Source organism: Ovis canadensis, chromosome 26 (assembly GCF_042477335.2).
Source record: "Ovis canadensis isolate MfBH-ARS-UI-01 breed Bighorn chromosome 26, ARS-UI_OviCan_v2, whole genome shotgun sequence".
NCBI classification, from domain to species: domain Eukaryota; kingdom Metazoa; phylum Chordata; class Mammalia; order Artiodactyla; family Bovidae; genus Ovis; species Ovis canadensis.
Window position 1 is genome coordinate 9463375 of NC_091270.1, and position 69873 is coordinate 9533247.

The window sequence follows — 69873 nt, forward strand, 5'->3', positions numbered from 1 at the left end:
AAGACCTTGTGTGGAGTCGGGGCCGGAACCTGAGGATTCCTCTCCAGTGCTGACATGGATCTTGCGGTACTTCTGGAGTCTCCCTAGGGGAGTCAGTCCACGTCTCGAATGCGGGCATGCACTTGCGTTTTCCTCCAGAGTGGTAGCAGCAGTGTCACGCAGTCCGCCGCTTGGATCAAAGGATCTATGGTTTTCCCTTGAGTCTTTCCCACGAGGCTTTCCCACGAGGCTTTCCCACAAGGCTGTCCCACGTGCACACGTGGTGGGAGTCGATCCTCGGCTTGAACGTCAAGGCAGTGCAGGGAAAACAGGTTCCTCTGGAATGGACTGACACATCTGGGGGACTCGTGGAATGGTGGCACGACCCTGGAGTTCCTCTCGCCTTTCCTGTGGAGAGCGCCTCCTCTTGAGATGCGACGGGAACGCCGGGAATTCTTTCCCTACGAAACAGGGAAAGGATCCCTCATCTCGAGCTAGGAGGCGGAAACGGGGCTCCCCTGGATGTTTGCGGGACCCGACTTGCTTCCTCTCGAGTGGAGACGGGTATGTCGCGGAACTGCTTGAGTTGCAACAAGGGTGTGAAGGACCCTTTGGAAGTTCCAGTGGCTGGATGCGATTAGCCTCGAGAAGCCTCAGCGGAAATGGGCCTCATCTCGCCTGGAGGGCAAAACCTCCTGGATTTTCTCGAGTTGCGTCAGGTGCTCTCGACTTACGACGGGGACCTCAGGGACCCGCTCTGGAGGCCTCGGGAAAGGCCAGTCCCCTTGCGAGTTCCTCGGGGGCCTCTCGGGATTCCTGTCCCATCGATGCCCGGGCCTAAGACCTTGTGTGGAGTCGGGGCCGGAACCTGAGGATTCCTCTCCAGTGCTGACATGGATCTTGGGGTACTTCTGGAGTCTCCCCAGGGGAGTCAGTCCTCGTCTCGAATGCGGGCATGCACTTGCGCTTTCCTCCAGAGCGGTAGCAGCAGTGTCACGCAGTCCGCCGCGTGGATCAAAGGATCTATGGTTTTCCCTCGAGTCTTTCCCACGAGGCTTTCCCATGAGGCTTTCCCACAGGGCTGTCCCACGTGCACACGTGGTGGGAGTCGATCCTCGGCTTGAACGTCAAGGAAGTGCAGGGAAAACAGGTTCCTCTGGAATGGACTGACACATCTGGGGGACTCTTGGAATGGTGGCACGACCCTGGAGTTCCTCTCGCCTTTCCTGTGGAGAGCGCCTCCTCTTGAGATGCGACGGGAACGCCGGGAATTCTTTCCCTACGAAACAGGGAAAGGATCCCTCATCTCGAGCTAGGAGGCGGAAACGGGGCTCCCCTGGATGTGTGCGGGACCCCACGTGTTTCCTCTCGAGTGGAGACGGGTATGTCGGGGAACTTCTTGAGGTGCAGCAAGGGTGTGAAGGACCCTTTGGAAGTTCCAGTGGTTAGATGTGATTAGCCTGGAGAAGCCTCAGCGGAAATGAGCCTCATCTCGCCTGGAGGGCAAAACCTACTGGATTTTCTCGAGTTAGGGCAGGTGCTCTCGACTTATGAGGGGGACCTCAGGGACCCGCTCTGGTGGCCTCAGGAAAGGTCAGTCCCCATGCGAGTTCCTCGGGGGCCTCTCGGGATTCCTCTCCCGTCGATGCCGGGGCCTAAGACCTTGTGTGGAGTCGGGGCCGGAACCTGACGATTCCTCTCCAGTGCTGACATGGATCTTGGGGTCCTTCTGGAGTCTCCCCAGGGGAGTCAGTCCTCCTTTCGAATGCGGGCATGCACTTGGGCTTTCCTCCAGAGCAGTAGCAGCAGTGTCACGCAGTCCGCCGCGTGGATCAAAGGATCTATGGTTTTCCCTCGAGTCTTTCCCACGAGGCTTTCCCACGAGGCTTTCCCACAGGGCTGTCCCACGTGCACACGTGGTGGGAGTCGATCCTCGGCTTGAACGTCAAGGCAGTGCAGGGAAAACAGGTTCCTCTGGAATGGACTGACCCATCTAGGGGACTCTTCGAATGGTGGCACGACCCTGGAGTTCCTCTCGCCTTTCCTGTGGAGAGCGCCTCCTCTTGAGATGCGACGGGAACGCCGGGAATTCTTTCCCTACTAAACAGGGAAAGGATCCATCATCTCGAGCTAGGAGGCGGAAACGGGGCTCCCCTGGATGTGTGCGGACCCCACGTGCTTCCTCTCCAGTGGAGACGGTTATGTCGGGGAACTTCTTGAGTTGCAGCAAGGGTGTGAAGGACCCTTTGGAAGTTCCAGTGGTTAGATGCTATTAGCCTCGAGAAGCCTCAGCGGAAATGGGCCTCATCTCGCCTGGAGGGCAAAACCTCCTGGATTTTCTCGAGTTGCGGCAGGTGCTCTCGACTTACGACGGGGACCTCAGGGACCCGCTCTGGTGGCCTCAGGAAAGGCCAGTCCCCATGCGAGTTCCTCGGGGGCCTCTCGGGATTCCTCTCCCGTCGATGCCGGGGCCTGAGACCTTGTGTGGAGTCGGGGCCGGAACCTGAGGATTCCTCTCCAGTGCTGACATGGATCTTGGGGTCCTTCTGGAGTCTCCCCAGGGGAGTCAGTCCTCGTTTCGAATGCGGGCATGCACTTGCGCTTTCCTCCAGAGCAGTAGCAGCAGTGTCACGCAGTCCGCCGCGAGGATCAAAGGATCTATGGTTTTCCCTCGAGTCTTTCCCACGAGGCTTTCCCACGGGGCTTTCCCAAAGGGCTGTCCCACGTGCACACGTGGTGGGAGTCGATCCTCGGCTTGAACGTCAAGGCAGTGCAGGGAAAACAGGTTCCTCTGGAATGGACTGACCCATCTGGGGGACTCTTGGAATGGTGGCAGGACCCTGGAGTTCCTCTCGCCTTTCCTGTGGAGAGCGCCTCCTCTTGAGGTGCGACGGAAATGCCGGGAATTCTTTCCCTACGAAACAGGGAAAGGATCCCTCATCTCGAGCTAGGAGGCGGAAACGGGGCTCCCCTGGATGTGTGCGGGACCCAACGTGCTTCCTCTCGAGTGGAGACGGGTATGTCGCGGAACTGCTTGAGTTGCAGCAAGGGTGTGAAAGAGCCTTTGGAAGTTCCAGTGGTTAGATGTGATTAGCCTCGAGAAGCCTCAGCGGAAATGGGCCTCATCTCGCCTGGAGGGCAAAACCTCCTGGATTTTCTCGAGTTGCGGCAGGTGCTCTCGACTTACGACGGGGACCTCAGGAACCCGCTCTGGAGGCCTCAGGAAAGGCCAGTCCCCATGCGAGTTCCTCGGGGGCCTCTCGGGATTCCTCTCCCGTCGATGCCGGGGCCTAAGACCTTGTGTGGAGTCGGGGCCGGAACCTGAGGATTCCTCTCCAGTGCTGACATGGATCTTGGGGTACTTCTGGAGTCTCCCCAGGGGAGTCAGTCCTCGTCTCGAATGCGGGCATGCACTTGCGGTTTCCTCGAGAGTGGTAGCAGCAGTGTCACGCAGTCCGCCGCGTGGATCAAAGGATCGATGGTTTTCCCTTGAGTCTTTCCCACGAGGCTTTCCCACAGGGCTGTCCCACGTGCACACGTGGTGGGAGTCGATCCTCGGCTTGAACGTCAAGGCAGTGCAGGGAAAACAGGTTCCTCTGGAATGGACTGACACATCTGGGGGTCTCTTGGAATGCTGGCACGGCCGTGGAGTTCCTCTCCCCTTTCCTGTGGAGAGCGCCTCCTCTTGAGATGCGACGGGATCGCCGGGAATTCTTTCCCTACGAAACAGGGAAAGGATCCCTCATCTCGAGCTAGGAGGCGGTTACCGGGCGCCCCTGGATGTGTGCGGGACCCCACGTGCTTCCTCTCGAGTGGAGACGGGTATGTCGGGAAACTTCTTGAGTTGCAGCAAGGGTGTGAAGGACCCTTTGGAAGTTCCAGTGGTTAGATGTGATTAGCCTCGAGAAGCCTCAGCGGAAATGGGCCTCATCTCGCCTGGAGGGCAAAACCTCCTGGATTTTCTCGAGTTGCGGCAGGTGCTCTCAACTTACGAGGGGGACCTCAGGGACCCGCTCTGGTGGCCTCAGGAAAGGCCAGTCCCCATGCGAGTTCCTCGGGGGCCTCTCGGGATTCCTCTCCCGTCGATGCCGGGGCCTAAGACCTTGTGTGGAGTCGGGGCCGGAACCTGAGGATTCCTCTGCAATGCTGACATGGATCTTGGGGTACTTCTGGAGTCTCCCCAGGGGAGTCAGTCCTCGTCTCGAATGCGGGCATGCACTTGCGCTTTCCTCCAGAGCGGTAGCAGCAGGGTCACGCAGTCCGCCGCGTGGATCAAAGGATCTATGGTTTTCCCTCGAGTCTTTCCCACGAGGCTTTCCCACGAGGCTTTCCCACAGGGCTGTCCCACGTGCACACGTGGTGGGAGTCGATCCTCGGCTTGAACGTCAAGGCAGTGCAGGGAAAACCGGTTCCTCTGGAATGGACTGAAACATCTGGGGGACTCTTGGAATGGTGGCACGACCCTGGAGTTCCTCTCGCCTTTCCTGTGGAGAGCGCCTCCTCTTGAGATGCGACGGGAACGCCGGGAATTCTTTCCCTACGAAACAGGGAAAGGATCCCTCATCTCGAGCTAGGAGGCGGAAACGGGACTCCCCTGGATGTGTGCGGGACCCCACGTGCTTCCTCTCGAGTGGAAACGGGTATATCGGGGAACTTCTTGAGTTGCAGCAAGGGTGTGAAGGACCCTTTGGAAGTTCCAGTGGTTAGATGTGATTAGCCTCGAGAAGCATCAGCGGAAAAGGCCTCATCTCGCCTGGAGGGCAAAACCTCCTGGATTTTCTCGAGTTGTGGCAGGTGCTCTCGACTAACGACGGGGACCTCGGGGACCCGCTCTGGTGGCCTCAGAGAAAGGCCAGTCCCCATGCGAGTTCCTCGGGGGCCTCTCGGGATTCCTCTCCCATCGAGGCTGGGGCCTAAGTCCTTGTGTGGAGTCGGGGCCGAAACCTGAGGATTCCTCTCCAGTGCTGACATGGATCTTGGGGTACTTCTGGAGTCTCCCCAGGGAAGTCAGTCCTCGTCTCGAATGCGGGCATGCACTTGCGCTTTCCTCCAGAGCGGTAGCAGCAGTGTCACGCAGTCCGCCGCGTGGATCAAAGGATCTACGGTTTTCCCTCGAGTATTTCCCACGAGGCTTTCCCACGAGGCTTTCCCACGAGGCTTTCCCACAGGGCTGTCCCACGTGCACACGTGGTGAGAGTCGATCCTCGGCTTGAAATCAAGACAGTGCAGGGAAAACAGGTTCCTCTGGAATGGACTGACCCATCTGGGTGACTCTTGGAATGGTGGCACGACCCTGGAGTTCCTCTCTCCTTTCCTGTGGAGTGCGCCTCCTCTTGAGATGCGACGGGAACGCCGGGAATTCCTCCTTACGAAACAGGGAAAGGATCCCTCATCTCGAGCTAGGAGGCGGAAACGGGGCTCCCCTGGATGTGTGCGGGACCCTCGTGCTTCCTCTCGAGTGGAGACGGGTATGTCGGGGAACTTCTTGAGTTGCAGCAAGGGTGTGAAGGACCCTTTGAAAGTTCCAGTGGTTAGATGTGATTAGCCTCGAGAAGCCTCAGCGGAAATGGGCCTCATCTCGCCTGGAGGGCAAAACCTCCTGGATTTTCTCGAGTTGCGGCAGGTGCTCTCGACTCACGACGGGGACCTCAGGGACCCGCTCTGGTGACCTCAGGAAAGGCCAGTCCCCATGCGAGTTCCTCGGGGGCCTCTCGGGATTCCTCTCCCGTCGATGCCGGGGCCTAAGACCTTGTGTGGATTCGGGGCCGGAACCTGAGGATTCCTCTCCAGTGCTGACATGGATCTTGGGGTACTTCTGGAGTCTCCCCAGGGGAGTCAGTCCTCATCTCGAATGCGGGCATGCACTTGCGCTTTCCTCCAGAGCGGTAGCAGCAGTGTCACGCAGTCCGCCGCGTGGATCAAAGGATCTATGGTTTTCCCTCGAGTCTTTCCCACGAGGCTGTCCCACGAGGCTTTCCCACAGTGCTGTCCCACGTGCACACGTGGTGCGAGTCGATCCTCGGCTTGAACGTCAAGGCAGTGCAGGGAAAACAGGTTCCTCTGGAATGGACTGACACATCTGGGGGACTCGTGGAATGGTGGCACGACCCTGGAGTTCCTCTCGCCTTTCATGTGGAGAGCGCCTCCTCTTGAGATGCGACAGGAACACCGGGAATTCTTTCCCTACGAAACAGGGAAAGGATCCCTCATCTCGAGCTAGGAGGCGGAAACGGGGCTCTCCTGGATGTGTGCGGGACCCTCGTGCTTCCTCTCGAGTGGAGACGTTTATGTCGGGCAACTTCTTGAGTTGCAGCAAGGGTGTGAAGGACCCTTTGGAAGTTCCAGTTGTCAGATATGATTAGCCTAGAGAAGCCTCAGCGGAAATGGGCCTCATCTCGCCTGGAGGGCAAAACCTCCTGGATTTTCTCGAGTTGTGGCAGGTGCTCTCGACTTACGACGGGGACCTCAGGGACCCGCTCTGGTGGCCTCAGGAAAGGCCAGTCCCCATGCGAGTTCCTCGGGGGCGTCTCGGGATTCCTCTCCCCTTGATGCCGGGGCCTAAGACCTTGTGTGGAGTCGGGGCCGGAACCTGAGGATTCCTCTCCAGTGCTGACATGGATCTTGGGGTACTACTGGAGTCTCCCCAGGGGAGTCAGTCCTCGTCTCGAATGCGGGCATGCACTTGCGCTTTCCTCCAGAGCGGTAGCAGCAGTGTCACACAGTCCGCCGCGTGGATCAAAGGATCTATTTTTTTCCCTCGAGACTTTCCCACGAGGCTTTCCCACGAGGCTTTCCCACAGGGCTGTCCCACGTGCACACGTGGTGGGAGTCGATCCTCGGCTTGAACGTCAAGGCAGTGCAGGGAAAACATGTTCCTCTGGAATGGACTGACACATCTGGGGGTCTCTTGGAATGGTGGCACGACCCTGGAGTTCCTCTCGCCTTTCCTGTGGAGAGGGCCTCCTCTTGAGATGCGACGGGAACGCCGGGAATTCTTTCCCTACGAAACAGGATAAGGATCTCTCATCTCGAGCTAGTAGGCGGAAACGGGGCTCCCCTGGATGTGTGCGGGACCCCACGTGCTTCCTCTCGAGTGGAGACGGTTATGTCGGGGAACTTCTTGAGTTGCAGCAAGGGTGTGAAGGACCCTTTGGAAGTTCCAGTGGTTAGATGTGATTAGCCTCGAGAAGCCTCAGCGGAAATGGGCCTCATCTCGCCTGGAGGGCAAAACCTCCTGGATTTTCTCGAGTTGCGGCAGGTGCTCTCGACTCACGACGGGGACCGCAGGGACCCGTTCTAGTGGCCTCAGGAAAGGCCATTCCCCTGCGAGTTCCTCGGGGGCCTCTCGGGATTCCTCTCCCATCGATGCCGGGGCCTAAGACCTTGTGTGAAGGCGGGGCCGGAACCTGAGGATTCCTCTCCAGTGCTGAATGCATCTTGGGGTACTTCTTGAGTCTTCCGAGGGGAGTCAGTCCTCGTCTCGAATGCGGGCATGCACTTGGGCTTTCCTCCAGAGCAGTAGCAGCAGTGTCACGCAGTCCGCCACGTGGATCAAAGGATCTATGTTTTTCCCTCGAGTCTTTCCCACGAGGCTTTCCCACGAGGCTTTCCCACAGGGCTGTCCCACGTGCACACGTGGTGGGAGTCGATCCTCGGTTTGAACGTCAAGGCAATGCAGGGAAAACAGGATCCTCTGGAATGGACTGACACATCTGTGGGACTCTTGGAATGGTGCCACGACCCTGGAGTTCCTCTCGCCTTTCCTGTGGAGAGCGCCTCCTCTTGAGATGCGACGGGAACGCCGGGAATTCTTTCCCTACTAAACAGGGAAAGGATCCCTCATCTCGAGCTAGGAGGCGGATACGGGGCTCACCTGGATGTGTGCGGGACCCCACGTGCTTCCTCTCGAGTGGAGACGGGTGTGTCGGGGAACTTCTTGAGTTGCAGCAAGGGTGTGAAGGACCCTTTGGAAGTTCCAGTGGTTAGATGTGATTAGCCTCGGGAAGCCTCAGCGGAAATGGGCCTCATCTCCCTGGAGGGCAAAACCTCCTGGATTTTCTCGAGTTGCGGCAGGTGCTCTCGACTTACGACGGGGACCTCGAGGACCCGCTCTGGTGGCCTCAGGAAAGGCCATTCTCCATGCGAGTTCCTCGGGGGCCTCTCAGGATTCCTCTCCCGAGGATGCCGGGGCCTAAGACCTTGTGTGGAATCGGGGCCGGAACCTGAGGTTTCCTCTCCAGTGCTGACATGGATCTTGGGCTACTTCTGGAGTCTCCCCAGTGGAGTCAGTGCTCGTCTCGAATGCGGGCATGCACTTGCGCTTTCCTCCAGAGCGGTAGCAGCAGTGTCACGCAGTCCTCCGTGTGGATCAATGGATCTATGGTTTTCTCTCGAGTCTTTCCCACGAGGCTTTTCCACGAGGCTTTCCCACAGGGCCGTCCCACGTGCACACGTGGTGGGAGTCGATCCTCGGCTTGAACGTCAAGGCAGTGCAGGGAAAACAGGTTCCTCTGGAATGGACTGACACATCTGGGGGACTCTTGGAATGGTGGCACGACCCTGGAGTTCCTCTCGCCTTTCCTGTGGAGAGCGCCTCCTCTTGAGATGCGACGGGAAAGCCGGGAATTCTTTCCCTACGAAACAGGGAAAGGATCCCTCATCTGGAGCTAGGAGGCGGAAACGGGACTCCCCTGGATGTGTGCCGGACCCTCGTGTTTCCTCTCGAGTGGAGACGGGTATGTCGGGGAACTTCTTGAGTTGCAGCAAGGCTGTGAAGGACCCTTTGGAAGTTCCAGAGGTTAGATGTGATTAGCCTCGAGAAGCCTCAGCGGAAATGGGCCTCATCTCGCCTGGAGGGCAAAACCTCCTGGATTTTCTCGAGTTGCGGCAGGTGCTCTCGACTTACGACGGGGACCTCGGGGACCCGCTCTGGTGGCCTCAGGAAAAGCCAGTCCCCATGCGAGTTCCTCGGGGCCCTCTCGGGATTCCTCTCCCGTCGATGCCAGGGCCTAAGACCTTGTGTGGAGTCGGGGCCGGAACATGAGGATTCCTCTCCAGTGCTGACATGGATCTTGGGGTAATTCTTGAGTCTCCCCAGGGGAGTCAGTCCTCGTCTCGAATGCGGGCATGCACTTGCGCTTTCCTCCAGAGCGGTAGCAGCCGTGTCACGCAGTTCACCGCGTGGATCAAAGGATCTATGGTTTTCCCTCGAGACTTTCCCACGAGGCTTTCCCACGAGGCTTTCCCACAGGGCTGTCCCACGTGCACACGTGGTGGGAGTCGATCCTCGGCTTGAACGTCAAGGCAGTGCAGGGAAAACAGGTTCCTCTGGAAAGGACTGACACATCTGGGGGACTCTTGGAATGGTGGCACGATCCTGGAGTTCCTCTGGCCTTTCCTGTGGAGAGCGCCTCCTCCTGAGATGCGACGGGAACGCCGGGAATTCTTTCCCTACGAAACAGGGAAAGGATCCCTCATCTCGAGCTAGGAGACGAAAACGGCACTCCCCTGGATGTGTGAGGGACCCTCGTGCTTCCTCTCGAGTGGAGACGGGTATGTCGGAGAACTTCTTGAGTTGCAACAAGGGTGTGAAGGACCCTTTGGAAGTTTCAGTGGTTAGATGTGATTAGCCTCAAGAAGCCTCAGGGGAAATGGGCCTCATCTCGCCTGGAGGGCAAAACCTCCTGGATTTTCTCGAGTTGCGGCAGGTGCTCTCGACTTACGACTGGGACCTCAGGGACCCGCTCTGGTGGCCTCAGGAAAGGCCAGTCCCCATGCGAGTTCCTCGGGAGCCTCTCGGGATTCCTCTCCCGTCGATGCCGGGGCCTAAGACCTTGTGTGGAGTCGGGGCCGGAACCTGAGGATTCCTCTCCAGTGCTGACATGGATCGTGGGGTACTTCTGGAGTCTCCCCAGGGGAGTCAGTCCTCGTCTCGAATGCGGGCATGCAGTTGTGCTTTCCTCCAGAGCTGTAGCAGCAGTGTCACCCAGTCCGCAGCGTGGATCAAAGGATCTATGGTTTTCTCTCGAGTCTTTCCCACGAGGCTTTCCCACGAGGCTTTCCCACAGGGCTGTCCCACGTGCACACGTGGTGGGAGTCGATCCTCGGCTTGAACGTCAAGGCAATGCAGGGAAAACAGGTTCCTCTGGAATGGACTGACACATCTGGGGGACTCTTGGAATGGTGGCACGGGCCTGGATTTCCTCTCGCCTTTCCTGTAGATAGCGCCTCCCCTTGAGATGCGACGGGATCGTCGGGAATTCTTTCCCTACGAAACAGGGAAAGGATCGCTCATCTCGAGCTAGGAGGCGGAAACGGGGCTCCCCTGGATTTGTGCGGGACCCTCGTGCTTCCTCTCGAGTGGAGACGGGTATGTCGGGGAACTTCTTGAGTTGCAGCAAAGGTGTGAAAGACCCTTTGGTAGTTCCAGTGGTTAGATGTGATTACCCTCGAGAAGCCTCAGCGGAAATGGGCCTCATCTCGCCTGGAGGGCAAAACCTCCTGGATTTTCTCGAGTTGCGGCAGGTGCTCTCGACTTACGACAGGGACCTCGGGGACTCGCTCTGGTGGCCTCAGGAAAGGCCAGTCCCCATGCGAGTTCTTCGGGGGCCTCTCGGGATTCCTCTCCCGTCGATGCCGGGGCCTAAGACCTTGTGTGGAGTCGGGGCCGGATCCTGAGGATTCCTCTCCAGTGCTGACATGGATCTTGGGGTACTTCTGCAGTCTCCACAGGGGAGTCAGTCCTCGTCTCGAATGCGGACATGCACTTGCGCTTTCCTCCAGAGCGATAGCAGCAGTGTCACTCAGTCCGCCGGGTGGATCAAAGGATCTATGGTTTTCCCTCGAGTCTTTCCCACGAGGCTTTCCCACGAGGCTTTCCCACAGGGCTGTCCCACGTGCACACGTGGTGGGAGTCGATCCTCTGCTTGAACGTCAAGGCAGTGCAGGGAAAACAGGTTCCTCTGGAATGGACTGACACATCTGGGGGACTCTTGGAATGGTGGCACGACCCTGGAGTTCCTCTCGCCTTTCCTGTGGAGAGCGTCTTCTCTTGAGATGCGACGGGAATGCCGGGAATTCTTTCCCTACGAAACAGTTAAAGGATCCCTCATCTCGAGCTAGGAGGCGGAAACGGGGCTCCCCTGGAAGTGTGCGGGACCCTCGTTCTTCCTCTCGAGTGGAGACGGGTATGTCGGGGAACTTCTTGAGTTGCAGCAAGGGTGTGAAGGGCCCTTTGGAAGTTCCAGTGGTTAGACGTGATTAACCTCGAGAAGCCTCAGCGGAAATGGGCCTCATCTCTCCTGGAGGGCAAAACCTCCTGGATTTTCTCGAGTTGCGGCAGGTGCTCTCGACTTACGATGGGGACCACGGGGACCCGCTCTGGTGGCCTAAGGAAAGGCCAGTCCCCATGCGAGTTCCTCGGGGTCCGCTCGGGATTCCTCTCCCGTCGATGCCGGGGCCTAAGACCTTGTGTGGAGTCGGGGCCGGAACCTGAGGATTCCTCTCCAGTGCTGACATGGATCTTGGGGTAATTCTGGAGTCTCCCCAGGGGAGTCAGTCCTCGTCTCGAATGCGGGCATGCACTTGCGCTTTCCTCCAGAGCGGTAGCAGCAGTGTCACGCAGTCCGCCGCGTGGATCAAAGGATCTATGGTTTTCCCTCGAGTCTTTCCCACGAGGCTTTCCCACGAGGCTTTCCCACAGGGCTGTCCCACGTGCACACGTGGTGGGAGTCGATCCTCGACTTGAACGTCAAGGCAGTGCAGGGAAATCAGGTTCCTCTGGAATGGACTGACACATCTGGGGGACTCTTGGAATGGTGGCACGACCCTGGAGTTCCTCTCGCCTTTCCTGTGGAGAGCGCCTCCTCTTGAGATGCGACGGGAACTCCGGGAATTCTTTCCCTACCAAACAGGGAAAGGATCCCTGATCTCGAGCTAGGAGGCGGAAACGGGGCTCCCCTGGATGTGTGCGGGACCCTCGTGCTTCCTCTCGAGTGGAGACGGCTATGTCGGGGAACTTCTTGAGTTGCAGCAAGGGTGTCAAGGACCCTTTGGAAATTCCAGTGGTTAGATGTGATTAGCCTCGAGAAGCCTCAGCGGAAATGGGCCTCATCTCGCCTGGAGGGCAAAACCTCCTGGATTTTCTCGAGTTGCGGCAGGTGCTCTCGACTTGCGACGGGGACCTCAGGGACCCGCTCTGGTGGCCTCAGGAAAGGCCAGTCCCCATGCGAGTTCCTCGGGGGCCTCTCGGGATTCCTCTCCCGTCGATGCCGGGGCCTAAGACCTTGTGTGGAGTCGGGGCCGGAACCTGAGGATTCCTCTCCAGTGCTGACATGGATCTTGGGGTACTTCTGGAGTCTCCCCAGGGGAGTCAGTCCTCGTCTCGAATGCGGGCATGCACTTGTGCTTTCCTCCAGAGCGGTAGCAGCAGTGTCACGCAGTCCGCCGCGTGGATCAAAGGATCTATGTTTTTCCCTCGAGTCTTTCCCACGAGGCTTTCCCACGAGGCTTTCCCACAAGGCTGTCCCACGTGCACACGTGGTGGGAGTCGATCCTCGGCTTGAACGTCAAGGCAGTACAGGGAAAACAGGTTCCTCTGGAATGGACTGACACATCTGGGGTCTCTTGGAATGGTGGCACGACCCTGGAGTTCCTCTCGCCTTTCCTGTGCAGAGCGCCTCCTCTTGAGATGCGACGGGAACACCGGGAATTCTTTCCCTACGAAACAGGGATAGGATCCCTCATCTCGAACTTGGAGGCTGAAAGGGGGCTCACCTGGATGTGTGTGGCACCCCACGTGCTTCCTCTCGTGTGGAGACGGGTATGTCGCGGAACTGCTTGAGTTGCAGCAAGGGTGTGAAGGACCCATTGGAAGTTCCAGTGGTTAGATGTGATTAGCCTCGAGAAGCCTCAGCGGACATGGGCCTCATCTCGCCTGGAGGGCAAAACCTCCTGGATTTTCTTGAGTACCGGTAGGTGCTCTCTACTTACGACGGGGACCTCAGGGACCCGCTCTGGGGGCCTCAGGAAAAGCCAGTCCCCATGCGAGTTCCTCGGGGGCCTCTCGGGATTCCTCTCCCCTCGATGCCCGGGCCTAAGACCTTGTGTGGAGTCGGGGCCGGAACCTGAGGATTCCTCTCCAGTGCTGACATGGACCTTGGGGTACTTCTGGAGTCTCCCCAGGGGAGTCAGTCCTCGTCTCGAATGCGGGCATGCACTTGCGCTTTCCTCCAGAGCGGTAGCAGCAGTGTCACGCAGTCCGCCGCGTGGATCAAAGGATCTATGGTTTTCCCTCGAGTCTTTCCCACGAGGCTTTCTCACAGGCCTGTCCCACGTGCACACGTAGTGGGAGTCGATCCTCGGCTTGAACGTCAAGGCAGTGCAGGGAAAAGAGGTTCCTCTGTAATGAACTGACACATCTGGGGGTTTCTTGGAATGGTGGCACGACTCTGGAGTTCCTCTTCCCTTTCCTGTGGAGAGCGCCTCCTCTTGAGTTGCGACGGGAACACCGGGAATTCTTTCCCTACGAAACAGGGAAAGGATCCCTCATCTCGAGCTATGAGGCGGAAACGGGGCTCCCCTGGATGTGTGCGGGACCCCACGTGCTTCCTCTCGAGTGGAGACGGGTATGTCGGGGAACTTCTTGAGTTGCAGCAAGGGTTTGAAGAACCCTTTGGAGTTCCAGTGGTTAGATGTGATTAGCCTCGAGAAGCCTCAGCGGAAATGGGCCTCATCTCGCCTGGAGGGCAAAACCTCCTGGATTTTCTCGAGTTGCGGCAGGTGCTCTCGACTTACGACGGGGACCTCAGGAACCCGCTCTGGAGGCCTCAGGAAAGGCCAGTCCCCATGCGAGTTCCTCGGGGGCCTCTCGGGATTCCTCTCCCGTTGATGCCGGGGCCTAAGACCTTGTGTGGAGTGAGGATTCCTCTCCAGTGCTGACATGGATCTTGGGGTACTTCTGGAGTCTCCCCAGGGGAGTCAGTCCTCGTCTCCAATGCGGGCATGCACTTGCGCTTTCCTCCAGAGTGGTAGCAGCAGTGTCACGCAGTCCGCCGCGTGGATCAAAGGATCTATGGTTTTCCCTCGAGTCTTTCCCACGAGGCTTTCCCACGAGGCTTTCCCACAGGGCTGTCCCACGTGCACACGTGGTGGGAGTCGATCCTCGGCTTGAACGTCAAGGCAGTGCAGGGAAAACAGGTTCCTCTGGAATGGACTGACCCATCTGGGGGACTCTTGGAATGGTGGCACGACCCTGGAGTTCCTCTCGCCTTTCATGTGGAGAGCGCCTCCCCTTGAGATGCGACGGGAACGCCGGGAATTCTTTCCCTACGAAACAGGGAAAGGATCCCTCATCTCGAGCTAGGAGGCGGAAACGGGGCTCCCCTGGATGTGATCGGGACCTCACGTGCTTCCTCTCGAGTGGAGACGGATATGTCCGGGAACTTCTTGAGTTGCAGCAAGGGTGTGAAGGACCCTTAGGAAGTTCCAGTGGTTAGACGTGATTAGCCTCGAGAAGCCTCAGCGGAAATGGCCCTCATCTCGCCTGAGGGCAAAACCTCCTGGATTTTCTCGAGTTGCGGCAGGTGCTCTCGACTTACGACGGGGACCTCAGGGACCCGCTCTGGTGGCCTCAGGAAAGGCAAGACCACATGCGACTTCCTCGGGGGCCTCTCGGGATTCCTCTCCCGTCGATGCCGGGGCCTAAGACCTTGTGTGGAGTCGGGGCTGGAACCTGAGGATTTCTCTCCAGTGCTGACATGGATCTTGGGGTACTTCTGGAGTCTCCCCAGGGGAATCAGTCCTCGTCTCGAATGCGGGCATGCACTTGCGCTTTCCTCCAGAGCGGTAGCAGCAGTGTCACGCAGTCCGCCGCGTGGATCACAGGATCTATGGTTTTCCCTCGAGTCTTTCCCACGAGGCTTTCCAACGAGGCTTTCCCACAGGGCTGTCTCACGTGCACACGTGGTGGGAGTCGATCCTCCGCTTGAACGTCAAGGCAGTGCAGGGAAAACAGGTTCCTCTGGAATGGACTGACACTTCTGCGGGTCTCTTGGAATGGTGGCACGACCCTGGAGTTCCTCTCCCCTTTCCTGTGGAGAGCGCCTCCTCTTGAGATGCGACGGGAACGCCGGGAATTCTTTCCCTACGAAACAGGGAAACGATCCCTCATCTCGAGCTAGGAGGCGGAAACGGGGCTCCCCTGGATGTGTGCGGGACCCCACGTGCTTCCTCTCGAGTGGAGACGGGTATGTCGGGGAACTTGTTGAGTTGCAGCAAGGGTGTGAAGACCCTTTGGAAGTTCCAGTGGTTAGATGTGATTAGCCTCGAGAAGCCTCAGCGGAAATGGGCCTCATCTCGCCTGGAGGGCAAAACCTCCTGGATTTTCTCGAGTTGCGGCAGGTGCTCTCGACATAAGACGGGGACCTCAGGGACCCGCTCTGGTGTCCTCAGGAAAGGCCAGTCCCCATGCGAGTTCCTCGGGGGCCTCTCGGGATTCCTCTCCCGTCGATGCCGGGGCTTAAGACCTTGTGTTGAGTCGGGGCCGGAACCTGAGGATTCCTCTCCAGTGCTGACATGAGATCTTGGGGTACTTCTGGAGTCTCCCCAGGGGAGTCAGTCCTCGTCTCGAATGCGGGCATGCACTTGCGCTTTCCTCCAAAGTAGTAGCAGCAGTGTCACGCAGTCCGCCGCGTGGATCAAATGATCTATGGTTTTCCCTCGAGTCTTTCCCACGAGGCTTTCCCACGAGGCTTTCCCACAGGTCTGTCCCACGTGCACACGTGGTGGGAGTCGATCCTCGGCTTGAACGTCAAGGCAGTGCAGGGAAAACAGGTTCCTCTGGAATGGACTGACACATCTGGGGGACTCTTGGAATGGTGGCACGACCCTGGAGTTCCTCTCGCCTTTCCTGTGGAGAGCGCCTCCTCTTGAGATGCGACGGGAACGCCGGGAATTCTTTCCCTACGAAACATGGAAAGAATCCCTCATCTCGAGATAGGAGGCGGAAACGGGGCTCCCCTGGATGTGTGCGGGACCCCACGTGCTTCCTCTCGAGTGGAGACGGGTATGTCGGGAAACTTCTTGAGTTGCAGTAAGGGTGTGAAGGACCCTTTGGAAGTTCCAGTGGTTAGATGTGATTAGCCTCGAGAAGCCTCAGCGGAAATGTTCCTCATCTCGCCTGGAGGGCAAAACCTCCTGGATTTTCTCGAGTTGCGGCAGGTGCTCTCGACTTACGACGGGGACCTCAGGGACCCGCTCTGGTGGCCTCAGGAAAGGCCAGTCCCCATGCGAGTTCCTCGGGGGCCTCTCGGGATTCCTCTCCCGTCGATGCCGGGGCCTAAGACCTTGTGTGGAGTCGGGGCCGGAACCTGAGGATTCCTCTCCAGTGCTGACATGGATCTTGGGGTACTTCTGGAGTCTCCCCAGAGGAGTCAGTCCTCGTCTCGAATGAGGGCATGCACTTGCGCTTTCCTCCAGAGCGGTAGCAGCAGTGTCACGCAGTCCGCCGTGTGGATCAAAGGATCTATGGTTTTCCCTCGAGTCTTTCCCACGAGGCTTTCCCACGAGGCTTTCCCACAGGGCTGTCCCACGTGCACTCATGGTGGGAGTCGATCCTCGGCTTGAAAGTCAAGGCAGTGCAGGGAAAACAGGTTCCTCTGGAATGGACTGACACATCTGGGGGACTCTTGGAATGGTGGCACGACCCTGGAGTTCCTCTCGCCTTTCCTGTGGAGAGCGCCTCCTCTTGAGATGCGACGGGAATGCCGGAAATTCTTTCCCTACGAAACAGGGAATGAATCCCTCATCTCGAGCTAAGAGGCGGAAACGGGGCTCCCCTGGATGTGTGCGGGACCCCACGTGCTTCATCTCGAGTGGAGACGGGTATGTCGGGAAACTTCTTGAGTTGCAGCAAGGTTGTGATGGACCCTTTGGAAGTTCCAGTGGTTAGATGTGCTTAGCCTCGAGAAGCCTCAGCGGAAATGGGCCTCATCTCGCCTGGAGGGCAAAACCTCCTGGATTTTCTCGAGTTGCGGCAGGTGCTCTCGACATACGACGGGGACCTCAGGGACCCGCTCTGGTGTCCTCAGGAAAGGCCAGTCCCCATGCGAGTTCCTCGGGGGCCTCTCGGGATTCCTCTCCCGTCGATGCCGGGGCTTAAGACCTTGTGTGGAATCGGGGCCGGAACCTGAGGATTCCTCTCCAGTGCTGACATGGATCTTGGGGTACTTCTGGAGTCTCCCCAGGGGAGTCAGTCCTCGTCTCGAATGCGGGCATGCACTTGCGCTTTCCTCCAGAGCGGTAGCAGCAGTGTCACACAGTCCGCCGCGTGGATCAAAGGATCTATGGTTTTCCCTCGAGTCTTTCCCACGAGGCTTTCCCACGAGGCTTTCCCACAGGTCTGTCCCACGTGCACACGTGGTGGGAGTCGATCCTCGGCTTGAACGTCAAGGCAGTGCAGGGAAAACAGGTTCCTCTGGAATGGACTGACACATCTGGGGGACTCTTGGAATGGTGGCACGACCCTGGAGTTCCTCTCGCCTTTCCTGTGGAGAGCGCCTCCTCTTGAGATGCGACGGGAACGCCGGGAATTCTTTCCCTACGAAACAGGGAAAGGATCCCTCATCTCGAGCTAGGAGGCGGAAACGGGGCTCCCCTGGATGTGTGCGGGACCCCACGTGCTTCCTCTCGAGTGGAGACGGGTATGTCGCGGAACTGCTTGAGTTGCAGCAAGGGTGTGAAGGACCCTTTGGAAGATCTAGTGGTTAGATGTGATTAGCCTCGAGAAGCCTCAGCAGAAATGGGCCTCATCTCGCCTGGAGGGCAAAATCTCCTGGATTTTCTCCAGTTGCGGCAGGTGCTCTCGATTTACGACGGGGACCTCAGGGACCCGCTCTGGTGTCCTCAGGAAAGGCCAGTCCCCATGCGAGTTCCTCGGGGGCCTCTCGGGATTCCTCTCCCATCGATGCCGGGGCCTAAGACCTTGTGTTGAGTCGGGGCCGGAACCTGAGGATTCCTCTCCAGTGCTGACATGGATCTTGGGGTACTTCTGGAGTCTCCCCAGGGGAGTCAGTCCTCGTCTCGAATGCGGGCATGCACTTGCGCTTTCCTCCAAAGTAGTAGCAGCAGTGTCACGCAGTCCGCCGCGTGGATCAAAGGATCTATGGTTTTCCCTCGAGTCTTTCCCACGAGGCTTTCCCACGAGGCTTTCCCACAGGGCTGTCCCACGTGCACACGTGGTGGGAGTCGATCCTCGGCTTGAACGTCAAGGCAGTGCAGGGAAAACAGGTTCCTCTGGAATGGACTGACACATCTGGGGGTCTCTTGGAATGGTGGCACGACCCTGGAGTTCCTCTCGCCTTTCCTGTGGAGAGCGCCTCCTCTTGAGATGCGACGGGAACGCCGGGAATTCTTTCCCTACGAAACATGGAAAGAATCCCTCATCTCGAGATAGGAGGCGGAAACGGGGCTCCCCTGGATGTGTGGGGGACCCCACGTGCTTCCTCTCGAGTGGAGACGGGTATGTCGGGAAACTTCTTGAGTTGCAGTAAGGGTGTGAAGGACCCTTTGGAAGTTCCAGTGGTTAGATGTGATTAGCCTCGAGAAGCCTCAGCGGAAATGTTCCTCATCTCGCCTGGAGGGCAAAACCTCCTGGATTTTCTCGAGTTGCGGCAGGTGCTCTCGACTTACGACGGGGACCTCAGGGACCCGCTCTGGTGGCCTCAGGAAAGGCAAGACCACATGCGAGTTCCTCGGGGGCCTCTCGGGATTCCTCTCCCATCGATGCGGGGGCCTAAGACCTTGTGTGGAGTCGGGGCCGGAACCTGAGGATTCCTCTCCAGTGCTGACATGGATCTTGGGGTACATCTGGAGTCTCCCCAGGGAAGTCAGTCCTCTTCTCGAATGCGGGCATGCACTTGCGCATTCCTCCAGAGCGGTAGCAGCAGTGTCACGCAGTCCGCCGCGTGGATCAAAGGATCTATGATTTTCCCTCGAGTCTTTACCACGAGGCTTTCCCACGAGGCTTTCCCACAGGGCTGTCCCACGTGAACACGTGGTGGGAGTCCATCCTCGGCTTGATCGTCAAGGCAGTGCAGGGAAAACAGGTTCCTCTGGAATGGACTGACCCATCTGGGGGACTCTTGGAAATGTGGCACGACCCTGGAGTTCCTCTCGCCTTTCCTGTGGAGAGCGCCTCCTCTTGAGATGGGACGGGAACGCCGGGAATTCTTTCCATACTAAACAGGGAAAGGATCCCTCATCTCGAGCTAGGAGGCGGAAACGGGGCTCCCCTTGATGTGTGCGGGACCCCACGTGCTTCCTCTCGAGTGGAGACGGGTATGTCGGGGAACTTCTTGAGTTGCAGCAAGGGTGTGAAGGACCCTTTGGAATTTCCAGTGGTCAGATGTGATTAGCCTCGATAAGCCTCAGCGGAAATGGGCCTCATCTCGCCTGGAGGGCAAAACCTCCTTGATTTTCTCGAGTTGCGGCAGGGGCTCTCAACTTACGACGGGGACCTCAGGGACCCGCTCTGGTGGCCTCAGGAAAGGCCAGTCCCCAAGCGAGTTCCTCGGGGGCCTCTCGGGATTCCTCTCCCGTCGATACCGGGGCCTAAGACCTTGTGTGGAGTCGGGGCCGGAACCTGAGGATTCCTCTCCAGTGCTGACATGGATCTTGGGGTACTTCTGGAGCCTCCCCAGGGGAGTCAGTCCTCGTTTCGAATGCGGGCATGCACTTGCGCTTTCCTCCAGAGCGGTAGCAGCAGTGTCACGCAGTCCGCCGTGTGGATCAAAGGATCTATGGTTTTCCCTCGAGTCTTTCCCACGAGGCTTTCCCACAGGGCTGTCCCACGCGCACACGTGGTGGGAGTCGATCCTCGGCTTGAACGTCAAGGCTGTGCAGGGAAAACAGGTTCATCTGGAATGGACTGACACATCTGGGGGTCTCTTGGAATGGTGGCACGACCCTGGAGTTCCTCTCGCCTTTCCTGTGGAGAGCGCCTCCTCTTGAGATGCGACGGGAACGCCGGGAATTCTTTCCCTACGAAACAGGGAAAGGATCCCTCATCTCGAGCTAGGAGGCGGAAACGGGGCTCCCCTGGATGTGTGCAGGACTCTCGTGCTTCCTCTTCAGTGGAGACGGGTATGTAGGGGAACTTCTTGAGTTGCAGCAAGGGTGTGAAGGACCCTTTGGAAGTGCCAGTGGTTAGATGTGATGAGCCTCGAGAAGCCTCAGCGGAAATGGGCCTCATCTCGCCTGGAGGGCAAAACCTCCTGGATTTTCTCGAGTTGCGGCAGGTGCTCTCCACTTACGACGGGGACCTCAGGGACCCGCTCTGGTGGCCTCAGGAAAGGCCAGTCCCCATGCGAGTTCCTCGGGGGCCTCTCGGGATTCCTCTCCTGTCGATGCCGGGGCCTAACACCTTGTGTGGAGTCGGGGCCGGAACCTGAGGATTCCTCTCCAGTGCTGACATGGATCTTGGGGTAATTCTGGAGTCTCCCCAGGGGAGTCATTCCTCGTCTCGAATGCGGGCATGCACTTGCAATTTCCTCCAGAGCGGTAGCAGCAGTGTCACGCAGTCCGCCGCGTGGATCAAGGGATCTATGGTTTTCCCTCGAGTCTTTCCCACGAGGCTTTCCCACGAGGCTTTCCCACAGGGCTGTCCCACGTGCACACGTGGTGGGAGTCGATCCTCGGCTTGAACGTCAAGGCAGTGCAGGGAAAACAGGTTCCTCTGGAATGGACTGACACATCTGGGGGACTCTTGGAATGGTGGCACGACCCTGGAGTTCCTCTCGCCTTTCCTGTGGAGAGCGCCTCCTCTTGAGATGCGACGGGAACGCCGGGAATTCTTTCCCTACGAAACAGGGAAAGGATCCCTCATCTCGAGCTAGGCGGCGGAAACGGGGCTCCCCTGGATGTGTGCGGGACCCCACGTGCTTCCTCTCGAGTGGAGACGGGTATGTCGCGGAACTGCTTGAGTTGCAGCAAGGGTGTGAAGGACCCTTTGGAAGTTCTAGTGGTTAGATGTGATTAGCCTCGAGAAGCCTCAGCGGAAATGGGCCTCATCTCGCCTGGAGGGCAAAATCTCCTGGATTTTCTCCAGTTGCGGCAGGTGCTCTCGAATTACGACGGGGACCTCAGGGACCCGCTCTGGTGTCCTCAGGAAAGGCCAGTCCCCATGCGAGTTCCTCGGGGGCCTCTCGGGATTCCTCTCCCATCGATGCCGGGGCCTAAGACCTTGTGTTGAGTCGGGGCCGGAACCTGAGGATTCCTCTCCAGTGCTGACATGGATCTTGGGGTACTTCTGGAGTCTCCCCAGGGGAGTCAGTCCTCGTCTCGAATGCGGGCATGCACTTGCGCTTTCCTCCAGAGCGGTAGCAGCAGTGTCACGCAATCCGCCGCGTGGATCAAAGGATCTATGGTTTTCCCTCGAGTCTTTCCCACGAGGCTTTCCCACGAGGCTTTCCCACAGGGCTGTCCCACGTGCACACGTGGTGGGAGTCGATCCTCGGCTTGAACGTCAAGGCAGTGCAGGGAAAACAGGTTCCTCTGGAATGGACTGACATATCTGGGGGACTCTTGGAATGGTGGCACGACCCTGGAGTTCCTCTCGCCTTTCCTGTGGAGAGCGCCTCCTCTTGAGATGCGACGGGAACGCCGGGAATTCTTTCCCTACGAAACATGGAAAGAATCCCTCATCTCGAGATAGGAGGCGGAAACGGGGCTCCCCTGGATGTGTGCGGGACCCCACGTGCTTCCTCTCGAGTGGAGACGGGTATGTCGGGAAACTTCTTGAGTTGCAGTAAGGGTGTGAAGGACCCTTTGGAAGTTCCAGTGGTTAGATGTGATTAGCCTCGAGAAGCCTCAGCGGAAATGTACCTCATCTCGCCTGGAGGGCAAAACCTCCTGGATTTTCTCGAGTTGTGGCAGGTGCTCTCGACTTACGACGGGGACCTCAGGGACCCGCTCTGGTGGCCTCAGGAAAGGCAAGACCACATGCGAGTTCCTCGGGGGCCTCTCGGGATTCCTCTCCCGTCGATGCCGGGGCCTAAGACCTTGTGTGGAGTCGGGGCCGGAACCTGAGGATTCCTCTCCAGTGCTGACATGGATCTTGGGGTACTTCTGGAGTCTCCCCAGGGGAGTCAGTCCTCGCCTCGAATGCGGGCATGCACTTGCGCTTTCCTCCAGAGCGGTAGCAGCAGTGTCACGCAGTCCGCCGCGTGGATCAAGGGATCTATGGTTTTCCCTCGAGTCTTTCCCACGAGGCTTTCCCACGAGGCTTTCCCACAGGGCTGTCCCACGTGCACACGTGGTGGGAGTCGATCCTCGGCTTGAAAGTCAAGGCAGTGCAGGGAAAACAGGTTCCTCTGGAATGGACCGACACATCTGGGGGTCTCTTGGAATGCTGGCAAGACCCTGGAGTTCCTCTCGCCTTTCCTGTGGAGAGCGCCTCCTCTTGAGATGCGACGGGAACGCCGGGAATTCTTTCCCTACGAAACAGGGAAAGGATCCCTCATCTCGAGCTAGGAGGCGGAAACGGGGCTCCCCTGGATGTGTGCGGGACACCATGTGCTTCCTCTCGAGTGGAGACGGGTATGTCGGGGAACTTCTTGAGTTGCAGCAAGGGTGTGAAGGACCCTTTGGAAGTTCCAGTGGTTAGATGTGATGAGCCTCGAGAAGCCTCAGCGGAAATGGGGCTCATCTCGCCTGGAGGGCAAAACCTCCTGGATTTTCTCGAGTTGCAGCAGGTCCTCTCGACTTACGACGGGGACCTCAGGGACCCGCTCTGGTGGCCTCAGGAAAGGCCAGTCCCCATGCGAGTTCCTCGGGGGCCTCTCGGGATTCCTCTCCTGTCGATGCTGGGGCCTAACACCTTGTGTGGAGTCGGGGCCGGAACCTGAGGATTCCTCTCCAGTGCTGACATGGACCTTGGGGTACTTCTGGAGTCTCCCCAGGGGAGTCAGTCCTCGTCTCGAATGCGGGCATGCACTTGCGCTTTCCTCCAGTGCGGTAGCAGCAGTGTCACGCGGTCCGCCGCGTGGATAAAGGGATCTATGGTTTTCCCTCGAGTCTTTCCCACGAGGCTTTCCCACGAGGCTTTCCCACAGGGCTGTCCCACGTGCACACGTGGTGTGAGTCGATCCTCGGCTTGAACGTCAAGGCAGTGCAGGGAAAACAGGTTCCTCTGGAATGGACTGACACATCTGGGGGACTCTTGGAATGGTGGCATGACCCTGGAGTTCCTCTCGCCTTTCCTGTGGAGAGCGCCTCCTCTTGAGATGCGACGGGAACGCCGGGAATTCCTTCCCTACGAAACAGGGAAAGGATCCCTCATCTCGAGCTAGGAGGCGGAAACGTGGCTCCCCTGAATGTGTGCGGGACCCTCCTGCTTCCTCTCGAGTGGAGACGGGTATGTCGGGGAACTTCTTGAGTTGCAGCAAGGGTGTGAAGGCCCCTTTGGAAGTTCCAGTGGTTAGATGTGATTAGCCTTGAGAAGCCTCAGCGGAAATGGGCCTCATCTCCCCTGGAGGGCAAAGCCTCCTGGATTTTCTCGAGTTGCGGCAGGTGCTTTCGACTTACGACGGGGACCTCAGGGACCCGCTCTGGTGGCCTTAGGAAAGGCCAGTCCCCATGCGAGTTCCTCGGGGGCCTCTCGGGATTCCTCTCCCGTCGATGCCGGGGACTAAGACCTTGTGTGGAGTCGGGGCCGGAACCTGAGGATTCCTCTCCAGTGCTGACATGAATCTTGGGGTACTTTTGGAGTCTCCCCAGGGTAGTCAGTCCTCGTCTCGAATGCGGGCATGCACTTGCGCTTTCATCCAGAGCGGTAGCAGCAGTGTCACGCAGTCGCCGCGTGGATCAAAGGATCTATGGTTTTCCCTAGAGTCTTTCCCACGAGGCTTTCCCACGAGGCTTTCCCACAGGGCAGTACCACGTGCACACGTGGTGGGAGTCGATCCTCGGCTTGAACGTCAAGGCAGTGCAGGGAAAACAGGTTCCTCTGGAATGGACGGACACATCTGGAGGACTCTTGGAATGGTGACACGACCCTGGAGTTCCTCTCGCCTTTCCTGTGGAGAGCGCCTCCTCTTGAGATGCGACGGGAACGCCGGGAATTCTTTCCCTTCGAAACAGGGAAAGGATCCCTCATCTCGAGCTAGGAGGTGGAAACGGGGCTCCCCTGGATGTGTGCGGGACCCCACGTGTTTCCGCTCCATTGGAGACGGGTATGTCGCGGAACTGCTTGAGTTGCAGCAAGGGTGTGAAGGACCCTTTGGAAGTTCCAGTGGTTAGATGTGATTAGCCTCGAGAAGCCTCAGCGGAAATGGGCCTCATCTCGCCTGGAGGGCAAAACCTCCTGGATTTTCTCGAGTTGCGGCAGGTGCTCTCGACTTACGACGGGGACCTCAGGAACCCGCTCTGGAGGCCTCAGGAAAGGCCAGTCCCCATGCGAGTTCCTCGGGGGCCTCTCGGGATTCCTCTCCCGTTGATGCCGGGGCCTAAGACCTTGTGTGGAGTGAGGATTCCTCTCCAGTGCTGACATGGATCTTAGGGTACTTCTGGAGTCTCCCCAGGGGAGTCAGTCCTCGTCTCCAATGCGGGCATGCACTTGCGCTTTCCTCCAGAGTGGTAGCAGCAGTGTCACGCAGTCCGCCGCGTGGATCAAAGGATCTATGGTTTTCCCTCGAGTCTTTCCCACGAGGCTTTCCCACGAGGCTTTCCCACAGGGCTGTCCCACGTGCACACGTGGTGGGAGTCGATCCTCGGCTTGAACGTCAAGGCAGTGCAGGGAAAACAGGTTCCTCTGGAATGGACTGACCCATCTGGGGGACTCTTGGAATGGTGGCACGACCCTGGAGTTCCTCTCGCCTTTCATGTGGAGAGCGCCTCCCCTTGAGATGCGACGGGAACGCCGGGAATTCTTTCCCTACGAAACAGGGAAAGGATCCCTCATCTCGAGCTAGGAGGCGGAAACGGGGCTCCCCTGGATGTGATCGGGACCTCACGTGCTTCCTCTCGAGTGGAGACGGATATGTCCGGGAACTTCTTGAGTTGCAGCAAGGGTGTGAAGGACCCTTAGGAATTTCCAGTGGTTAGACGTGATTAGCCTCGAGAAGCCTCAGCGGAAATGGCCCTCATCTCGCCTGAGGGCAAAACCTCCTGGATTTTCTCGAGTTGCGGCAGGTGCTCTCGACTTACGACGGGGACCTCAGGGACCCGCTCTGGTGGCCTCAGGAAAGGCAAGACCACATGCGAGTTCCTCGGGGGCCTCTCGGGATTCCTCTCCCGTCGATGCCGGGGCCTAAGACCTTGTGTGGAGTCGGGGCTGGAACCTGAGGATTTCTCTCCAGTGCTGACATGGATCTTGGGGTACTTCTGGAGTCTCCCCAGGGGAATCAGTCCTCGTCTCGAATGCGGGCATGCACTTGCGCTTTCCTCCAGAGCGGTAGCAGCAGTGTCACGCAGTCCGCCGCGTGGATCACAGGATCTATGGTTTTCCCTCGAGTCTTTCCCACGAGGCTTTCCAACGAGGCTTTCCCACAGGGCTGTCTCACGTGCACACGTGGTGGGAGTCGATCCTCCGCTTGAACGTCAAGGCAGTGCAGGGAAAACAGGTTCCTCTGGAATGGACTGACACTTCTGCGGGTCTCTTGGAATGGTGGCACGACCCTGGAGTTCCTCTCCCCTTTCCTGTGGAGAGCGCCTCCTCTTGAGATGCGACGGGAACGCCGGGAATTCTTTCCCTACGAAACAGGGAAACGATCCCTCATCTCGAGCTAGGAGGCGGAAACGGGGCTCCCCTGGATGTGTGCGGGACCCCACGTGCTTCCTCTCGAGTGGAGACGGGTATGTCGGGAAACTTCTTGAGTTGCAGCAAGGTTGTGATGGACCCTTTGGAAGTTCCAGTGGTTAGATGTGCTTAGCCTCGAGAAGCCTCAGCGGAAATGGGCCTCATCTCGCCTGGAGGGCAAAACCTCCTGGATTTTCTCGAGTTGCGGCAGGTGCTCTCGACATACGACGGGGACCTCAGGGACCCGCTCTGGTGTCCTCAGGAAAGGCCAGACCCCATGCGAGTTCCTCGGGGGCCTCTCGGGATTCCTCTCCCGTCGATGCCGGGGCTTAAGACCTTGTGTGGAATCGGGGCCGGAACCTGAGGATTCCTCTCCAGTGCTGACATGGATCTTGGGGTACTTCTGGAGTCTCCCCAGGGGAGTCAGTCCTCGTCTCGAATGCGGGCATGCACTTGCGCTTTCCTCCAGAGCGGTAGCAGCAGTGTCACACAGTCCGTCGCGTGGATCAAAGGATCTATGGTTTTCCCTCGAGTCTTTCCCACGAGGCTTTCCCACGAGGCTTTCCCACAGGTCTGTCCCACGTGCACACGTGGTGGGAGTCGATCCTCGGCTTGAACGTCAAGGCAGTGCAGGGAAAACAGGTTCCTCTGGAATGGACTGACACATCTGGGGGACTCTTGGAATGGTGGCACGACCCTGGAGTTCCTCTCGCCTTTCCTGTGGAGAGCGCCTCCTCTTGAGATGCGACGGGAACGCCGGGAATTCTTTCCCTATGAAACAGGGAAAGGATCCCTCATCTCGAGCTAGGAGGCGGAAACGGGGCTCCCCTGGATGTGTGCGGGACCCCACGTGCTTCCTCTCGAGTGGAGACGGGTATGTCGCGGAACTGCTTGAGTTGCAGCAAGGGTGTGAAGGACCCTTTGGAAGATCTAGTGGTTAGATGTGATTAGCCTCGAGAAGCCTCAGCAGAAATGGGCCTCATCTCGCCTGGAGGGCAAAATCTCCTGGATTTTCTCCAGTTGCGGCAGGTGCTCTCGATTTACGACGGGGACCTCAGGGACCCGCTCTGGTGTCCTCAGGAAAGGCCAGTCCCCATGCGAGTTCCTCGGGGGCCTCTCGGGATTCCTCTCCCATCGATGCCGGGGCCTAAGACCTTGTGTTGAGTCGGGGCCGGAACCTGAGGATTCCTCTCCAGTGCTGACATGGATCTTGGGGTACTTCTGGAGTCTCCCCAGGGGAGTCAGTCCTCGTCTCGAATGCGGGCATGCACTTGCGCTTTCCTCCAAAGTAGTAGCAGCAGTGTCACGCAGTCCGCCGCGTGGATCAAAGGATCTATGGTTTTCCCTCGAGTCTTTCCCACGAGGCTTTCCCACGAGGCTTTCCCACAGGGCTGTCCCACGTGCACACGTGGTGGGAGTCGATCCTCGGCTTGAACGTCAAGGCAGTGCAGGGAAAACAGGTTCCTCTGGAATGGACTGACACATCTGGGGGACTCTTGGAATGGTGGCACGACCCTGGAGTTCCTCTCGCCTTTCCTGTGGAGAGCGCCTCCTCTTGAGATGCGACGGGAACGCCGGGAATTCTTTCCCTACGAAACATGGAAAGAATCCCTCATCTCGAGATAGGAGGCGGAAACGGGGCTCCCCTGGATGTGTGCGGGACCCCACGTGCTTCCTCTCGAGTGGAGACGGGTATGTCGGGAAACTTCTTGAGTTGCAGTAAGGGTGTGAAGGACCCTTTGCAAGTTCCAGTGGTTAGATGTGATTAGCCTCGAGAAGCCTCAGCGGAAATGTTCCTCATCTCGCCTGGAGGGCAAAACCTCCTGGATTTTCTCGAGTTGCGGCAGGTGCTCTCGACTTACGACGGGGACCTCAGGGACCCGCTCTGGTGGCCTCAGGAAAGGCAAGACCACATGCGAGTTCCTCGGGGGCCTCTCGGGATTCCTCTCCGGTCGATGCCGGGGCCTAAGACCTTGTGTGGAGTCGGGGCCGGAACCTGAGGATTCCTCTCCAGTGCTGACATGGATCTTGGGGTACATCTGGAGTCTCCCCAGGGAAGTCAGTCCTCTTCTCGAATGCGGGCATGCACTTACGCATTCCTCCAGAGCGGTAGCAGCAGTGTCACGCAGTCCGCCGCGTGGATCAAAGGATCTATGATTTTCCCTCGAGTCTTTACCACGAGGCTTTCCCACGAGGCTTTCCCACAGGGCTGTCCCACGTGCACACGTGGTGGGAGTCCATCCTCGGCTTGATCGTCAAGGCAGTGCAGGGAAAACAGGTTCCTCTGGAATGGACTGACCCATCTGGGGGACTCTTGGAAATGTGGCACGACCCTGGAGTTCCTCTCGCCTTTCCTGTGGAGAGCGCCTCCTCTTGAGATGGGACGGGAACGCCGGGAATTCTTTCCATACTAAACAGGGAAAGGATCCCTCATCTCGAGCTAGGAGGCGGAAACGGGGCTCCCCTTGATATGTGCGGGACCCCACGTGCTTCCTCTCGAGTGGAGACGGGTATGTCGGGGAACTTCTTGAGTTGCAGCAAGGGTGTGAAGGACCCTTTGGAATTTCCAGTGGTCAGATGTGATTAGCCTCGATAAGCCTCAGCGGAAATGGGCCTCATCTCGCCTGGAGGGCAAAACCTCCTTGATTTTCTCGAGTTGCGGCAGGGGCTCTCAACTTACGACGGGGACCTCAGGGACCCGCTCTGGTGGCCTCAGGAAAGGCCAGTCCCCAAGCGAGTTCCTCGGGGGCCTCTCGGGATTCCTCTCCCGTCGATACCGGGGCCTAAGACCTTGTGTGGAGTCGGGGCCGGAACCTGAGGATTCCTCTCCAGTGCTGACATGGATCTTGGGGTACTTCTGGAGCCTCCCCAGGGGAGTCAGTCCTCGTTTCGAATGCGGGCATGCACTTGCGCTTTCCTCCAGAGCGGTAGCAGCAGTGTCACGCAGTCCGCCGTGTGGATCAAAGGATCTATGGTTTTCCCTCGAGTCTTTCCCACGAGGCTTTCCCACAGGGCTGTCCCACGCGCACACGTGGTGGGAGTCGATCCTCGGCTTGAACGTCAAGGCTGTGCAGGGAAAACAGGTTCATCTGGAATGGACTGACACATCTGGGGGTCTCTTGGAATGGTGGCACGACCCTGGAGTTCCTCTCGCCTTTCCTGTGGAGAGCGCCTCCTCTTGAGATGCGACGGGAACGCCGGGAATTCTTTCCCTACGAAACAGGGAAAGGATCCCTCATCTCGAGCTAGGAGGCGGAAACGGGGCTCCCCTGGATGTGTGCAGGACTCTCGTGCTTCCTCTTCAGTGGAGACGGGTATGTAGGGGAACTTCTTGAGTTGCAGCAAGGGTGTGAAGGACCCTTTGGAAGTGCCAGTGGTTAGATGTGATGAGCCTCGAGAAGCCTCAGCGGAAATGGGCCTCATCTCGCCTGGAGGGCAAAACCTCCTGGATTTTCTCGAGTTGCGGCAGGTGCTCTCCACTTACGACGGGGACCTCAGGGACCCGCTCTGGTGGCCTCAGGAAAGGCCAGTCCCCATGCGAGTTCCTCGGGGTCCTCTCGGGATTCCTCTCCTGTCGATGCCGGGGCCTAACACCTTGTGTGGAGTCGGGGCCGGAACCTGAGGATTCCTCTCCAGTGCTGACATGGATCTTGGGGTAATTCTGGAGTCTCCCCAGGGTAGTCATTCCTCGTCTCGAATGCGGGCATGCACTTGCAATTTCCTCCAGAGCGGTAGCAGCAGTGTCACGCAGTCCGCCGCGTGGATCAAGGGATCTATGGTTTTCCCTCGAGTCTTTCCCACGAGGCTTTCCCACGAGGCTTTCCCACAGGGCTGTCCCACGTGCACACGTGGTGGGAGTCGATCCTCGGCTTGAACGTCAAGGCAGTGCAGGGAAAACAGGTTCCTCTGGAATGGACTGACACATCTGGGGGACTCTTGGAATGGTGGCATGTCCCTGGAGTTCCTCTCGCCTTTCCTGTGGAGAGCGCCTCCTCTTGAGATGCGACGGGAACGCCGGGAATTCCTTCCCTACGAAACAGGGAAAGGATCCCTCATCTCGAGCTAGGAGGCGGAAACGTGGCTCCCCTGAATGTGTGCGGGACCCTCCTGCTTCCTCTCGAGTGGAGACGGGTATGTCGGGGAACTTCTTGAGTTGCAGCAAGGGTGTGAAGGCCCCTTTGGAAGTTCCAGTGGTTAGATGTGATTAGCATTGAGAAGCCTCAGCGGAAATGGGCCTCATCTCCCATGGAGGGCAAAGCCTCCTGGATTTTCTCGAGTTGCGGCAGGTGCTCTCGACTTACGACGGGGACCTCAGGGACCCGCTCTGGTGGCCTCAGGAAAGGCCAGTCCCCATGCGAGTTCCTCGGGTGCCTCTCGGGATTCCTCTCCCGTCGATACCGGGGCCTAACACCTTGTGTGGAGTCGGGGCCGGAACCTGAGGATTCCTCTCCAGTGCTGACATGGATCTTGGGGTACTTCTGGAGTCTCCCCAGGGGAGTCATTCCTCGTCTCGAATGCGGGCATGCACTTGCGCTTTCCTCCAGAGCGGTAGCAGCAGTGTCACGCGGTCCGCCGCGTGGACCAAGGGATCTATGTTTTTCCCTCGAGTCTTTCCCACGAGGCTTTCCCACGAGGCTTTCCAACAGGCTGGGTGACTCTTGGAATGGTGGCACGACCCTGGAGTTCCTCTCGCCTTTCCTGTGGAGAGCGCCTCCTCTTGAGATGAGACGGGAACGCCGGGAATTCTTTCCCTACGAAACAGGGAAAGGATCCCTCATCTCGAGCTAGGAGGCGGAAACGGGGCTCCCCTGGATGTGTGCGGGACCCTCGTGCTTCCTCTTCAGTGGAGACGGGTATGTCGGGGAACTTCTTGAGTTGCAGCAAGGGTGTGAAGGGCCCTTTGGAAGTTCCAGTGGTTAGATGTGATGAGCCTCGAGAAGCCTCAGCGGAAATGGGCCTCATCTCCCCTGGAGGGCAAAGATTCCTGGATTTTCTCGAGTTGCGGCAGGTGCTCTCGACTTACGACGGGGACCTCAGGGACCCGCTCTGGTGGCCTCAGGAAAGGCCAGTCCCCATGCGAGTTCCTCGGGGGCCTCTCGGGATTCCTCTCCCGTCGATGCCGGGGCCTAACACCTTGTGTGGAGTCGGGGCCGGAACCTGAGGATTCCTCTCCAGTGCTGACATGGATCTTGGGGTACTTCTGGAGTCTCCCCAGGGGAGTCAGTCCTCGTCTCCAATGCGGGCATGCGCTTGCGCTTTCCTCCAGAGCGGTAGCAGCAGTGTCACGCAATCCGCCGCGTGGATCAAAGGATCTACGGTTTTCCCTCGAGTCTTTCCCACGAGGCTTTCCCACGAGGCTTTCCCACAGGGCTGTCCCACTTGCACACGTGGTGAGAGTCGATCCTCGGCTTGAACGTCAAGGCAGTGCAGGGAAAACAGGTTCCTCTGGAATGGACTGACACATCTGGGGGTCTCTTGGACTGGTGCCATGACCCTGGAGTTCCTCTCGCCTTTCCTGTGGAGAGCGCCTCCTCTTGAGATGCGACGGGAACGCCGGGAATTCTTTCCCTACTAAACAGGGAAAGGATCCCTCATCTCGAGTTAGGAAGCGGAAACGGGGCACCCCTGGATGTGTGCGGGACCCCACGTGCTTCCTCTCGAGTGGAGACGGGTATGTCGGGGAACTGCTTGAGTTGCAGCAAGGGTGTGAAGGACCCTTTGGAAGTTCCAGTGGTTAGATGTGATTAGCCTCGAGAAGCCTCAGCGGAAATGGGCCTCATCTCGCCTGGAGGGCAAAACCTCCTGGATTTTCTCGAGTTGCGGCAGGTGCTCTCGACTTACGACGGGGACCTCAGGGACCCGCTCTGGAGGCCTCAGGAAAGGCCAGTCCGCATGCGAGTTCCTCGGGGGCCTCTCGGGATTCCTCTCCCGTCGATTCCGGGGCCTAAGACCTTGTGTGGAGTCGGGGCGGGAACCTGAGGAATCCTCTCCAGTGCTGACATGGATCTTGGGGTACTTCTGGAGTCTCCCCAGGGGAGTCATTCCTCGTCTCGAATGCGGGCATGCACTTGCAATTTCCTCCAGAGCGGTAGCAGCAGTGTCACGCAGTTCTCCGCGTGGATCAAGGGATCTATGGTTTTCCCTCGAGTGTTTCCCACGAGGCTTTCCCACGAGTCTTTCCCACAGGGCTGTCCCAGGTGCACACGTGGTGGGAGTCGATCCTCGGCTTGAACGTCAAGGTAGTGCAATGAAAAAAGCTTCCTCTTGAATGGACTGACACATTTGGGGGACTCTTCGAATGGTGGCACGACCCTGGAGTTCCTCTCGCCTTTCCTGTGGAGAGCGCCTCCTCTTGAGATGCGACGGGAACTCCGGGAATTCTTTCCCTACCAAACAGGGAAAGGATCCCTCATCTCGGGCTAGGAGGCGGAAACGGGGCTCCCCTGGATGTGTGCGGGACCCTGGTGCTTCCTCTCGAGTGGAGACGGCTATGTCGGGGAACTTCTTGAGTTGCAGCAAGGGTGTCAAGAACCCTTTGGAAATTCCAGTGGTTAGATGTGATTAGCCTCGAGAAGCCTCAGCGGAAATGGGCCTCATCTCGCCTGGAGGGCAAAACCTCCTGGTTTTTCTCGCGTTGCGGCAGGTGCTCTCGACTTACGACGGAGACCTCAGGGACCCGCTCTGGTGGCCTCAGGAAAGGCCAGTCCCCAAGTGAGTTCCTCGGGGGCCTCTCAGGATTCCTCTCCTTTCGATGCCGGGGCCTAACACCTTGTGTGGAGTCGGGGCCGGAACCTCAGGATCCCTTTCCAGTGCTGACATGGATCTTGGGGTACTTCTGGAGTCTCCCAGGGGACTCAGTCCTCGTCTCGAATGCGGGCATGCACTTGCGCTTTCCTCCAGAGCGGTAGCAGCAGTGTCACGCGGTCCGCCGCGTGGATCAAGGGATCTAAGTTTTTCCCTCGAGTCTTTCCCACGAGGCTTTCCCACGAGGCATTCCCACAGGCTGGGGGACTCTTGGAATGGTGGCACGACCCTGGAGTTCCTCTCGCCTTTCCTGTGGGGAGCGTCTCCTCTTGAAATGCGACGGGAACTCCGGGAATTCTTTCCCTACGAAACAGGGAAAGGATCCCTCATCTCGAGCTAGGAGGCGGAAACGGGGCTCCCCTGGATGTGTGCGGGACCCTCGTGCTTCCTCTTCAGTGGAGACGGGTATGTCGGGGAACTTCTTGAGTTGCAGCAAGGGTGTGAAGGACCCTTTGGAAGTGCCAGTGGTTAGATGTGATGAGCCTCGAGAAGCCTCAGCGGAAATGGGCCTCATCTCGCCTGGAGGGCAAAACCTCCTGGATTTTCTCGAGTTTCGGCAGGTGCTCTCGACTTACGACGGGGACCTCAGGGACCCGATCTGGTGGCCTCAGGAAAGGCAAGTCCCCATGCGAGTTCCTCCGGGGCCTCTCGGGATTCCTCTCCTTTCGATGCCGGGGCCTAACACCTTGTGTGGAGTCGGGGCCGGAACCTGAGGATTCCTCTCCAGTGCTGACATGGATCTTGGGGTACTTCTGGAGTCTCCCCAGGGGAGTCAGTCCTCGTCTCGAATGCGGGCATGCACTTGCAATTTCCTCCAGAGCGGTAGCAGCAGTGACACGCAGTCCACCGCGTGGATCAAAGGATTTATGGTTTTCCCTCGAGTCTTTCCCACGAGGCTTTCCCACGAGGCTTTCCCACAGGGCTGTCCCACGTTCACACGTGGTGGGAGTCGATCCTCGGCTTGAACGTCAAGGCAGTGCAGGGAAAACAGGTTCCTCTGGAATGGACTGACACATCTGGGGGTCTCTTGGAATGGTGCCACGACCCTGGAGTTCCTCTCGCCTTTCCTGTGGAGATCGCCTCCTCTTGAGATGCGACGGGAACGCCGGGAATTCTTTCCCTACGAAACAGGGAAAGGATCCCTCATCTCGAGTTAGGAGGCGGAAACGGGGCTCCCCTGGATGTGTGCGGGACCCCACGTGCTTCCTCTCGAGTGGAGACGGGTATGTCGCGGAACTGCTTGAGTTGCAGCAAGGGTGTGAAGGACCCTTTGGAAGTTCCAGTGGTTAGATGTGATTAGCCTCGAGAAGCCTCAGCGGAAATGGGCCTCATCTCGCCTGGAGGGCAAAACCTCCTGGATTTTCTCGAGTTGCGGCAGGTGCTCTCGACTTACGACGGGGAACTCAGGGACCCGCTCTGGAGGCCTCAGGAAAGGCCAGTCCGCATGCGAGTTCCTCGGGGGCCTCTCGGGATTCCTCTACCGTCGATGCCAGGGCCTAAGACCTTGTGTGGATTCGGGGCCGGAACCTGAGGATTCCTCTCCAGTGCTGACATGGATCTTGGGGTACTTCTGGAGTCTCCCCAGGGGAGTCAGTCCTCGTCTCGAATGCGGGCATGCACTTGCGCTTTCCTCCAGAGTGGTAGCAGCAGTGTCACGCAGTCCGCCGCGTGGATCAAAGGATCTATGGTTTTCCCTCGAGTCTTTCCCACGAGGCTTTCCCACGAGGCTTTCCCACAGGGCTGTCCCACGTGCACACGTGGTGGGAGTCGATCCTCGGCTTGAACGTCAAGGCAGTGCAGGGAAAACAGGTTCCTCTGGAATGGACTGACCCATCTGGGGGACTCTTGGAATGGTGGCACGACCCTGGAGTTCCTCTCGCCTTTCATGTGGAGAGCGCCTCCCCTTGAGATGCGACGGGAACGCCGGGAATTCTTTCCCTACGAAACAGGGAAAGGATCCCTCATCTCGAGCTAGGAGGCGGAAACGGGGCTCCCCTGGATGTGATCGGGACCTCACGTGCTTCCTCTCGAGTGGAGACGGATATGTCCGGGAACTTCTTGAGTTGCAGCAAGGGTGTGAAGGACCCTTAGGAATTTCCAGTGGTTAGACGTGATTAGCCTCGAGAAGCCTCAGCGGAAATGGCCCTCATCTCGCCTGAGGGCAAAACCTCCTGGATTTTCTCGAGTTGCGGCAGGTGCTCTCGACTTACGACGGGGACCTCAGGGACCCGCTCTGGTGGCCTCAGGAAAGGCAAGACCACATGCGAGTTCCTCGGGGGCCTCTCGGGATTCCTCTCCCGTCGATGCCGGGGCCTAAGACCTTGTGTGGAGTCGGGGCTGGAACCTGAGGATTTCTCTCCAGTGCTGACATGGATCTTGGGGTACTTCTGGAGTCTCCCCAGGGGAATCAGTCCTCGTCTCGAATGCGGGCATGCACTTGCGCTTTCCTCCAGAGCGGTAGCAGCAGTGTCACGCAGTCCGCCGCGTGGATCACAGGATCTATGGTTTTCCCTCGAGTCTTTCCCACGAGGCTTTCCAACGAGGCTTTCCCACAGGGCTGTCTCACGTGCACACGTGGTGGGAGTCGATCCTCCGCTTGAACGTCAAGGCAGTGCAGGGAAAACAGGTTCCTCTGGAATGGACTGACACTTCTGCGGGTCTCTTGGAATGGTGGCACGACCCTGGAGTTCCTCTCCCCTTTCCTGTGGAGAGCGCCTCCTCTTGAGATGCGACGGGAACGCCGGGAATTCTTTCCCTACGAAACAGGGAAACGATCCCTCATCTCGAGCTAGGAGGCGGAAACGGGGCTCCCCTGGATGTGTGCGGGACCCCACGTGCTTCCTCTCGAGTGGAGACGGGTATGTCGGGGAACTTGTTGAGTTGCAGCAAGGGTGTGAAGACCCTTTGGAAGTTCCAGTGGTTAGATGTGATTAGCCTCGAGAAGCCTCAGCGGAAATGTTCCTCATCTCGCCTGGAGGGCAAAACCTCCTGGATTTTCTCGAGTTGCGGCAGGTGCTCTCGACTTACGACGGGGACCTCAGGGACCCGCTCTGGTGGCCTCAGGAAAGGCCAGTCCCCATGCGAGTTCCTCGGGGGCCTCTCGGGATTCCTCTCCCGTCGATGCCGGGGCCTAAGACCTTGTGTGGAGTCGGGGCCGGAACCTGAGGATTCCTCTCCAGTGCTGACATGGATCTTGGGGTACTTCTGGAGTCTCCCCAGAGGAGTCAGTCCTCGTCTCGAATGAGGGCATGCACTTGCGCTTTCCTCCAGAGCGGTAGCAGCAGTGTCACGCAGTCCGCCGTGTGGATCAAAGGATCTATGGTTTTCCCTCGAGTCTTTCCCACGAGGCTTTCCCACGAGGCTTTCCCACAGGGCTGTCCCACGTGCACTCATGGTGGGAGTCGATCCTCGGCTTGAAAGTCAAGGCAGTGCAGGGAAAACAGGTTCCTCTGGAATGGACTGACACATCTGGGGGACTCTTGGAATGGTGGCACGACCCTGGAGTTCCTCTCGCCTTTCCTGTGGAGAGCGCCTCCTCTTGAGATGCGACGGGAATGCCGGAAATTCTTTCCCTACGAAACAGGGAATGAATCCCTCATCTCGAGCTAAGAGGCGGAAACGGGGCTCCCCTGGATGTGTGCGGGACCCCACGTGCTTCATCTCGAGTGGAGACGGGTATGTCGGGAAACTTCTTGAGTTGCAGCAAGGTTGTGATGGACCCTTTGGAAGTTCCAGTGGTTAGATGTGCTTAGCCTCGAGAAGCCTCAGCGGAAATGGGCCTCATCTCGCCTGGAGGGCAAAACCTCCTGGATTTTCTCGAGTTGCGGCAGGTGCTCTCGACATACGACGGGGACCTCAGGGACCCGCTCTGGTGTCCTCAGGAAAGGCCAGACCCCATGCGAGTTCCTCGGGGGCCTCTCGGGATTCCTCTCCCGTCGATGCCGGGGCTTAAGACCTTGTGTGGAATCGGGGCCGGAACCTGAGGATTCCTCTCCAGTGCTGACATGGATCTTGGGGTACTTCTGGAGTCTCCCCAGGGGAGTCAGTCCTCGTCTCGAATGCGGGCATGCACTTGCGCTTTCCTCCAGAGCGGTAGCAGCAGTGTCACACAGTCCGTCGCGTGGATCAAAGGATCTATGGTTTTCCCTCGAGTCTTTCCCACGAGGCTTTCCCACGAGGCTTTCCCACAGGTCTGTCCCACGTGCACACGTGGTGGGAGTCGATCCTCGGCTTGAACGTCAAGGCAGTGCAGGGAAAACAGGTTCCTCTGGAATGGACTGACACATCTGGGGGACTCTTGGAATGGTGGCACGACCCTGGAGTTCCTCTCGCCTTTCCTGTGGAGAGCGCCTCCTCTTGAGATGCGACGGGAACGCCGGGAATTCTTTCCCTACGAAACAGGGAAAGGATCCCTCATCTCGAGCTAGGAGGCGGAAACGGGGCTCCCCTGGATGTGTGCGGGACCCCACGTGCTTCCTCTCGAGTGGAGACGGGTATGTCGCGGAACTGCTTGAGTTGCAGCAAGGGTGTGAAGGACCCTTTGGAAGATCTAGTGGTTAGATGTGATTAGCCTCGAGAAGCCTCAGCAGAAATGGGCCTCATCTCGCCTGGAGGGCAAAATCTCCTGGATTTTCTCCAGTTGCGGCAGGTGCTCTCGATTTACGACGGGGACCTCAGGGACCCGCTCTGGTGTCCTCAGGAAAGGCCAGTCCCCATGCGAGTTCCTCGGGGGCCTCTCGGGATTCCTCTCCCATCGATGCCGGGGCCTAAGACCTTGTGTTGAGTCGGGGCCGGAACCTGAGGATTCCTCTCCAGTGCTGACATGGATCTTGGGGTACTTCTGGAGTCTCCCCAGGGGAGTCAGTCCTCGTCTCGAATGCGGGCATGCACTTGCGCTTTCCTCCAAAGTAGTAGCAGCAGTGTCATGCAGTCCGCCGCGTGGATCAAAGGATCTATGGTTTTCCCTCGAGTCTTTCCCACGAGGCTTTCCCACGAGGCTTTCCCACAGGGCTGTCCCACGTGCACACGTGGTGGGAGTCGATCCTCGGCTTGAACGTCAAGGCAGTGCAGGGAAAACAGGTTCCTCTGGAATGGACTGACACATCTGGGGGACTCTTGGAATGGTGGCACGACCCTGGAGTTCCTCTCGCCTTTCCTGTGGAGAGCGCCTCCTCTTGAGATGCGACGGGAACGCCGGGAATTCTTTCCCTACGAAACATGGAAAGAATCCCTCATCTCGAGATAGGAGGCGGAAACGGGGCTCCCCTGGATGTGTGCGGGACCCCACGTGCTTCCTCTCGAGTGGAGACGGGTATGTCGGGAAACTTCTTGAGTTGCAGTAAGGGTGTGAAGGACCCTTTGCAAGTTCCAGTGGTTAGATGTGATTAGCCTCGAGAAGCCTCAGCGGAAATGTTCCTCATCTCGCCTGGAGGGCAAAACCTCCTGGATTTTCTCGAGTTGCGGCAGGTGCTCTCGACTTACGACGGGGACCTCAGGGACCCGCTCTGGTGGCCTCAGGAAAGGCAAGACCACATGCGAGTTCCTCGGGGGCCTCTCGGGATTCCTCTCCGGTCGATGCCGGGGCCTAAGACCTTGTGTGGAGTCGGGGCCGGAACCTGAGGATTCCTCTCCAGTGCTGACATGGATCTTGGGGTACATCTGGAGTCTCCCCAGGGAAGTCAGTCCTCTTCTCGAATGCGGGCATGCACTTACGCATTCCTCCAGAGCGGTAGCAGCAGTGTCACGCAGTCCGCCGCGTGGATCAAAGGATCTATGATTTTCCCTCGAGTCTTTACCACGAGGCTTTCCCACGAGGCTTTCCCACAGGGCTGTCCCACGTGCACACGTGGTGGGAGTCCATCCTCGGCTTGATCGTCAAGGCAGTGCAGGGAAAACAGGTTCCTCTGGAATGGACTGACCCATCTGGGGGACTCTTGGAAATGTGGCACGACCCTGGAGTTCCTCTCGCCTTTCCTGTGGAGAGCGCCTCCTCTTGAGATGGGACGGGAACGCCGGGAATTCTTTCCATACTAAACAGGGAAAGGATCCCTCATCTCGAGCTAGGAGGCGGAAACGGGGCTCCCCTTGATGTGTGCGGGACCCCACGTGCTTCCTCTCGAGTGGAGACGGGTATGTCGGGGAACTTCTTGAGTTGCAGCAAGGGTGTGAAGGACCCTTTGGAATTTCCAGTGGTCAGATGTGATTAGCCTCGATAAGCCTCAGCGGAAATGGGCCTCATCTCGCCTGGAGGGCAAAACCTCCTTGATTTTCTCGAGTTGCGGCAGGGGCTCTCAACTTACGACGGGGACCTCAGGGACCCGCTCTGGTGGCCTCAGGAAAGGCCAGTCCCCAAGCGAGTTCCTCGGGGGCCTCTCGGGATTCCTCTCCCGTCGATACCGGGGCCTAAGACCTTGTGTGGAGTCGGGGCCGGAACCTGAGGATTCCTCTCCAGTGCTGACATGGATCTTGGGGTACTTCTGGAGCCTCCCCAGGGGAGTCAGTCCTCGTTTCGAATGCGGGCATGCACTTGCGCTTTCCTCCAGAGCGGTAGCAGCAGTGTCACGCAGTCCGCCGTGTGGATCAAAGGATCTATGGTTTTCCCTCGAGTCTTTCCCACGAGGCTTTCCCACAGGGCTGTCCCACGCGCACACGTGGTGGGAGTCGATCCTCGGCTTGAACGTCAAGGCTGTGCAGGGAAAACAGGTTCATCTGGAATGGACTGACACATCTGGGGGTCTCGTGGAATGGTGGCACGACCCTGGAGTTCCTCTCGCCTTTCCTGTGGAGAGCGCCTCCTCTTGAGATGCGACGGGAACGCCGGGAATTCTTTCCCTACGAAACAGGGAAAGGATCCCTCATCTCGAGCTAGGAGGCGGAAACGGGGCTCCCCTGGATGTGTGCAGGACTCTCGTGCTTCCTCTTCAGTGGAGACGGGTATGTAGGGGAACTTCTTGAGTTGCAGCAAGGGTGTGAAGGACCCTTTGGAAGTGCCAGTGGTTAGATGTGATGAGCCTCGAGAAGCCTCAGCGGAAATGGGCCTCATCTCGCCTGGAGGGCAAAACCTCCTGGATTTTCTCGAGTTGCGGCAGGTGCTCTCCACTTACGACGGGGACCTCAGGGACCCGCTCTGGTGGCCTCAGGAAAGGCCAGTCCCCATGCGAGTTCCTCGGGGTCCTCTCGGGATTCCTCTCCTGTCGATGCCGGGGCCTAACACCTTGTGTGGAGTCGGGGCCGGAACCTGAGGATTCCTCTCCAGTGCTGACATGGATCTTGGGGTAATTCTGGAGTCTCCCCAGGGTAGTCATTCCTCGTCTCGAATGCGGGCATGCACTTGCAATTTCCTCCAGAGCGGTAGCAGCAGTGTCACGCAGTCCGCCGCGTGGATCAAGGGATCTATGGTTTTCCCTCGAGTCTTTCCCACGAGGCTTTCCCACGAGGCTTTCCCACAGGGCTGTCCCACGTGCACACGTGGTGGGAGTCGATCCTCGGCTTGAACGTCAAGGCAGTGCAGGGAAAACAGGTTCCTCTGGAATGGACTGACACATCTGGGGGACTCTTGGAATGGTGGCATGACCCTGGAGTTCCTCTCGCCTTTCCTGTGGAGAGCGCCTCCTCTTGAGATGCGACGGGAACGCCGGGAATTCCTTCCCTACGAAACAGGGAAAGGATCCCTCATCTCGAGCTAGGAGGCGGAAACGTGGCTCCCCTGAATGTGTGCGGGACCCTCCTGCTTCCTCTCGAGTGGAGACGGGTATGTCGGGGAACTTCTTGAGTTGCAGCAAGGGTGTGAAGGCCCCTTTGGAAGTTCCAGTGGTTAGATGTGATTAGCCTTGAGAAGCCTCAGCGGAAATGGGCCTCATCTCCCATGGAGGGCAAAGCCTCCTGGATTTTCTCGAGTTGCGGCAGGTGCTCTCGACTTACGACGGGGACCTCAGGGACCCGCTCTGGTGGCCTCAGGAAAGGCCAGTCCCCATGCGAGTTCCTCGGTTGCCTCTCGGGATTCCTCTCCCGTCGATACCGGGGCCTAACACCTTGTGTGGAGTCGGGGCCGGAACCTGAGGATTCCTCTCCAGTGCTGACATGGATCTTGGGGTACTTCTGGAGTCTCCCCAGGGGAGTCATTCCTCGTCTCGAATGCGGGCATGCACTTGCGCTTTCCTCCAGAGCGGTAGCAGCAGTGTCACGCGGTCCGCCGCGTGGACCAAGGGATCTATGTTTTTCCCTCGAGTCTTTCCCACGAGGCTTTCCCACGAGGCTTTCCAACAGGCTGGGTGACTCTTGGAATGGTGGCACGACCCTGGAGTTCCTCTCGCCTTTCCTGTGGAGAGCGCCTCCTCTTGAGATGCGACGGGAACGCCGGGAATTCTTTCCCTACGAAACAGGGAAAGGATCCCTCATCTCGAGCTAGGAGGCGGAAACGGGGCTCCCCTGGATGTGTGCGGGACCCTCGTGCTTCCTCTTCAGTGGAGACGGGTATGTCGGGGAACTTCTTGAGTTGCAGCAAGGGTGTGAAGGGCCCTTTGGAAGTTCCAGTGGTTAGATGTGATGAGCCTCGAGAAGCCTCAGCGGAAATGGGCCTCATCTCCCCTGGAGGGCAAAGATTCCTGGATTTTCTCGAGTTGCGGCAGGTGCTCTCGACTTACGACGGGGACCTCAGGGACCCGCTCTGGTGGCCTCAGGAAAGGCCAGTCCCCATGCGAGTTCCTCGGGGGCCTCTCGGGATTCCTCTCCCGTCGATGCCGGGGCCTAACACCTTGTGTGGAGTCGGGGCCGGAACCTGAGGATTCCTCTCCAGTGCTGACATGGATCTTGGGGTACTTCTGGAGTCTCCCCAGGGGAGTCAGTCCTCGTCTCCAATGCGGGCATGCGCTTGCGCTTTCCTCCAGAGCGGTAGCAGCAGTGTCACGCAATCCGCCGCGTGGATCAAAGGATCTACGGTTTTCCCTCGAGTCTTTCCCACGAGGCTTTCCCACGAGGCTTTCCCACAGGGCTGTCCCACTTGCACACGTGGTGAGAGTCGATCCTCGGCTTGAACGTCAAGGCAGTGCAGGGAAAACAGGTTCCTCTGGAATGGACTGACACATCTGGGGGTCTCTTGGACTGGTGCCATGACCCTGGAGTTCCTCTCGCCTTTCCTGTGGAGAGCGCCTCCTCTTGAGATGCGACGGGAACGCCGGGAATTCTTTCCCTACTAAACAGGGAAAGGATCCCTCATCTCGAGTTAGGAAGCGGAAACGGGGCACCCCTGGATGTGTGCGGGACCCCACGTGCTTCCTCTCGAGTGGAGACGGGTATGTCGGGGAACTGCGTGAGTTGCAGCAAGGGTGTGAAGGACCCTTTGGAAGTTCCAGTGGTTAGATGTGATTAGCCTCGAGAAGCCTCAGCGGAAATGGGCCTCATCTCGCCTGGAGGGCAAAACCTCCTGGATTTTCTCGAGTTGCGGCAGGTGCTCTCGACTTACGACGGGGACCTCAGGGACCCGCTCTGGAGGCCTCAGGAAAGGCCAGTCCGCATGCGAGTTCCTCGGGGGCCTCTCGGGATTCCTCTCCCGTCGATTCCGGGGCCTAAGACCTTGTGTGGAGTCGGGGCGGGAACCTGAGGAATCCTCTCCAGTGCTGACATGGATCTTGGGGTACTTCTGGAGTCTCCCCAGGGGAGTCATTCCTCGTCTCGAATGCGGGCATGCACTTGCAATTTCCTCCAGAGCGGTAGCAGCAGTGTCACGCAGTTCTCCGCGTGGATCAAGGGATCTATGGTTTTCCCTCGAGTGTTTCCCACGAGGCTTTCCCACGAGTCTTTCCCACAGGGCTGTCCCAGGTGCACACGTGGTGGGAGTCGATCCTCGGCTTGAACGTCAAGGTAGTGCAATGAAAAAAGCTTCCTCTTGAATGGACTGACACATCTGGGGGACTCTTCGAATGGTGGCACGACCCTGGAGTTCCTCTCGCCTTTCCTGTGGAGAGCGCCTCCTCTTGAGATGCGACGGGAACTCCGGGAATTCTTTCCCTACCAAACAGGGAAAGGATCCCTCATCTCGGGCTAGGAGGCGGAAACGGGGCTCCCCTGGATGTGTGCGGGACCCTGGTGCTTCCTCTCGAGTGGAGACGGCTATGTCGGGGAACTTCTTGAGTTGCAGCAAGGGTGTCAAGAACCCTTTGGAAATTCCAGTGGTTAGATGTGATTAGCCTCGAGAAGCCTCAGCGGAAATGGGCCTCATCTCGCCTGGAGGGCAAAACCTCCTGGTTTTTCTCGCGTTGCGGCAGGTGCTCTCGACTTACGACGGAGGCCTCAGGGACCCGCTCTGGTGGCCTCAGGAAAGGCCAGTCCCCAAGTGAGTTCCTCGGGGGCCTCTCAGGATTCCTCTCCTTTCGATGCCGGGGCCTAACACCTTGTGTGGAGTCGGGGCCGGAACCTCAGGATCCCTTTCCAGTGCTGACATGGATCTTGGGGTACTTCTGGAGTCTCCCAGGGGACTCAGTCCTCGTCTCGAATGCGGGCATGCACTTGCGCTTTCCTCCAGAGCGGTAGCAGCAGTGTCACGCGGTCCGCCGCGTGGATCAAGGGATCTAAGTTTTTCCCTCGAGTCTTTCCCACGAGGCTTTCCCACGAGGCATTCCCACAGGCTGGGGGACTCTTGGAATGGTGGCACGACCCTGGAGTTCCTCTCGCCTTTCCTGTGGGGAGCGTCTCCTCTTGAAATGCGACGGGAACTCCGGGAATTCTTTCCCTACGAAACAGGGAAAGGATCCCTCATCTCGAGCTAGGAGGCGGAAACGGGGCTCCCCTGGATGTGTGCGGGACCCTCGTGCTTCCTCTTCAGTGGAGACGGGTATGTCGGGGAACTTCTTGAGTTGCAGCAAGGGTGTGAAGGACCCTTTGGAAGTGCCAGTGGTTAGATGTGATGAGCCTCGAGAAGCCTCAGCGGAAATGGGCCTCATCTCGCCTGGAGGGCAAAACCTCCTGGATTTTCTCGAGTTTCGGCAGGTGCTCTCGACTTACGACGGGGACCTCAGGGACCCGATCTGGTGGCCTCAGGAAAGGCAAGTCCCCATGCGAGTTCCTCCGGGGCCTCTCGGGATTCCTCTCCTGTCGATGCCGGGGCCTAACACCTTGTGTGGAGTCGGGGCCGGAACCTGAGGATTCCTCTCCAGTGCTGACATGGATCTTGGGGTACTTCTGGAGTCTCCCCAGGGGAGTCAGTCCTCGTCTCGAATGCGGGCATGCACTTGCAATTTCCTCCAGAGCGGTAGCAGCAGTGACACGCAGTCCACCGCGTGGATCAAAGGATTTATGGTTTTCCCTCGAGTCTTTCCCACGAGGCTTTCCCACGAGGCTTTCCCACAGGGCTGTCCCACGTTCACACGTGGTGGGAGTCGATCCTCGGCTTGAACGTCAAGGCAGTGCAGGGAAAACAGGTTCCTCTGGAATGGACTGACACATCTGGGGGTCTCTTGGAATGGTGCCACGACCCTGGAGTTCCTCTCGCCTTTCCTGTGGAGATCGCCTCCTCTTGAGATGCGACGGGAACGCCGGGAATTCTTTCCCTACGAAACAGGGAAAGGATCCCTCATCTCGAGTTAGGAGGCGGAAACGGGGCTCCCCTGGATGTGTGCGGGACCCCACGTGCTTCCTCTCGAGTGGAGACGGGTATGTCGCGGAACTGCTTGAGTTGCAGCAAGGGTGTGAAGGACCCTTTGGAAGTTCCAGTGGTTAGATGTGATTAGCCTCGAGAAGCCTCAGCGGAAATGGGCCTCATCTCGCCTGGAGGGCAAAACCTCCTGGATTTTCTCGAGTTGCGGCAGGTGCTCTCGACTTACGACGGGGAACTCAGGGACCCGCTCTGGAGGCCTCAGGAAAGGCCAGTCCGCATGCGAGTTCCTCGGGGGCCTCTCGGGATTCCTCTACCGTCGATGCCAGGGCCTAAGACCTTGTGTGGATTCGGGGCCGGAACCTGAGGATTCCTCTCCAGTGCTGACATGGATCTTGGGGTACTTCTGGAGTCTCCCCAGGGGAGTCAGTCCTCGTCTCGAATGCGGGCATGCACTTGCGCTTTCCTCCAGAGCGGTAGCAGCAGTGTCACGCAGTCCGCCGCGTGGATCAAAGGATCTATGGTTTTCCCTCGAGTCTTTCTCACGAGTCTTTCCCACGAGGCTTTCCCACAGGGCTGTCCCACGTGCACACGTGGTGGGAGTCGATCCTCGGCTTGAACGTCAAGGCAGTGCAGGGAAAACAGGTTCCTCTGGAATGGACTGACACATTTGGGGGTCTCTTGGAATGGTGCCACGACCCTGGAGTTCCTCTCGCCTTTCCTGTGGAGAGCACCTCCTCTTGAGATGCGACGGGAACGCCGGGAATTCTTTCCCAACTAAACAGGGAAAGGATCCCTCATCTCGAGCTAGGAGGCGGAAACGGGGCTCCCCTGGATGTGTGCGGGACCCCACGTGCTTCCTCTCGAGTTTAGACGGGTATGTCGCGGAACTGCTTGAGTTGCAGCAAGGGTGTGAAGGACCCTTTGGAAGTTCCAGTGGTTAGATGTGATTAGCCTCGAGAAGCCTCAGCGGAAATGGGCCTCATCTCGCCTGGAGGGCAAAACCTCCTGGATTTTCTCGAGTTGCGGCAGGTGCTCTCGACTTACGACGGGGACTTCAGGGACCCGTTCTGGTGGCCTCAGGAAAGGCCAGTCCCCATGCGAGTTCCTCGGGGGCCTCTCGGGATTCCTCTCCCGTCGATGCCGGGGCCTAAGACCTTGTGTGGATTCGGGGCCGGAACCTGAGTATTCCTCTCCAGTGCTGACATGGATCTTGGGGTACTTCTGGAGTCTTCCGAGGGGAGTCAGTCCTCGTCTCGAATGCGGGCATGCACTTGCGCTTTCCTCCAGAGCAGTAGCAGCAGTGTCACGCAGTCCAGCGCGTCGATCAAAGGATCTATGGTTTTCCCTCGAGTCGTTCCCATGAGGCTTTCCCACGAGGCTTTCCCACAGGGCTGTCCCACGTGCACACGTGGTGGGAGTCGATCCTCGGCTTGAACGTCAAGGCAGTGCAGGGAAAACAGGTTCCTCTGTAATGGACTGACACATCTGGTGGTCTCTTGGAATGGTGGCAGGACCCTGGAGTTCCTCTCGCCTTTCCTTTGGAGAGCGCCTCCTCTTGAGATGCGACGGGAACGCCGGGAATTCTTTCCCTACGAAACAGGGAAGAGATCCCTCATCTCGAGCTAGGAGGCGGAAACGGGGCTCCACTGGATGTGTGCGGGATCCCACGTGCTTCCTCTCGAGTGGAGACGGGTATGTCGGGGAACTGCTTGAGTTGCAGCAAGGGTGTGATGGACCCTTTGGAAGTTCCAGTGGTTAGATGTGATTAGCCTCGAGAAGCCTCAGCGGAAATGGGCCTCATCTCGCCTGGAGGGCAAAACCTCCTGGATTTTCTCGAGTTGCGGCAGGTGCTCTCGACTTACGACGGGGACCTCAGGGACCCACTCTGGAGGCCTCAGGAAAGGCCAGTCCGCATGCGAGTTCCTCGGGGGCCTCTCGGGATTCCTCTCCCGTCGATGCCGGGGCCTAAGACCTTGTGTGGACTCGGGGCCGGAACCTGAGGATTCCTCTCCAGTGCTGACATGGATCTTGGGGTACTTCTGGAGTCTCCCCAGGTGAGTCAGTCCTCGTCTCGAATGCGGGCATGCACTTGCGCTTTCCTCCAGAGCGGTAGCAGCAGTGTCACGCAGTCCACCGCGGGGATCAAAGGATCTATGGTTTTCCCTCGAGTCTTTCCCACGAGGCTTTCCCACGAGGCTTTCCCACAGGGCTGTCCCACGTGCACACCTGGTGGGAGTCGATCCTCGGCTTGAACTTCAAGGCAGTGCAGGGAAAACAGGTTCCTCTGGAATGGACTGACACATCTGGGGGTCTCTTGGAATGGTGGCACGACTCTGGAAATCCTGTCCCCTTTCCTGTGGAGAGCGGCTCCTCTTGAGATGCGACGGGAACGCCGGGAATTCTTTCCCTACGAAACAGGGAAAGGATCCCTCATCTCGAGCTAGGAGGCGGAAACGGGGCTCCCCTGGATGTGTGCTGGACACCAAGTGCTTCCTCTCGAGTGGAGACGGGTATGTCGGGGAACTTCTTGAGTTGCAGCAAGGGTGTGAAGGACCCTTTGGAAGTTCCAGTGGTTAGACGTGATGAGCCTCGAGAAGCCTCAGCGGAAATGGGCCTCATCTCGCCTGGAGGGCAAAACCTCCTGGATTTTCTCGAGTTGCGGCAGGTGCTCTCGACTTACGACGGGGACCTCAGGGACCCGCTCTGGTGGCCTCAGGAAAGGCCAGTCCCAATGCGAGTTCCTCGGGGGCCTCTCGGGATTCCTCTCCTGTCGATGCTGGGGCCTAACACCTTGTGTGGAGTCGGGGACGGAACCTGAGGATTCCTCTCCAGTGCTGACATGGATCTTGGGGTACTTCTGGAGTCTCCCCAGGGGAGTCAGTCCTCGTCTCGAATGCGGGCATGCACTTGCGCTTTCCTCCAGTGCGGTAGCAGCAGTGTCACGCGGTCCGCCGCGTGGATAAAGGGATCTATGGTTTTCCCTCGAGTCTTTCCCACGAGGCTTTCCCACGAGGCTTTCCCACAGGGCTGTCCCACGTGCACACGTGGTGTGAGTCGATCCTCGGCTTGAACGTCAAGGCAGTGCAGGGAAAACAGGTTCCTCTGGAATGGACTGACACATCTGGGGGACTCTTGGAATGGTGGCATGACCCTGGAGTTCCTCTCGCCTTTCCTGTTGAGCGCCTCCTCTTGAGATGCGACGGGAACGCCGGGAATTCTTTCCCTACGAAACAGGGAAAGGATCCCTCATCTCGAGCTAGGAGGCGGAAACGTGGCTCCCCTGAATGTGTGCGGGACCCTCCTGCTTCCTCTCGAGTGGAGACGGGTATGTCGGGGAACTTCTTGAGTTGCAGCAAGGGTGTGAAGGCCCCTTTGGAAGTTCCAGTGGTTAGATGTGATTAGCCTTGAGAAGCCTCAGCGGAAATGGGCCTCATCTCCCCTGGAGGGCAAAGCCTCCTGGATTTTCTCGAGTTGCGGCAGGTGCTCTCGACTTACGACGGGGACCTCAGGGACCCGCTCTGGTGGCCTCAGGAAAGGCCAGTCCCCATGCGAGTTCCTCGGGGGCCTCTCGGGATTCCTCTCCCGTCGATGCCGGGGCCTAACACCTTGTGTGGAGTCGGGGCCGGAACCTGAGGATTCCTCTCCAGTGCTGACATGGATCTTGGGGTACTTCTGGAGTCTCCCCAGGGGAGTCATTCCTCGTCTCGAATGCGGGCATGCACTTGCGCTTTCCTCCAGAGCGGTAGCAGCAGTGTCACGCGGTCCGCCGCGTGGACCAAGGGATCTATGTTTTTCCCTCGAGTCTTTCCCACGAGGCTTTCCCACGAGGCTTTCCAACAGGCTGGGTGACTCTTGGAATGGTGGCACGACCCTGGAGTTCCTCTCGCCTTTCCTGTGGAGAGCGCCTCCTCTTGAGATGCGACGGGAACGCCGGGAATTCTTTCCCTACGAAACAGGGAAAGGATCCCTCATCTCGAGCTAGGAGGCGGAAACGGGGCTCCCCTGGATGTGTGCGGGACCCTCGTGCTTCCTCTTCAGTGGAGACGGGTATGTCGGGGAACTTCTTGAGTTGCAGCAAGGGTGTGAAGGGCCCTTTGGAAGTTCCAGTGGTTAGATGTGATGAGCCTCGAGAAGCCTCAGCGGAAATGGGCCTCATCCCCCCTGGAGGGCAAAGATTCCTGGATTTTCTCGAGTTGCGGCAGGTGCTCTCGACTTACGACGGGGACCTCAGGGACCCGCTCTGGTGGCCTCAGGAAAGGCCAGTCCCCATGTGAGTTCCTCGGGGGCCTCTCAGGATTCCTCTCCTTTCGATGCCGGGGCCTAACACCTTGTGTGGAGTCGGGGCCGGAACCTCAGGATCCCTTTCCAGTGCTGACATGGATCTTGGGGTACTTCTGGAGTCTCCCAGGGGACTCAGTCCTCGTCTCGAATGCGGGCATGCACTTGCGCTTTCCTCCAGAGCGGTAGCAGCAGTGTCACGCGGTCCGCCGCGTGGATCAAGGGATCTAAGTTTTTCCCTCGAGTCTTTCCCACGAGGCTTTCCCACGAGGCATTCCCACAGGCTGGGGGACTCTTGGAATGGTGGCACGACCCTGGAGTTCCTCTCGCCTTTCCTGTGGGGAGCGTCTCCTCTTGAAATGCGACGGGAACTCCGGGAATTCTTTCCCTACGAAACAGGGAAAGGATCCCTCATCTCGAGCTAGGAGGCGGAAACGGGGCTCCCCTGGATGTGTGCGGGACCCTCGTGCTTCCTCTTCAGTGGAGACGGGTATGTCGGGGAACTTCTTGAGTTGCAGCAAGGGTGTGAAGGACCCTTTGGAAGTGCCAGTGGTTAGATGTGATGAGCCTCGAGAAGCCTCAGCGGAAATGGGCCTCATCTCGCCTGGAGGGCAAAACCTCCTGGATTTTCTCGAGTTTCGGCAGGTGCTCTCGACTTACGACGGGGACCTCAGGGACCCGATCTGGTGGCCTCAGGAAAGGCAAGTCCCCATGCGAGTTCCTCCGGGGCCTCTCGGGATTCCTCTCCTGTCGATGCCGGGGCCTAACACCTTGTGTGGAGTCGGGGCCGGAACCTGAGGATTCCTCTCCAGTGCTGACATGGATCTTGGGGTACTTCTGGAGTCTCCCCAGGGGAGTCAGTCCTCGTCTCGAATGCGGGCATGCACTTGCAATTTCCTCCAGAGCGGTAGCAGCAGTGACACGCAGTCCACCGCGTGGATCAAAGGATTTATGGTTTTCCCTCGAGTCTTTCCCACGAGGCTTTCCCACGAGGCTTTCCCACAGGGCTGTCCCACGTTCACACGTGGTGGGAGTCGATCCTCGGCTTGAACGTCAAGGCAGTGCAGGGAAAACAGGTTCCTCTGGAATGGACTGACACATCTGGGGGTCTCTTGGAATGGTGCCACGACCCTGGAGTTCCTCTCGCCTTTCCTGTGGAGATCGCCTCCTCTTGAGATGCGACGGGAACGCCGGGAATTCTTTCCCTACGAAACAGGGAAAGGATCCCTCATCTCGAGTTAGGAGGCGGAAACGGGGCTCCCCTGGATGTGTGCGGGACCCCACGTGCTTCCTCTCGAGTGGAGACCGGTATGTCGCGGAACTGCTTGAGTTGCAGCAAGGGTGTGAAGGACCCTTTGGAAGTTCCAGTGGTTAGATGTGATTAGCCTCGAGAAGCCTCAGCGGAAATGGGCCTCATCTCGCCTGGAGGGCAAAACCTCCTGGATTTTCTCGAGTTGCGGCAGGTGCTCTCGACTTACGACGGGGAACTCAGGGACCCGCTCTGGAGGCCTCAGGAAAGGCCAGTCCGCATGCGAGTTCCTCGGGGGCCTCTCGGGATTCCTCTACCGTCGATGCCAGGGCCTAAGACCTTGTGTGGATTCGGGGCCGGAACCTGAGGATTCCTCTCCAGTGCTGACATGGATCTTGGGGTACTTCTGGAGTCTCCCCAGGGGAGTCAGTCCTCGTCTCGAATGCGGGCATGCACTTGCGCTTTCCTCCAGAGCGGTAGCAGCAGTGTCACGCAGTCCGCCGCGTGGATCAAAGGATCTATGGTTTTCCCTCGAGTCTTTCTCACGAGTCTTTCCCACGAGGCTTTCCCACAGGGCTGTCCCACGTGCACACGTGGTGGGAGTCGATCCTCGGCTTGAACGTCAAGGCAGTGCAGGGAAAACAGGTTCCTCTGGAATGGACTGACACATTTGGGGGTCTCTTGGAATGGTGCCACGACCCTGGAGTTCCTCTCGCCTTTCCTGTGGAGAGCACCTCCTCTTGAGATGCGACGGGAACGCCGGGAATTCTTTCCCAACTAAACAGGGAAAGGATCCCTCATCTCGAGCTAGGAGGCGGAAACGGGGCTCCCCTGGATGTGTGCGGGACCCCACGTGCTTCCTCTCGAGTTTAGACGGGTATGTCGCGGAACTGCTTGAGTTGCAGCAAGGGTGTGAAGGACCCTTTGGAAGTTCCAGTGGTTAGATGTGATTAGCCTCGAGAAGCCTCAGCGGAAATGGGCCTCATCTCGCCTGGAGGGCAAAACCTCCTGGATTTTCTCGAGTTGCGGCAGGTGCTCTCGACTTACGACGGGGACTTCAGGGACCCGTTCTGGTGGCCTCAGGAAAGGCCAGTCCCCATGCGAGTTCCTCGGGGGCCTCTCGGGATTCCTCTCCCGTCGATGCCGGGGCCTAAGACCTTGTGTGGATTCGGGGCCGGAACCTGAGTATTCCTCTCCAGTGCTGACATGGATCTTGGGGTACTTCTGGAGTCTTCCGAGGGGAGTCAGTCCTCGTCTCGAATGCGGGCATGCACTTGCGCTTTCCTCCAGAGCAGTAGCAGCAGTGTCACGCAGTCCAGCGCGTCGATCAAAGGATCTATGGTTTTCCCTCGAGTCGTTCCCATGAGGCTTTCCCACGAGGCTTTCCCACAGGGCTGTCCCACGTGCACACGTGGTGGGAGTCGATCCTCGGCTTGAACGTCAAGGCAGTGCAGGGAAAACAGGTTCCTCTGTAATGGACTGACACATCTGGTGGTCTCTTGGAATGGTGGCAGGACCCTGGAGTTCCTCTCGCCTTTCCTTTGGAGAGCGCCTCCTCTTGAGATGCGACGGGAACGCCGGGAATTCTTTCCCTACGAAACAGGGAAGAGATCCCTCATCTCGAGCTAGGAGGCGGAAACGGGGCTCCACTGGATGTGTGCGGGATCCCACGTGCTTCCTCTCGAGTGGAGACGGGTATGTCGGGTAACTGCTTGAGTTGCAGCAAGGGTGTGATGGACCCTTTGGAAGTTCCAGTGGTTAGATGTGATTAGCCTCGAGAAGCCTCAGCGGAAATGGGCCTCATCTCGCCTGGAGGGCAAAACCTCCTGGATTTTCTCGAGTTGCGGCAGGTGCTCTCGACTTACGACGGGGACCTCAGGGACCCACTCTGGAGGCCTCAGGAAAGGCCAGTCCGCATGCGAGTTCCTCGGGGGCCTCTCGGGATTCCTCTCCCGTCGATGCCGGGGCCTAAGACCTTGTGTGGACTCGGGGCCGGAACCTGAGGATTCCTCTCCAGTGCTGACATGGATCTTGGGGTACTTCTGGAGTCTCCCCAGGTGAGTCAGTCCTCGTCTCGAATGCGGGCATGCACTTGCGCTTTCCTCCAGAGCGGTAGCAGCAGTGTCACGCAGTCCACCGCGGGGATCAAAGGATCTATGGTTTTCCCTCGAGTCTTTCCCACGAGGCTTTCCCACGAGGCTTTCCCACAGGGCTGTCCCACGTGCACACTTGGTGGGAGTCGATCCTCGGCTTGAACTTCAAGGCAGTGCAGGGAAAACAGGTTCCTCTGGAATGGACTGACACATCTGGGGGTCTCTTGGAATGGTGGCACGACTCTGGAAATCCTGTCCCCTTTCCTGTGGAGAGCGGCTCCTCTTGAGATGCGACGGGAACGCCGGGAATTCTTTCCCTACGAAACAGGGAAAGGATCCCTCATCTCGAGCTAGGAGGCGGAAACGGGGCTCCCCTGGATGTGTGCTGGACACCAAGTGCTTCCTCTCGAGTGGAGACGGGTATGTCGGGGAACTTCTTGAGTTGCAGCAAGGGTGTGAAGGACCCTTTGGAAGTTCCAGTGGTTAGACGTGATGAGCCTCGAGAAGCCTCAGCGGAAATGGGCCTCATCTCGCCTGGAGGGCAAAACCTCCTGGATTTTCTCGAGTTGCGGCAGGTGCTCTCGACTTACGACGGGGACCTCAGGGACCCGCTCTGGTGGCCTCAGGAAAGGCCAGTCCCAATGCGAGTTCCTCGGGGGCCTCTCGGGATTCCTCTCCTGTCGATGCTGGGGCCTAACACCTTGTGTGGAGTCGGGGACGGAACCTGAGGATTCCTCTCCAGTGCTGACATGGATCTTGGGGTACTTCTGGAGTCTCCCCAGGGGAGTCAGTCCTCGTCTCGAATGCGGGCATGCACTTGCGCTTTCCTCCAGTGCGGTAGCAGCAGTGTCACGCGGTCCGCCGCGTGGATAAAGGGATCTATGGTTTTCCCTCGAGTCTTTCCCACGAGGCTTTCCCACGAGGCTTTCCCACAGGGCTGTCCCACGTGCACACGTGGTGTGAGTCGATCCTCGGCTTGAACGTCAAGGCAGTGCAGGGAAAACAGGTTCCTCTGGAATGGACTGACACATCTGGGGGACTCTTGGAATGGTGGCATGACCCTGGAGTTCCTCTCGCCTTTCCTGTTGAGCGCCTCCTCTTGAGATGCGACGGGAACGCCGGGAATTCTTTCCCTACGAAACAGGGAAAGGATCCCTCATCTCGAGCTAGGAGGCGGAAACGTGGCTCCCCTGAATGTGTGCGGGACCCTCCTGCTTCCTCTCGAGTGGAGACGGGTATGTCGGGGAACTTCTTGAGTTGCAGCAAGGGTGTGAAGGACCCTTTGGAAGTTCCAGTGGTTAGATGTGATTAGCCTTGAGAAGCCTCAGCGGAAATGGGCCTCATCTCCCCTGGAGGGCAAAGCCTCCTGGATTTTCTCGAGTTGCGGCAGGTGCTCTCGACTTACGACGGGGACCTCAGGGACCCGCTCTGGTGGCCTCAGGAAAGGCCAGTCCCCATGCGAGTTCCTCGGGTGCCTCTCGGGATTCCTCTCCCGTCGATACCGGGGCCTAACACCTTGTGTGGAGTCGGGGCCGGAACCTGAGGATTCCTCTCCAGTGCTGACATGGATCTTGGGGTACTTCTGGAGTCTCCCCAGGTGAGTCATTCCTCGTCTCGAATGCGGGCATGCACTTGCGCTTTCCTCCAGAGCGGTAGCAGCAGTGTCACGCGGTCCGCCGCGTGGACCAAGGGATCTATGTTTTTCCCTCGAGTCTTTCCCACGAGGCTTTCCCACGAGGCTTTCCAACAGGCTGGGTGACTCTTGGAATGGTGGCACGACCCTGGAGTTCCTCTCGCCTTTCCTGTGGAGAGCGCCTCCTCTTGAGATGCGACGGGAACGCCGGGAATTCTTTCCCTACGAAACCGGGAAAGGATCCCTCATCTCGAGCTAGGAGGCGGAAACGGGGCTCCCCTGGATGTGTGCGGGACCCTCGTGCTTCCTCTTCAGTGGAGACGGGTATGTCGGGGAACTTCTTGAGTTGCAGCAAGGGTGTGAAGGGCCCTTTGGAAGTTCCAGTGGTTAGATGTGATGAGCCTCGAGAAGCCTCAGCGGAAATGGGCCTCATCCCCCCTGGAGGGCAAAGATTCCTGGATTTTCTCGAGTTGCGGCAGGTGCTCTCGACTTACGACGGGGACCTCAGGGACCCGCTCTGGTGGCCTCAGGAAAGGCCAGTCCCCATGTGAGTTCCTCGGGGGCCTCTCAGGATTCCTCTCCTTTCGATGCCGGGGCCTAACACCTTGTGTGGAGTCGGGGCCGGAACCTCAGGATCCCTTTCCAGTGCTGACATGGATCTTGGGGTACTTCTGGAGTCTCCCAGGGGACTCAGTCCTCGTCTCGAATGCGGGCATGCACTTGCGCTTTCCTCCAGAGCGGTAGCAGCAGTGTCACGCGGTCCGCCGCGTGGATCAAGGGATCTAAGTTTTTCCCTCGAGTCTTTCCCACGAGGCTTTCCCACGAGGCATTCCCACAGGCTGGGGGACTCTTGGAATGGTGGCACGACCCTGGAGTTCCTCTCGCCTTTCCTGTGGGGAGCGTCTCCTCTTGAAATGCGACGGGAACTCCGGGAATTCTTTCCCTACGAAACAGGGAAAGGATCCCTCATCTCGAGCTAGGAGGCGGAAACGGGGCTCCCCTGGATGTGTGCGGGACCCTCGTGCTTCCTCTTCAGTGGAGACGGGTATGTCGGGGAACTTCTTGAGTTGCAGCAAGGGTGTGAAGGACCCTTTGGAAGTGCCAGTGGTTAGATGTGATGAGCCTCGAGAAGCCTCAGCGGAAATGGGCCTCATCTCGCCTGGAGGGCAAAACCTCCTGGATTTTCTCGAGTTTCGGCAGGTGCTCTTGACTTACGACGGGGACCTCAGGGACCCGATCTGGTGGCCTCAGGAAAGGCAAGTCCCCATGCGAGTTCCTCCGGGGCCTCTCGGGATTCCTCTCCTGTCGATGCCGGGGCCTAACACCTTGTGTGGAGTCGGGGCCGGAACCTGAGGATTCCTCTCCAGTGCTGACATGGATCTTGGGGTACTTCTGGAGTCTCCCCAGGGGAGTCAGTCCTCGTCTCGAATGCGGGCATGCACTTGCAATTTCCTCCAGAGCGGTAGCAGCAGTGACACGCCGTCCACCGCGTGGATCAAAGGATTTATGGTTTTCCCTCGAGTCTTTCCCACGAGGCTTTCCCACGAGGCTTTCCCACAGGGCTGTCCCACGTTCACACGTGGTGGGAGTCGATCCTCGGCTTGAACGTCAAGGCAGTGCAGGGAAAACAGGTTCCTCTGGAATGGACTGACACATCTGGGGGTCTCTTGGAATGGTGCCACGACCCTGGAGTTCCTCTCGCCTTTCCTGTGGAGATCGCCTCCTCTTGAGATGCGACGGGAACGCCGGGAATTCTTTCCCTACGAAACAGGGAAAGGATCCCTCATCTCGAGTTAGGAGGCGGAAACGGGGCTCCCCTGGATGTGTGCGGGACCCCACGTGCTTCCTCTCGAGTGGAGACGGGTATGTCGCGGAACTGCTTGAGTTGCAGCAAGGGTGTGAAGGACCCTTTGGAAGTTCCAGTGGTTAGATGTGATTAGCCTCGAGAAGCCTCAGCGGAAATGGGCCTCATCTCGCCTGGAGGGCAAAACCTCCTGGATTTTCTCGAGTTGCGGCAGGTGCTCTCGACTTACGACGGGGAACTCAGGGACCCGCTCTGGAGGCCTCAGGAAAGGCCAGTCCGCATGCGAGTTCCTCGGGGGCCTCTCGGGATTCCTCTACCGTCGATGCCAGGGCCTAAGACCTTGTGTGGATTCGGGGCCGGAACCTGAGGATTCCTCTCCAGTGCTGACATGGATCTTGGGGTACTTCTGGAGTCTCCCCAGGGGAGTCAGTCCTCGTCTCGAATGCGGGCATGCACTTGCGCTTTCCTCCAGAGCGGTAGCAGCAGTGTCACGCAGTCCGCCGCGTGGATCAAAGGATCTATGGTTTTCCCTCGAGTCTTTCTCACGAGTCTTTCCCACGAGGCTTTCCCACAGGGCTGTCCCACGTGCACACGTGGTGGGAGTCGATCCTCGGCTTGAACGTCAAGGCAGTGCAGGGAAAACAGGTTCCTCTGGAATGGACTGACACATTTGGGGGTCTCTTGGAATGGTGCCACGACCCTGGAGTTCCTCTCGCCTTTCCTGTGGAGAGCACCTCCTCTTGAGATGCGACGGGAACGCCGGGAATTCTTTCCCAACTAAACAGGGAAAGGATCCCTCATCTCGAGCTAGGAGGCGGAAACGGGGCTCCCCTGGATGTGTGCGGGACCCCACGTGCTTCCTCTCGAGTTTAGACGGGTATGTCGCGGAACTGCTTGAGTTGCAGCAAGGGTGTGAAGGACCCTTTGGAAGTTCCAGTGGTTAGATGTGATTAGCCTCGAGAAGCCTCAGCGGAAATGGGCCTCATCTCGCCTGGAGGGCAAAACCTCCTGGATTTTCTCGAGTTGCGGCAGGTGCTCTCGACTTACGACGGGGACTTCAGGGACCCGTTCTGGTGGCCTCAGGAAAGGCCAGTCCCCATGCGAGTTCCTCGGGGGCCTCTCGGGATTCCTCTCCCGTCGATGCCGGGGCCTAAGACCTTGTGTGGATTCGGGGCCGGAACCTGAGTATTCCTCTCCAGTGCTGACATGGATCTTGGGGTACTTCTGGAGTCTTCCGAGGGGAGTCAGTCCTCGTCTCGAATGCGGGCATGCACTTGCGCTTTCCTCCAGAGCAGTAGCAGCAGTGTCACGCAGTCCAGCGCGTCGATCAAAGGATCTATGGTTTTCCCTCGAGTCGTTCCCATGAGGCTTTCCCACGAGGCTTTCCCACAGGGCTGTCCCACGTGCACACGTGGTGGGAGTCGATCCTCGGCTTGAACGTCAAGGCAGTGCAGGGAAAACAGGTTCCTCTGTAATGGACTGACACATCTGGTGGTCTCTTGGAATGGTGGCAGGACCCTGGAGTTCCTCTCGCCTTTCCTTTGGAGAGCGCCTCCTCTTGAGATGCGACGGGAACGCCGGGAATTCTTTCCCTACGAAACAGGGAAGAGATCCCTCATCTCGAGCTAGGAGGCGGAAACGGGGCTCCACTGGATGTGTGCGGGATCCCACGTGCTTCCTCTCGAGTGGAGACGGGTATGTCGGGGAACTGCTTGAGTTGCAGCAAGGGTGTGATGGACCCTTTGGAAGTTCCAGTGGTTAGATGTGATTAGCCTCGAGAAGCCTCAGCGGAAATGGGCCTCATCTCGCCTGGAGGGCAAAACCTCCTGGATTTTCTCGAGTTGCGGCAGGTGCTCTCGACTTACGACGGGGACCTCAGGGACCCACTCTGGAGGCCTCAGGAAAGGCCAGTCCGCATGCGAGTTCCTCGGGGGCCTCTCGGGATTCCTCTCCCGTCGATGCCGGGGCCTAAGACCTTGTGTGGACTCGGGGCCGGAACCTGAGGATTCCTCTCCAGTGCTGACATGGATCTTGGGGTACTTCTGGAGTCTCCCCAGGTGAGTCAGTCCTCGTCTCGAATGCGGGCATGCACTTGCGCTTTCCTCCAGAGCGGTAGCAGCAGTGTCACGCAGTCCACCGCGGGGATCAAAGGATCTATGGTTTTCCCTCGAGTCTTTCCCACGAGGCTTTCCCACGAGGCTTTCCCACAGGGCTGTCCCACGTGCACACTTGGTGGGAGTCGATCCTCGGCTTGAACTTCAAGGCAGTGCAGGGAAAACAGGTTCCTCTGGAATGGACTGACACATCTGGGGGTCTCTTGGAATGGTGGCACGACTCTGGAAATCCTGTCCCCTTTCCTGTGGAGAGCGGCTCCTCTTGAGATGCGACGGGAACGCCGGGAATTCTTTCCCTACGAAACAGGGAAAGGATCCCTCATCTCGAGCTAGGAGGCGGAAACGGGGCTCCCCTGGATGTGTGCTGGACACCAAGTGCTTCCTCTCGAGTGGAGACGGGTATGTCGGGGAACTTCTTGAGTTGCAGCAAGGGTGTGAAGGACCCTTTGGAAGTTCCAGTGGTTAGACGTGATGAGCCTCGAGAAGCCTCAGCGGAAATGGGCCTCATCTCGCCTGGAGGGCAAAACCTCCTGGATTTTCTCGAGTTGCGGCAGGTGCTCTCGACTTACGACGGGGACCTCAGGGACCCGCTCTGGTGGCCTCAGGAAAGGCCAGTCCCAATGCGAGTTCCTCGGGGGCCTCTCGGGATTCCTCTCCTGTCGATGCTGGGGCCTAACACCTTGTGTGGAGTCGGGGACGGAACCTGAGGATTCCTCTCCAGTGCTGACATGGATCTTGGGGTACTTCTGGAGTCTCCCCAGGGGAGTCAGTCCTCGTCTCGAATGCGGGCATGCACTTGCGCTTTCCTCCAGTGCGGTAGCAGCAGTGTCACGCGGTCCGCCGCGTGGATAAAGGGATCTATGGTTTTCCCTCGAGTCTTTCCCACGAGGCTTTCCCACGAGGCTTTCCCACAGGGCTGTCCCACGTGCACACGTGGTGTGAGTCGATCCTCGGCTTGAACGTCAAGGCAGTGCAGGGAAAACAGGTTCCTCTGGAATGGACTGACACATCTGGGGGACTCTTGGAATGGTGGCATGACCCTGGAGTTCCTCTCGCCTTTCCTGTTGAGCGCCTCCTCTTGAGATGCGACGGGAACGCCGGGAATTCTTTCCCTACGAAACAGGGAAAGGATCCCTCATCTCGAGCTAGGAGGCGGAAACGTGGCTCCCCTGAATGTGTGCGGGACCCTCCTGCTTCCTCTCGAGTGGAGACGGGTATGTCGGGGAACTTCTTGAGTTGCAGCAAGGGTGTGAAGGCCCCTTTGGAAGTTCCAGTGGTTAGATGTGATTAGCCTTGAGAAGCCTCAGCGGAAATGGGCCTCATCTCCCCTGGAGGGCAAAGCCTCCTGGATTTTCTCGAGTTGCGGCAGGTGCTCTCGACTTACGACGGGGACCTCAGGGACCCGCTCTGGTGGCCTCAGGAAAGGCCAGTCCCCATGCGAGTTCCTCGGGTGCCTCTCGGGATTCCTCTCCCGTCGATACCGGGGCCTAACACCTTGTGTGGAGTCGGGGCCGGAACCTGAGGATTCCTCTCCAGTGCTGACATGGATCTTGGGGTACTTCTGGAGTCTCCCCAGGGGAGTCATTCCTCGTCTCGAATGCGGGCATGCACTTGCGCTTTCCTCCAGAGCGGTAGCAGCAGTGTCACGCGGTCCGCCGCGTGGACCAAGGGATCTATGTTTTTCCCTCGAGTCTTTCCCACGAGGCTTTCCCACGAGGCTTTCCAACAGGCTGGGTGACTCTTGGAATGGTGGCACGACCCTGGAGTTCCTCTCGCCTTTCCTGTGGAGAGCGCCTCCTCTTGAGATGCGACGGGAACGCCGGGAATTCTTTCCCTACGAAACAGGGAAAGGATCCCTCATCTCGAGCTAGGAGGCGGAAACGGGGCTCCCCTGGATGTGTGCGGGACCCTCGTGCTTCCTCTTCAGTGGAGACGGGTATGTCGGGGAACTTCTTGAGTTGCAGCAAGGGTGTGAAGGGCCCTTTGGAAGTTCCAGTGGTTAGATGTGATGAGCCTCGAGAAGCCTCAGCGGAAATGGGCCTCATCCCCCCTGGAGGGCAAAGATTCCTGGATTTTCTCGAGTTGCGGCAGGTGCTCTCGACTTACGACGGGGACCTCAGGGACCCGCTCTGGTGGCCTCAGGAAAGGCCAGTCCCCATGTGAGTTCCTCGGGGGCCTCTCAGGATTCCTCTCCTTTCGATGCCGGGGCCTAACACCTTGTGTGGAGTCGGGGCCGGAACCTCAGGATCCCTTTCCAGTGCTGACATGGATCTTGGGGTACTTCTGGAGTCTCCCAGGGGACTCAGTCCTCGTCTCGAATGCGGGCATGCACTTGCGCTTTCCTCCAGAGCGGTAGCAGCAGTGTCACGCGGTCCGCCGCGTGGATCAAGGGATCTAAGTTTTTCCCTCGAGTCTTTCCCACGAGGCTTTCCCACGAGGCATTCCCACAGGCTGGGGGACTCTTGGAATGGTGGCACGACCCTGGAGTTCCTCTCGCCTTTCCTGTGGGGAGCGTCTCCTCTTGAAATGCGACGGGAACTCCGGGAATTCTTTCCCTACGAAACAGGGAAAGGATCCCTCATCTCGAGCTAGGAGGCGGAAACGGGGCTCCCCTGGATGTGTGCGGGACCCTCGTGCTTCCTCTTCAGTGGAGACGGGTATGTCGGGGAACTTCTTGAGTTGCAGCAAGGGTGTGAAGGACCCTTTGGAAGTGCCAGTGGTTAGATGTGATGAGCCTCGAGAAGCCTCAGCGGAAATGGGCCTCATCTCGCCTGGAGGGCAAAACCTCCTGGATTTTCTCGAGTTTCGGCAGGTGCTCTCGACTTACGACGGGGACCTCAGGGACCCGATCTGGTGGCCTCAGGAAAGGCAAGTCCCCATGCGAGTTCCTCCGGGGCCTCTCGGGATTCCTCTCCTGTCGATGCCGGGGCCTAACACCTTGTGTGGAGTCGGGGCCGGAACCTGAGGATTCCTCTCCAGTGCTGACATGGATCTTGGGGTACTTCTGGAGTCTCCCCAGGGGAGTCAGTCCTCGTCTCGAATGCGGGCATGCACTTGCAATTTCCTCCAGAGCGGTAGCAGCAGTGACACGCAGTCCACCGCGTGGATCAAAGGATTTATGGTTTTCCCTCGAGTCTTTCCCACGAGGCTTTCCCACGAGGCTTTCCCACAGGGCTGTCCCACGTTCACACGTGGTGGGAGTCGATCCTCGGCTTGAACGTCAAGGCAGTGCAGGGAAAACAGGTTCCTCTGGAATGGACTGACACATCTGGGGGTCTCTTGGAATGGTGCCACGACCCTGGAGTTCCTCTCGCCTTTCCTGTGGAGATCGCCTCCTCTTGAGATGCGACGGGAACGCCGGGAATTCTTTCCCTACGAAACAGGGAAAGGATCCCTCATCTCGAGTTAGGAGGCGGAAACGGGGCTCCCCTGGATGTGTGCGGGAACCCACGTGCTTCCTCTCGAGTGGAGACGGGTATGTCGCGGAACTGCTTGAGTTGCAGCAAGGGTGTGAAGGACCCTTTGGAAGTTCCAGTGGTTAGATGTGATTAGCCTCGAGAAGCCTCAGCGGAAATGGGCCTCATCTCGCCTGGAGGGCAAAACCTCCTGGATTTTCTCGAGTTGCGGCAGGTGCTCTCGACTTACGACGGGGAACTCAGGGACCCGCTCTGGAGGCCTCAGGAAAGGCCAGTCCGCATGCGAGTTCCTCGGGGGCCTCTCGGGATTCCTCTACCGTCGATGCCAGGGCCTAAGACCTTGTGTGGATTCGGGGCCGGAACCTGAGGATTCCTCTCCAGTGCTGACATGGATCTTGGGGTACTTCTGGAGTCTCCCCAGGGGAGTCAGTCCTCGTCTCGAATGCGGGCATGCACTTGCGCTTTCCTCCAGAGCGGTAGCAGCAGTGTCACGCAGTCCGCCGCGTGGATCAAAGGATCTATGGTTTTCCCTCGAGTCTTTCTCACGAGTCTTTCCCACGAGGCTTTCCCACAGGGCTGTCCCACGTGCACACGTGGTGGGAGTCGATCCTCGGCTTGAACGTCAAGGCAGTGCAGGGAAAACAGGTTCCTCTGGAATGGACTGACACATTTGGGGGTCTCTTGGAATGGTGCCACGACCCTGGAGTTCCTCTCGCCTTTCCTGTGGAGAGCACCTCCTCTTGAGATGCGACGGGAACGCCGGGAATTCTTTCCCAACTAAACAGGGAAAGGATCCCTCATCTCGAGCTAGGAGGCGGAAACGGGGCTCCCCTGGATGTGTGCGGGACCCCACGTGCTTCCTCTCGAGTGGAGACGGGTGTGTCGGGGAACTGCTTGAGTTGCAGCAAGGGTGTGAAGGACCCTTTGGAAGTTCCAGTGGTTAGATGTGATTAGCCTCGAGAAGCCTCAGCGGAAATGGGCCTCATCTCGCCTGGAGGGCAAAACCTCCTGGATTTTCTCGAGTTGCGGCAGGTGCTCTCGACTTACGACGGGGACTTCAGGGACCCGTTCTGGTGGCCTCAGGAAAGGCCAGTCCCCATGCGAGTTCCTCGGGGGCCTCTCGGGATTCCTCTCCCGTCGATGCCGGGGCCTAAGACCTTGTGTGGATTCGGGGCCGGAACCTGAGTATTCCTCTCCAGTGCTGACATGGATCTTGCGGTACTTCTGGAGTCTTCCGAGGGGAGTCAGTCCTCGTCTCGAATGCGGGCATGCACTTGCGCTTTCCTCCAGAGCAGTAGCAGCAGTGTCACGCAGTCCAGCGCGTGGATCAAAGGATCTATGGTTTTCCCTCGAGTCGTTCCCATGAGGCTTTCCCACGAGGCTTTCCCACAGGGCTGTCCCACGTGCACACGTGGTGGGAGTCGATCCTCGGCTTGAACGTCAAGGCAGTGCAGGGAAAACAGGTTCCTCTGTAATGGACTGACACATCTGGTGGTCTCTTGGAATGGTGGCAGGACCCTGGAGTTCCTCTCGCCTTTCCTTTGGAGAGCGCCTCCTCTTGAGATGCAACGGGAACGCCGGGAATTCTTTCCCTACGAAACAGGGAAGAGATCCCTCATCTCGAGCTAGGAGGCGGAAACGGGGCTCCACTGGATGTGTGCGGGATCCCACGTGCTTCCTCTCGAGTGGAGACGGGTATGTCGGGGAACTGCTTGAGTTGCAGCAAGGGTGTGATGGACCCTTTGGAAGTTCCAGTGGTTAGATGTGATTAGCCTCGAGAAGCCTCAGCGGAAATGGGCCTCATCTCGCCTGGAGGGCAAAACCTCCTGGATTTTCTCGAGTTGCGGCAGGTGCTCTCGACTTACGACGGGGACCTCAGGGACCCACTCTGGAGGCCTCAGGAAAGGCCAGTCCGCATGCGAGTTCCTCGGGGGCCTCTCGGGATTCCTCTCCCGTCGATGCCGGGGCCTAAGACCTTGTGTGGACTCGGGGCCGGAACCTGAGGATTCCTCTCCAGTGCTGACATGGATCTTGGGGTACTTCTGGAGTCTCCCCAGGTGAGTCAGTCCTCGTCTCGAATGCGGGCATGGACTTGCGCTTTCCTCCAGAGCGGTAGCAGCAGTGTCACGCAGTCCACCGCGGGGATCAAAGGATCTATGGTTTTCCCTCGAGTCTTTCCCACGAGGCTTTCCCACGAGGCTTTCCCACAGGGCTGTCCCACGTGCACACTTGGTGGGAGTCGATCCTCGGCTTGAACTTCAAGGCAGTGCAGGGAAAACAGGTTCCTCTGGAATGGACTGACACATCTGGGGGTCTCTTGGAATGGTGGCACGACTCTGGAAATCCTGTCCCCTTTCCTGTGGAGAGCGGCTCCTCTTGAGATGCGACGGGAACGCCGGGAATTCTTTCCCTACGAAACAGGGAAAGGATCCCTCATCTCGAGCTAGGAGGCGGAAACGGGGCTCCCCTGGATGTGTGCTGGACACCAAGTGCTTCCTCTCGAGTGGAGACGGGTATGTCGGGGAACTTCTTGAGTTGCAGCAAGGGTGTGAAGGACCCTTTGGAAGTTCCAGTGGTTAGACGTGATGAGCCTCGAGAAGCCTCAGCGGAAATGGGCCTCATCTCGCCTGGAGGGCAAAACCTCCTGGATTTTCTCGAGTTGCGGCAGGTGCTCTCGACTTACGACGGGGACCTCAGGGACCCGCTCTGGTGGCCTCAGGAAAGGCCAGTCCCAATGCGAGTTCCTCGGGGGCCTCTCGGGATTCCTCTCCCGTCGATGCCGGGGCCTAAGACCTTGTGCGGAGTCGGGGCCGTGACCTGAGGATTCCTCTCCAGTGCTGACATGGATATTGGGGTACTTCTGCAGTCTCCCCAGGGGAGTCAGTCCTCGTCTCGAATTTGGGCATGCACTTGCGCTTTCCTCCAGAGCGGTAGCAGCAGTGTCACGCAGTCCGCCGCGTGGATCAAAGGATCTATGGTTTTCCCTCGAGACTTTCCCACGAGGCTTTCCCACCAGGCTTTCCCACAGGGCTGTCCCACGTGCACACGTGGTGGGAGTCGATCCTCGGCTTGAACGTCAAGGCAGTGCAGGGAAAACAGGTTCCTCTGGAATGGACTGACACATCTGGCGGTCTCTTGGAATGGTGGCACGACCCTGGAGTTCCTCTCGCCTTTCCTGTGGAGAGCGCCTCCTCTTGAGATGCGACGGGAACGCCGGGAATTCTTGCCCTACGAAACAGGGAAAGGATCCGGCATCTTGAGCTAGGAGGCGGAAACGGGGCTCCCCTGGATGTATGCGGGACCCCACGTGCTTCCTCTCGAGTAGAGACGGGTATTTCGCGGAACTGCTTGAGTTGCAGCAAGGGTGTGAAGGACCCTTTGGAAGTTCCAGTGGTTAGATGTGATTAGCCTCGAGAAGCCTCAGCAGAAATGGGCCTCATCTCGCCTGGAGGGCAAAATCTCCTGGATTTTCTCGAGTTGCGGCAGGTGCTCTCGACTTACGACGGGGACCTCAGGGACCCGCTCTGGTGGCCTCAGGAAAGGCCAGTCCCCATGCGAGTTCCTCGGGGGCCTCTCGGGATTCCTCTCCCGTGGATGCCGGGGCCTAAGACCTTGTGTGGAGTCGGGGCCGGAACCTGAGGATTCCTCTCCAGTGCTGACATGGATCTTGGGGTACTTCTGGAGTCTCCCCAGGGGAGTCAGTCCTCGTCTCGAATGCGGGCATGCACTTGCGCTTTCCTCCAGAGCGGTAGCAGCAGTGTCACGCAGTCCGCCGCGTGGATCAAGGGATCTATGGTTTACCCTCGAGTCTTTCCCACGAGGCTTTCCCACGAGTCTTTCCCACAGGGCTGTCCCAGGTGCACACGTGGTGGGAGTCGATCCTCGGCTTGAACGTCAAGGTAGTGCAATGAAAACAGCTTCCTCTTGAATGGACTGACACATCTGGGGGACTCTTCGAATGGTGGCACGACCCTGGAGTTCCTCTCGCCTTTCCTGTGGAGAGCGCCTCCTCTTGAGATGCGACGGGAACTCCGGGAATTCTTTCCCTACCAAACAGGGAAAGGATCCCTCATCTCGAGCTAGGAGGCGGAAACGGGGCTCCCCTGGATGTGTGCGGGACCCTCGTGCTTCCTCTCGAGTGGAGACGGCTATGTCGGGGAACTTCTTGAGTTGCAGCAAGGGTGTCAAGGACCCTTTGGAAATTCCAGTGGTTAGATGTGATTAGCCTCGAGAAGCCTCAGCGGAAATGGGCCTCATCTCGCCTGGAGGGCAAAACCTCCTGGATTTTCTCGAGTCGCGGCAGGTGCTCTCGACTTACCACGGAGACCTCAGGGACCCGCTCTGGTGGCCTCAGGAAAGGCCAGTCCCCATGTGAGTTCCTCGGGGGCCTCTCGGGATTTCTCTCCTGTCGATGCCGGGGCCTAACACCTTGTGTGGAGTCGGGGCCGGAACCTCAGGATCCCTTTCCAGTGCTGACATGGATCTTGGGGTACTTCTGGAGTCTCCCCAGGGGACTCAGTCCTCGTCTCGAATGCGGGCATGCACTTGCGCTTTCCTCCAGAGCGGTAGCAGCAGTGTCTTGCGGTCCGCCGCGTGGATCAAGGGATCTATGTTTTTCCCTCGAGTCTTTCCCACGAGGCTTTCCCACGAGGCTTTCCCACAGGGCTGTCCCACGTGCACACGTGGTGGGAGTCGATCACGGCTTGAACTCAAGGCAGTGCAGGGAAAACAGCTTCCTCTGGAATGGACTGACACATCTGGGGGACTCTTGGAATGGTGGCACGACCCTGGAGTTCCTCTCGCCTTTCCTGTGGAGATCGCCTCCTCTTGAGATGCGACGGGAACACCGGGATTTCTTTCCCTACGAAACAGGGAAAGGATCCCTCATCTCGAGCTAGGAGGCGGAAACGGGGCTCCCCTGGATGTGTGGTGGACCCCACGTGCTTCTTCTCGAGTGGAGACGGGTATGTCGGGGAACTTCTTGAGTTGCAGCAAGGGTGTGAAGGGCCCTTTGGAAGTTCCAGTGGTTAGACGTGATTAGCCTCGAGAAGCCTCAGCGGAAATGGGCCTCATCTCGCCTGGAGGGCAATACCTCCTGGATTTTCTCGAGTTGCAGCAGGTGCTCTCGACTTACGACGGGGACCTCAGGGACCCGCTCTGGTGGCCTCAGGAAAGGCCAGTCCCCATGCGAGTTCCTCGGGGGCCTCTCGGGATTCCTCTCCCGTCGATGCCGGGGCCTAAGACCTTGTGTGGAGTCGGGGCCGCAACCTGAGGATTCATCTCCAGTGCTGACATGGATCTTGGGGTACTTCTGGAGTCTCCCCAGGGGAGTCAGTCCTCGTCTCGAATGCGGGCATGCACTTGCGCTTTCCTCCAGAGCGGTAGCAGCAGTGTCATGCAGTCCACCGCGTGGATCAAAGGATCTATGGTTTTCCCTCGAGTCTTTCCCACGAGGCTTTCCCACAGGGCTGTCCCACGTGCACACGTGGTGGGAGTCGATCCTCGGCTTGAACGTCAAGGCAGTGCAGGGAAAACAGGTTCCTCTGGAATGGACTGACACATCTGGGGGACTCTTGGAATGGTGGCACGAGCCTGGAGTTCCTCTCGCCTTTCCTGTGGAGAGTGCCTCCTCTTGAGATGCGACGGGAACGCCGGGAATTCTTTCCCTACGAAACAGGGAAAGGATCCCACATCTCCTACTAGGAGGCGGAAACGGGGCTCCACTGGATGTGTGCGGGACCCCACGTGCTTCCTCTCGAGTAGAGACGGGTATGTCGGGGAACATCTTGAGTTGCAGCAAGGGTGTGAAGGACCCTTTGGAAGTTCCAGTGGTTAGACGTGATTAGCCTCGAGAAGCCTCAGCGGAAGTGTGCCTCATCTCGCCTGGAGGGCAAAACCTCCTGGATTTTCTCGAGTTGCGGCAGGTGCTCTCGACTTACGACGGGGACCTCAGGGACCCGCTCTGGTGGCCTCAGGAAAGGCCAGTCCTCATGCGAGTTCCTGGGGGGCCTCTCGGGATTCCTCTCCCGTCGATGCCGGGGCCTAAGACCTTGTGTGGAGTCGGGGCCGGAATCTGAGGATTCCTCTCCAGTGCTGACATGGATCTTGGGGTACTTCTGGAGTCTCCCCAGGGGAGTCAGTCCTCGTCTCGAATGCGGGCATGCACTTGCGCTTTCCTCCAGAGCGGTAGCAGCAGTGTCACGCAGTCCGCCGCCTGGATCAAAGGATCTATGGTTTTCCCTCGAGTCTTTCCCACGAGGCTTTCCCACGAGGCTTTCCCACAGGGCTGTCCCACGTGCACACGTGGTGGGAGTCGATCCTCGGCTTGAACGTCAAGGCAGTGCAGGGAAAACAGGTTCCTCTGGAATGGGCTGACACATCTGGGGGACTCTTGGAATGGTGGCACGACCCTGGAGTTCCTCTCGCCTTTCCTGTGGAGAGCGCCTCCTCTTGAGATGCGACGGGAACGCCGGGAATTCTTTCCCTAGGAAACAGGGAAAGGATCCCTCATCTCGAGCTAGGAGGCGGAAACGGGGCTCCCCTGGATGTGTGCGGGACCCTCGTGCTTCCTCTCGAGTGGAGACGGGTATGTCGGGAAACTTTTGAGTTGCAGCAAGGGTGAGAAGGACCCTTTCGATGTTCCAGTGGTTAGATGTGATTAGCCTCGAGAAGCCTCAGCGGGAATGGGCCTCATCTCGCCTGGAGGGCAAAACCTCCTGGATTTTCTCGAGTTGCGGCAGGTGCTCTCGACTTACGACGGGGACGTCAGGGACCCGCTCTGGTGGCCTCAGGAAAGGCCAGTCCCCATGCGAGTTCCTCAGGGGCCTCTCGGGATTCCTCTCCCGTCGATGCCGGGGCCTAAGACCTTGTGTGGAGTCGGGGCCGGAACCTGAGGATTCCTCTCCAGTGCTGACATGGATCTTGGGGTACTTCTGGAGTCTCCCCAGGGGAGTCAGTCCTCGTCTCGAATGCGGGCATGCACTTGCGCTTTCCTCCAGAGCGGTAGCAGCAGTGGCACGCAGTCCGCCGCGTGGATCAATGGATCTATGTTTTTCCCTCGAGTCTTTCCCACGAGGCTTTCCCACGAGGCTTTCCCACAGGGCTGTCCCACGTGCACACGTGGTGGGAGTCGATCCTCAGCTTGAACGTCAAGGCAGTGCAGGGAAAACAGGTTCCTCTGGAATGGACTGACTCATCTGGGGGACTCTTGGAATTGTGGAACGACCGTGGAGTTCCTCTCGCCTTTCCTGTGGAGAGCGCCTCCTCTTGAGATGCGACGGGAATGCCGGGAATTCTTTCCCTAGGAAACAGGAAAGGATCCCTCATCTCGAGCTAGGAGGCGGAAACGGGGCTCCCCTGGATGTGTGCGGGACCCTCGTGCTTCCTCTCGAGTGGAGACGGGTATGTCGGGGAACTTCTTGAGTTGCAGCAAGGGTGAGAAGGACCCTTTGGATGTTCCAGTGGTTAGATGTGATTAGCTTCGAGAAGCCTCAGCGGAAATGGGCCTCATCTCGCCTGGAGGGCAAAACCTCCTGGATTTTCTCGAGTTGCGGCAGGTGCTCTCGACTTAAGACGGGGACCTCAGGGACCCGCTCTGGAGGCCTCAGGAAAGGCCAGTCCCCATGCGAGTTCCTCGGGGTCCTCTCGGGATTCCTCTCCCGTCGATGCCGGGGCCTAAGACCTTGTGTGGAGTCGGGGCCGGAACCTGTGGATTGCTCTCCAGTGCTGACATGGATCTTGGGGTACTTCTGGAGTCTCCCCAGGGGAGTCAGTCCTCGTCTCGAATGCGGCCATGCACTTGCGCTTTCCTCCAGAGCGGTAGCAGCAGTGTCACGCAGTCCGCCGCGTGGATCAAAGGATCTATGGTTTTCCCTCGAGTCTTTCCCACGAGGCTTTCCCACGAGGCTTTCCCACAGGGCTGTCCCACGTGCACACGTGGTGTGAGTCGATCCTCGGCTTGGACGTCAAGGCAGTGCAGGGAAAACAGGTTCCTCTGGAATGGACTGACACATCCCGGGGACTCTTGGAATGGTGGCACGACCCTGGAGTTCCTCTCGCCTTTCCTGTGGAGAGCGCCTCCTCTTGAGATGCGACGGGAACGCCGGGAATTCTTTCCCTACGAAACAGGGAAAGGATCCCTCATCTCGAGCTAGGAGGCGGAAACGGGGCTCCCCTGGATGTGTGCGGGACCCCACGTGCTACCTCTCGAGTGGAGACGAGTATGTCGGGGAACTTCTTGAGTTGCAGCAAGGGTGTGAAGGACCCTTTGGAAGTTCCAGTGGTTAGACGTGATTAGCCTCGAGAAGCCTCAGCGGAAATGGGCCTCATCTCGCCTGGAGGGCAAAACCTCCTGGATTTTCTCGAGTTGCGGCAGGTGCTCTCGACTTGCGACGGGGACCTCAGGGACCCGCTCTGGTGGCCTCAGGAAAGGCCAGTCCCCATGCGAGTTCCTCGGGGGCCTCTCGGGATTCCTCTCCCGTCGATGCCGGGGCCTAAGACCTTGTGTGGAGTCGGGGCCGGAACCTGAGGATTCCTCTCCAGTGCTGACATGGATCTTGGGGTACTTCTGGAGTCTCCCCAGGGGAGTCAGTCCTCGTCTCGAATGCGGGCATGCACTTGCGCTTTCCTCCAGAGCGGTAGCAGCAGTGGCACGCAGTCCGCCGCGTGGATCAAAGGATCTATGGTTTTCCCTCGAGTCTTTCCCACGAGGCTTTCCCACGAGGCTTTCCCACAGGGCTGTCCCACGTGCACACGTGGTGGGAGTCGATCCTCAGCTTGAACGTCAAGGCAGTGCAGGGAAAACAGTTTCCTCTGGAATGGACTGACTCATCTGGGGGACTCTTGGAATGGTGGCACGACCCTGGAGTTCCTCTCGCCTTTCCTGTGGAGAGCGCCTCCTCTTGAGATGCGACGGGAATGCCGGGAATTCTTTTCCTAAGAAACAGGAAAGGATCCCTCATCTCGAGCTAGGAGGCGGAAACGGGGCTCCCCTGGATGTGTGCGGGACCCTCGTGCTTCCTCTCGAGTGGAGACGGGTATGTCGGGGAACTTCTTGAGTTGCAGCAAGGGTGAGAAGGACCCTTTGGATGTTCCAGTGGTTAGATGTGATTAGCATCGAGAA